Consider the following 72089-nt stretch of genomic DNA (forward strand, 5'->3'; position numbering starts at 1 on the left):
CCTCCCTAGTTTCACAAGCACTTTCACTGTCCTCTGCCTGATTAAGCCCATGCCATTTTTCTAGAGTCACAGAAAAACTTTATTACACAACATGCCATATCACATGACACTACTATTTTGGGAATAATTACACACAGAGAATACATTCAAACAATATTTTATTATACACATATGTGTATACATAATTTATGTTGACAAATGATTTCGTCCTACACCTTTTGTGACGTCATTCCCAAGAGCCATAATAGACAAAAATTCAATGCATCACACGTGTTAAGATACAGCTGGCTGTGATTATACACCTGGCCAGTAGGTGGTTTCGTGTGCACATGAAGCTTCAAGAAATGAACCCTTTCTCGAACCAGTTGGCTCAAGTGATTCAATGCCTCATGAGGCTTCATCTCACCATCACTACTGCATCCGTCTGAAAGATTTTTTACAATTTTGGACTTTTCAGAGTAACATAAATCTATTCTTTGTTATGTAATTCTATTCTGTAATTATGCACACCTTGATATAGGGCTTTTCTTCTCAATTCCAGTCCTCAGGACCCCCTGCTCTACATGTTTTAGTGTGATCAGCTCTATTTCAGAACAGCTGATTCAGATGATTGCATGCCTTCTTCTGCAGCCATCAAATACCACAGACGGCTGTTAATCACCCACAGATTTAATTCAGGTGTGTGGCAGAAGGGAAAACGGCCAAAAATGTAATGCAGGGGGGCCTTAGGACCGGAATTGAGAAACACTGATGTAGGGTGTCCTTAGGCCCCACCCTTCCTCATTAAACAAATACACATTAGCTGATATTCAATAAGCATTCCATGTTTACTGCTAGGAGTTGAATAATGTGCATAAAAATGATATGGTCAAAACTAAAAGTTGCCTAATTGTGCACACAGTGTAGATGTATGTGACAGAATGGACAATAAAAATAATTACACCCCCTCCCCTTTTCTTACTTTATTTAAGGACTGTAGACTATACTCTTAAGCTGCACTTCTCCTACTTGAATTTAGAGATGCATTAAACTATAGTTACAGCAGTTTGCCACCAGTTGGCACATGCTATGGTAGTTTTTCTGGGTTCCAAGTTCTAACCTCGTTTCTGGGTTGCTAAATACTAAATAAGTGTAAGTAAGTATCCTCTGGACTTCTGGGATGCTAGATCAGTGTAATATTCTCTGGACTTTCTAAATGTGCTCTGAATGTGTAAAAGTAATGAGAACTCCACAGATCCTAAGTAATAATAAAAAACTAAATGTTCCTGTTCTGGAAGAATTTTTTCTGGATTCTAAATTTGTTGTAAATTGAGTTTTAGCTACAAACCATTTGCCTCCATTTCACTAACATTTAAGGAATTAGGACAAAAATTACCAAGATATTTAAATATTTAACTGGTACCTGTACATTTTATCACACTTAACAGATGAGTCAGTCAGCAGCAGCTCTAACCCACGTTCCTCCTGACCTGCCCTCTCCTCAGTGAAATTAAAGCTGCAGTATGTAACTTCTAGATAAAAAATATTTGCTTTTACATATTTGTTAAAACTGTCATTATGTTGTAACAATATGATATGAAAGATGATCTGTGAAAAATCCATTTCCTCTGTCTTTTCCCATTGCTATCTAGAAACAACCAATCCGTGGCAGGTGAGTTTTATTGCTGTCAATCACAATTTCATGTGGTGCTGCTCATCCTCCCTCCTCTCGCTCTGTGCTATGCTGCAGCTAGCATAGCCTGTTGTGAATGCTCAGTCTAGTTAGCATAGCTACCAATGATAGCAGAAAAACATTTTTCCTTTAATGACAAGATGTTTCTCCACCATTAGCACATTTAGCAGTAAATGAATGAGATTGATTGACAGCGCTAAGACCCTCTGTGGAAAGGGTCTTAACTTACACTTTTTTTAGCATTTAGCAACCCAGAAACGAGGTTAGAAACTGTGGAAATTTCGTTCTGTATACACCCTGTGCATGCAAAATGACAATAAAGTCAGTCTAAGTCTAAGTCTAAGTCCTCCTGGTTCTGATTGGTTGTTTTTGGTCAGAACGGTGCATTACTTAAGCTAACAGTAGTAGTTCAGGGAGAAGGTGGAGGAGATTGATCTTTTTTCACAGATTATCTGTTTCATAACAAACTGTTACAACATGGTGACAACTTTAACAAATATGGAGAAAACATATTTTTATTAAAGTTATATACTGCAGCTTGAATAAAATGCAACTACATAGCATTTTTTGAGAAGTCTGGATTGTTTTATGTATATTTTGCATGTTGTGTTTCACTGTTGCTGGTGGGGAGAGACATTTCAGTATCTAACACTAATAGAAAACATTTAAGCAACCTATTTGCAAACTGTATGTGGACTGTTTCATGTAAAATTTATGAGCAGTAAATATTGTGCTAGTATCAGTATTGGACCAAAGAAAGCAAGGCAGTAGCAAGCCTTTAAAATTGTGACGCTTTTTATGGATCAGATAGACTCAAAAAATTTTAACAGCAGCTGCATGGGGGGCCCAGTCTAATTTTTTGTCATGGGGCCCAAGATTCCTGGCGGCGCCCCTGCAGACAGATCCAAATGACTGATGAACTTGCGCAGATTTCTCTGCAGATGCAACCAGGAGGAATTTGTGAGGCTGCATGTTCAGATCCCAGCAGCTGAACTGCTGGTATTTTCAGTGAAGTCGTTTAATTTAATTTATTATAAGTTATTGAGGCCACAGTCAGTGGTTTTTATCACTGCGGAGAAAAAGTTAAAAGTTTATCTGCTTTATGTGTGATGGGATCTGGATTCACGGTTTAACTAGGTGAATAATAACTAAACCATGTGGCTGAATAGCCTATGTTAATATGATTATATTTTAACAGGTAAAATAGTATGTAGCAGCTCCCCAGCAGTTGAATTTATCCAGCCAGTCTCGACGGGTGAATTTAGCGTTTTTATTTTTTCTTTGGGTGATTCGTCACCACAGTCACCACAGTCACCGTGAAAACTAAAACATATACAAATATTAAAATACAAACATAAACTTACAATACAATCAACAAAACAAAACGTACCTCGCTGCTTTCACTGGGGAACACTTGATTTCTGCATGCTACTCAGCTTGACAGTTCAAGTCATTGATTGGCATGAGATACTACCAGCTTTTAAAGCCCTCATTAATTACGGCAGCCCAAGAGGTACAACAAAAAAAAAACAAACCCCAAAACATTACAAATTGTAAATACCATTAAATCAAACAAAAAAAAAAACAAACAAAAATACTAATCAAAACAGACAAACATCCATAAACAATCTGTCATACTTAATTTAGAAAATTCTTAATTTATTTTAAATAGTGTATCCGTTACACTCCCACCAATAATGCATGAACTGTTACCAAAAAAATCATGCATTATTTCAAAATTTCCCTTAAACCATGCAGATTGTTTAAAAACATGCTTGTCTGTGTACATTCAGTTTACAAGTCACTTTCTAATAACACCACCAATTTTTGCACTGGTCTTTCTATCACTGAACTTTTAGAGATAAAATCCTTTCCTGATCTTTGTTCTCAACTTCACTTTTCGAACTAAGCCGTCACTATCAATCATTGTTTCCACAACACGACCCAACTGCCACCTATTTCTTGGGAGAAAATCTTCTTTAACAATTACAACATCATTTACCTTTAGATTGCGCCGAATTACATGCCATTTTTGTCTAATGGAAATATTCTGGAGGTATTCTCTCTTCCACCGACTCCAAAACTGTTCAACCAAAAACTGCACACGGCGCCAACGTTTTGAGGAATAGATATCCTCCCTCACAAATTTTCCTGCAGGAGGCAGAGCAGAATCAGACTTCATTTGAAGCAAATGATTAGGAGTTAAAGGTTCAAGAGAACCAGGGTCATTTATTCCTTTTAGTGTTAAAGGACGACTATTAATTATGGCCATGGCTTCATAAAAGAAAGTTCTTAATGAAGCATCATCAAGTTTTCCCAGGCTTTGAGAAAGAGTAAAGGCTAACACATTTCGAATGGTGCGTATCTGACGCTCCCAAACACCACCAGCATGACTTGCTGATGGAGCATTAAAGATGAACTCACATTGGTTCTCTGCTAGAAAAGACTCCAGATGTTTAGGATCACATTGTTTCAACTCATTTTGGGCTCCTACAAAATTTCTTCCTTGATCGCAATGTATCTGGCGAACAACTCCCCTCAAACTAATGAAACAACGCAGGCCATTAATAAAAGAATCTGTGGACAAATCATCCAACATTTCAATGTGAACAGCTCTCGAATAAAGTCAGGTGAACACCAATCCATACCTTTTGTGTTCCTTACGATTTCTTTTAACAACAAAAGGACCAAAACAGTCCATTCCACAATAAGTAAATGGTGCAGATGCTTCCAAGCGTTCCTTTGGAAGCTCAGCCATAAGCTGTTCTTCCAGTGGTCGTCTGAGCTTCCTGCACTGCACACATTTATGAATCATCTGAGCCACCAACCTGCTGCAGCCAATTAACCAAAACCCATTTATCCTGAGCTGCATTTGGGTTTGACCTCTGCCTTGATGACCTACCTGAATGTGACAGTAGGCAAAATAAGATGAGTGATATGGCTGTTTTTTGGTAAAATCAGTGGATATCTAAAATCTTCACTAAGAGATGAATGTTTTAATCGCCCACCAACCCGTAGTAGACCATCTGCTACAAATGGATTTAAATGGAACAGAGGGCTAGAATGTGGAAGGATCTCTCCTCGTTTTAGCAGCTTCATCTCTGAGCCAAAGGCCTGTTCTTGAACAAGTTTCACCACTGATTTAACAGCATCCTCACGTTCTTTAACACTCACCACGTTTGAACATTTGTTCTGGCATCCAAGTCTTTTAATTCTAGCTACTACTTTAATCAATGTTGACCAAGATGAAAACCCAGTGAAACGTTCAAGAAAATCAGCGGTATCATTTGCTGTTGTCACAAATGTCTGAACAGCTTTAACCTCTGGATCACCAACTAACAGATCAGGGTAAGATTTAAATTCCCTGTTCATCTCTCTTTCCCACAAAAACTCAGGATCTGTTAGCCAATTTGTAGTTAAAATCTCAGAGGCACATAACCCTCTTGATGCATGATCTGCCGGATTTTCAGTTGTGTCAACATGATTCCATTGATTTGGATTTGTGTTCGCTCTAATTATCTGGACCCGATTTGCCACAAATACATGAAACCGTCGTGCTTCATTATTAATATATGACAACACTACTTGTGAATCTGTCCAGAAAAACTCAGTGTCTATCTTCATATCAAGTTCTGATTTTAACAGAACGCTCAACCTAGCAGCAACCACTGCAGCTGTAAGCTCGAGACGAGGAATGGTTGCAATTTTCAAAGGAGCAACTCTGGCTTTAGCCATGATTAAAACACAATGAATTTCACCTTTGTCATTCTCAAATCTGAGGTAAGAGCATGCACCATATGCTAGGCTGCTAGCATCTGAGAAGTGATGTAGTTCTGTTTTAACAATTTTTCCAAATCCTTGGGGATGATAACATCTTTGTATCATTAACCCTTTCACATCCTGAAGGCTAAACTTCCTCTTCTCCCACCGTACAAGTAAGTCTTCAGGCAGAGGGTCATCCCATCCAATACTTCTGCGGCACAGATCTTGTAAAATACATTTCCCATTCATAATGAATGGTGAAATAAATCCCAGCGGATCATATAGAGATGCTATTACTGACAAAATACCACGGCGTGTGTCAGGTTTGTCCCTCAGATCAATGTGAAAGCCCAAACAGTCACCTTTGACATGCCATCGCATACCTAGAGTATGTTCAGCATGTGTTAAATCAGGCTTGAAATCAGCAGAAACCACACTTGTGGCTCTCAGATGGATTCACACAATCTAGAACTTCAGACCTATTGGAATTAAATTTGTGGAGTCTCAAACCACCTTCTTTGCACAGTTTCTGCGCTTCAGTTATTAGTGTGGTGGCATCATTAGTTGTAGGGACACTTATTAACCCATCATCAACATAAAAAGTATTCTCCACAAATGCTGCTGCAGATGGAAACTTTGATCTCTGCTGTTGTGCCAAATATTTCAGACCAAAATTAGCACAGCCTGGAGAGGAGGCAGCACCAAAAAGGTGGACTTTCATCTAAAATTCTTTAGGCTCGCTCTCCAAATCTCCTTGCTCCCACCATAGAAACCTGAGGTAATAACGATGCTTTGATGAAACATAAAACTGGTGGAACATCCTTTCAATGTCACAAATAATAGCAACAGCTTCTTTTCTGAAACGCAGAAGGATTCCAATTAAAGAGTTAATCAAATCTGGACCAGTCAACAAAGTGTCATTCAAAGAGGTACCACGAAATTTAGCTGAGCAGTCAAACACTACTCTTAACTTATCTGGTTTCTTTGAATGATACACCCCATGATGAGGTAAGTACCACACACAACCATCATTGATGTTTGTCTCAGGAGCTAGTTCAGCATCACCACAGCTAATGATTGACTCCATAAATGTTTTATAATGATTGTTGAACTGATCATTTCTTTTTAACTTCCTCTTTAGATGTTGTAAACGAACAATAGCCAGCCTCTTATTATTTGGTAACACAGGAAGGCAGGGTGTTTTAAATGGAAGGGGCATCTCCAAATGTCCATCGTCTTTCTGTGTAATATTTTCACTCAGAAGTTGTATAAACCGAATGTCATCTTGGGAAACACATTTTCCTTCTGGACCCTTTTCATTGAAATCCAACTCCAAAACTCTTAAAACATCAGAAGCCAATGGAGCGGGCATTTCTTTCACCATCACTCTATGTACAAATCTTTGGTTACCTCGCCGATCTACATGTGGATTGGCTGCCCCGATAATACTCCAACCAAGAGCAGTCCTCTGAGCAAAAGGTTCATTTTCCCCACCAACAACAACTTCCAAGGGAGCCAAAGCAGAAGGACAGTCAAAACCAATGAGTAAACCTACTTCACAGTCTTGTAAAGCAGGCATTTTGCCAGCCAGATGTTTAAGGTGAGGCCACTGTAATGCTGTACTTCTACTTGGTATGCAAGATGTATCAACAGGAATGAAGTCACGCGTGTATGCTTGCAGCAACCGTATGTAATTATCAGAGAAAAAACTCCGAACTTGCAAGTCATACACATTTTGACTAGAAATAGGTGTATCAACAGAAACCATGGTACTAAGTTTTAGCTGTACTGGTTTGGTTTCAACAGTCAAGTTTTTCACAAGATCTTCTAAAACAAAGGAGGAGTCACTCTGAGTATCAAGGAGTGCATAAGTAAGTATTTCTTTCCCAGGATCCTTCACAGAGGACAGAAAAACTGGAATAATACTTGATGTGGCAGAAATGTTTCGGGTGAGTGCATGAGATAAAACACTGTGAGAAACCTGAGCTGTTTCTTCTGGAGAGATTGAACACTGCTGACCAACATCCCGACATCTCACTCTGTCCTTGTGTAAACAAGTAGGATGATGTCGTCTACACTCTCCACAAACATGCCGCGTTTTACAATCTTTCAATAAATGGCCTTTCCTTAAACATCCAAAACAAAGATGGTTCTGATATATAAATTATCTTTTGTCTTCCATTGATTTAACTGCAAATTTGGGACATTTAGCAACACTGTGTGAAATGTCTGTACAAACCAAGCAAGGCAGTTTAGATCTCAGAACATGACCAGTTTCTTGTTTCTTGAACTCCGTACTGGTATTAAAAGCCTTAGCTTTCCTGGAAAGATCATTTGAAGAAGTTTTAGACTTTAACAAAAATGGAGAAGCAATAGGATTACATGCTATACGTGCTTCCTTTTGTATAAATCTAGAAAAACATTCAAAAGATGGATATTCTCCACACGCATCAAGCACTTCAACAACAACTCTACTCCATTTACGAACAACCCAGTCTGGTCATTTCTTCAACATCTTATGATTTTCTTCACAATCATTTAAGATGGACAGTCCTTTTACTTGAGGCATAGCCTCTTCACAACTTTTCAAAAAGTCAGCAAAATCTCTGAGAGACAATGGATCATTTGGTGCAATCTTTGGCCATGACATAAGTTTATCCCTAAATGTTTTCTGAATTACAAATGGGTTTCCATATCTGTCCTGTAGAACTGACCAAGCACCCTCATATGCGTCCTCAGAGCTTCTGTTAAAGAAACCTTCCACAGCCTTTCGGGCTTCTCCAGAGAGATAACCTTTCAAATACAACATTTTTTTCCCAACAGAGATGGATTTTGAATCAATTAAAGTTGTAAATGATATCTTAAAGTCCACAAATTTCAAAGGGTCACCTGAGAATATGGCAGGTTCAGGAACAGGAAGGCGACTTAAACTCAATGAGCTCGTTAAGGCTTCAGCCAAGTTTACTGCAGGAATCTCAGAGCTTGAGGTGGTAGAATTGATGCAGCCCTTGCAGCTGACTTTCTTGGGTGTTTTAAAATTTGCACTGATTTAACATCAGGCTTAAAATCAAGATTTTCCCCTTCTACCCCATCTTCAAGTCTGCTATAAACATCAAGCCGAGCTGCAGCCATTTTAACTTCCGTATCTGTTTGAATTACCTTTAACTTGCTCTTCTCCTCATCAAGCTGCTGTAGCACTTCAGCTTCCTTCTGCTTCATTTCTGCCATAATCTGGGACTCATGACGCTTCCAATCACATTCAAGCTTACTGACTCTCACATGTTGAGCTTCAATCTCCAACATGGATTTAACTTGTACCTTTTTAGCTGCAAAATCAGCTTCTGCTATTACACGCCCTTGAGAAACTTTGGAGCTGGTAATTGATGAACCACATGTAGATGAAGAACATTCAGTAGAGCTTTCTCCAAAAACAGACTGATATTCGTCTCTATTTAAGACTTCTCGCACCCTTTCCTTTTCAACTTCTTGATTAAATTTTTCTTCAACAATACCCCCTTCTAAACGCTTACACACAAGATCATAAATCTCATTTGTTAATATAGTACAGGCATCTAGTTTCTGCACAATATCTGGAGTATTTAAAGAATTACGTTGAAGAAACTCATAATTCTGTTTCACTTTATCAAGACTGTTTTGGATCTGCTGATTTATTTCATCCAGATTTTCCTGAGAGCAAAAACCCTTTAATTTCTTCCTGGCTTCTCTGGCGATTTGTTTCCAGGATGCATAAGATTTAAGAAATGCTTTTATCTGTTTTGTAGACTCTGCTTCTCTGTACTGCTCTCCCTTTTCAGTTAACTTTCTTGTGCGAGGACCTGAAACCAACTCTTGTCCTTTTGGCTTTTCTTCAGTGCACACATCTTCAGCAGAAAGTCCTTTTTCACATGGCAGTGACATCTTAACTCTAAAACCTTACAGTGAAATTAAACCCACAAAACTTAACATTTAGTTACAAAACACCATTCTAATATTTTCCCTTTTTTTTTTTTTTTTTTTTTTAATTGCATACCTTATAAGTAATTTGGCATATAATTAGACCAAACATAGTCCTTGAACTCATTTAATTTCATACATATTCAGGTGACGTCGTTTCCAAGTTATTTCCTCGTTGTTTGATCAGTCAATTTCTCACTGCGCCATTGGTCATCTGTCAGATTCAGTTTCTGATGGAAACTTGGATCCTCCACGAAGACAGCTCCTCATGGTGGCGTTGACTCCGACGCAGCGCCAAACCTCGGCCGATGTCCGATCCAAACGTCTCACCGTCAAATGAAAAGGCGACACACGGAAGCCTCGAGTTTTCACTGTAGCAGCTCCCCAGCAGTTGAATTTATCCAGCCAGTCTCGACGGGTGAATTTAGCGTTTTTATTTTTTCTTTGGGTGATTCGTCACCACAGTCACCGTGAAAACTAAAACATATACAAATATTAAAATACAAACATAAACTTACAATACAATCAACAAAACAAAACGTACCTCGCTGCTTTCACTGGGGAACACTTGATTTCTGCATGCTACTCAGCTTGACAGTTCAAGTCATTGATTGGCATGAGATACTACCAGCTTTTAAAGCCCTCATTAATTACGGCAGCCCAAGAGGTACAACAAAAAAAAAACAAACCCCAAAACATTACAAATTGTAAATACCATTAAATCAAACAAAAAAAAAACAAACAAACAAAAATACTAATCAAAACAGACAAACATCCATAAACAATCTGTCATACTTAATTTAGAAAACTCTTAATTTATTTTAAATAGTGTATCCGTTACATAGTAAATGACATGATTCTGATTATTGATCCTCCTGAATAATGTCCAGCCTTCTTTAAAGAGCAGAAAAATCTGTTTCTGAGACAAAATATGTTGGTTTGAAATGACTGAGAGAAGTTTGGTGATCTTAGTGTTGAGCTCTGACATGGAGAAGAACCAGGAATCATTTCCACTCTGACCATCCAAGGAGGATCTGATGGAGCTTCAATCAGAACCAGATGGTCCATTAGAGACCATCTGGTTCTGAAAGATATCCACATGAGATATTTTTTATCTTAACTGTGGAAATGGTTAATAATCCACTATGTTGGATGATGTTTGAACCACAGAGATGAAACTGGAATCATAAAATTAATTCATAAAAGCCTTTTTCTTTCAGCATTACTCTGTCTGGAAAATAAATTAAATTTAGATTTAGAGAACAATCCAAATATCAATCTAGAAATTAAACTCACTTCTGCCTTTTGTGTTTGTGTGTTAAATTAATATTGGATGGTCACAATAACAGATATAAACTGAACAGTTACAGCAGTTAGAAACAGCTCACCTCTCTGATGGTGGAGATCCAGGAGATTTAAAGTCAATAAGATGATCCTTTGACCTGTCACTCTTAAAGGACACACAGCTGGGTTCTGGTTCTGATTCTGGTTCTGGTTTGAGTCTCTGATGGATCCTGACAGAAACATGATGATTAAAACTTAATCAGCAAAGAGGAGCAGCAGCAGCTTCATCACCACGTCTGTTCTGGCCTGATATAGTGAACGCTGTGTGAAAAGGGCTGTGGACAGTTAGAGATGGTGACCTCACCTCTGACCTTTGCTCTGGCTCTCATCTTCCCCACACAGAGTGGTTTTAGAGGGAGGGACTCCCTCCTCTCTGTCCTCACACTGATCCATGCTGCTGAATTCACATCAGCTCACACACACTTTCTACCTTCACCTGCAGAGGAAACACACATCATTCATCTGCACATCAACTCTGATCATCCTTTACATCATTAGAGCTGGGAAAAGATCAGCTGCTCCTCCTCTGATTGGCTCTTCTTCTCTGCTTCATATCAGTGTCAGGTGAATGCAGTCAGACAGCAGAGAGGCAGAGGAAGCTGCCATCAGCTGCTGCACTTCTACTATCAGTCCACTAGATGGAGACATGGAGCAACATTTACATTCACTGATTCAACCTGAACAGAAAGTATTTTAGTTAGTTAATTATTAATCTCTACAAGTGGATTAAATGCGATTAAAGATGAACTATTAAGTAATTTGACTGAATTGAACACATTTTACTTTAGCAGCATTTAATTTTGAAACAAAGTAGGACGAACTTGTTGTGTCTGACTTTCATGGTGGAGACCAGAGTTGGATACAAGAAAATAAAAATCATGAATCAATTTATTCAGACAAGAAAAAAACTTCAGATATTCATCATGTTTGATTCTAGTTCATCAATAATCACATCAATTAACCTTAAAACAACAGAGATTAAAGTTTGATCTGAAATTAGAGGTGAACATTTTCTCCAAACATAAGAGAGAAAAATAAGAAACAGACATTAAAGTTTCTGAAGACAAAGTTCATGTAGAAAACAAGGAAAACTTACAGTTTGTTCAGACGATCCAAAGAGTTGAACAAGAATATGTGATCAACAAACTGAGACCCAACAGAACCAGACTGGTGCCTCACCTTAACAGGTGAGTTTAATCAGAAAGTATTCTGAGTAGAAATGAGGCCAAACTGGTTTGACTGGTTTCACTGGTCAGACTGAAAACTGTCAGAGAAAAGTTTATCTGTTGACGTCTGAAGACATAAAATCTACTCATGACTCCCAGTTTGAACACAAACATTCTGCTTCTGTTATTCTGCTGATCCAGGTTCTGTTCAGCTCTAATGGAACCAGAACCTGTTTTAACTGGGAACTAACTGGAATCTTCACTGGTAGGGATTTTTCTCCCTCTGGTGGAAATACTACAACCTGAATGATGTCTGATTATTAAACAGATGAAGTGTTTTTAAATTATCCAAATAGTTTTTAAAAAAGTGACCAGAACCAGAACCAGTTCTGCTGTTTATTGACCAGCACATGATTAAAAGATCATTTGATCCTCACAGCTCTTAAAATGAACTCAATGCAACAGCAGTAAAGATTAAATTGAATCATAATGTATTGAAATGAATCAGAACCAAAGTGCTGAAGCATTGAGAGAAAAACTAAGTCCATCCTTTCTGCTTCCACAGCAGGTCAAAGGTCATCAGCTTCAAGGAGCTGCTGGTCAGATGGAAATCTTTAACTATTTTTATCCATTTGACACTAAATAACAAAAAGTTTATAGTTTAATGCAATTATGACATAAAAAATATCAAAACAAAATAAAAAACAAGAATCTATTAAAACTACAAACTAACAGAAAATAATCTGAAAAATGAAACAAAGGAACAAACTCAACTGTAGTCCTTAATATCACCACACTACTGCTGCTGAAACCACACAGAAAAGTACCGTCGCCTAGCAACCTCTCAGCCAATAGAATCCAAGTGTTATATTGGATTTTATAACACTTGGATTATATAAATGTTATAGATGGTGTAAAGGGAAGAATAATTATTAAAAACTTTAGACAAATCGTTTGGCTCGTCTTCTTCCTGAAAACCCGGGTCCTCTCAGCGGGCGGGGCAGCCGCTAGAAAGTGGAACCACCACACTGCGCGTTGACGTCACAGATCACAGAGTTTAATTCTATATGAAGCAACACATGAATCAATTAACAAAGCTGCAGAAATACAGAGATATATTCATTACCTGTAACAGGAAAAAATAGAGAAGGAAGAACAAGAAAAGACAAAGACGCGTCTTTGGAGAAAGCTTATGTAAAAAGCAAAATAAGGGTAACTTTCTGAATTATTACTCCTGTGCACAAACTCTTATACTGAAGGTGTGTTTTCCTTTTTAATATATTCAATTAAGGCGTACCTCTAGTTGACCAACTGGAAGCTACCTTGGACACTCAAAAAAACTTAGAACTCCTCCTAATTTACGCCAAAGATCAAAGGCCATTTGCTCTCTGGTTCACAAAAGAGCCAACAGCTGCATCCTGGCCTCCTGGTTTCTACGGTCATTTGGGTAAAGAAAAACATAAGATAAGATTTCACAGATACTTGTGGAATCCGGAGTCTCTCCCGTTATCTCTCCTTACATAAATTCTCAGGACAAACTTAAATCCAGTAATTTGGTTCAAGGAAAGGTTATCTTCACAAAACCCCATTTAGCATAAATCCTGAGCAATTTTCTAATAGTAAACAAAACATTTCATTGTAACAATTTCCATTTGCTTCTAATATTGTCACAGATAATACAGTTTTCAAATACATTCATCATTTTGTAGTTTAAAAATGGAATAATACAATCTTCAGTAAAAACATGGTATTAATATTTAGAAATTAAATGTTAGGGTTTCAATCTTTTATTTTGCATTCATTTTACACCATCCCAAATGCTGGCCTCTGGCAGGTCTCCCCCACTGCCTGCAAGAATGTTAATTTTATGGCTCTGTGCTCTGGCCTCAGCGAGAGGCCCCATTTGAGTGATCTGCATTTTGACCCCTGTTTGTCTGATTCAAAATAAGAGTGTCAAATGTACCTATTTCCGCCTGCCGTCAGATTAACTATTTTAAACACTAAAATAATAATTTTCCTCAACATTGGTTAGAATGAAACTCATTGTTTCCTTCTAGTGGGTGTCTGTGTGGTTCTGTATCTGTCTAGACAGAGAGATGTCTGTCTATTCTAACAATATAGGAACAATCTAGATAGACAGATGTTAGAAAACCCATAAAGCTGATAAAAATCAACATCCATTCTTTTGATAGAATACTGTGACTCTTTAAAGTTTAACTAACATTTGAAATTGCTTTTAGTTTCCGGTGACCAGATGTCTCCCCCCCAAAAAAACATTAATTTGACATTTGTTACTCCCATCTTTGCAACATTTCGTTTTGGTAAACTCCTTATGACCTCTGACTTTTAAGAGTAATACAATTGAAGTATGAAAAAACAATAAGTGTTAGATAATCAAGAATAATATATGTAGCATATACATTTAAACTATTTAAACTAGAGAAGTTTAAATAGATTAGTAATGTTGTAATTACTGCTGTTTTTAAACAGAATGTCTTCCTGATACACAGAGTGAATCAGTGACCCCAGCCCTGCTCAACATGCCATCTGTGTGAGGCGGTAAAAGCCCCTCAGGATGGTCAGGACATTTGCTCACCAACTTTGTGACACTTTGCTTTCAAAAACACCTTCCAAACTCTATGAAGTTTAGGAAGAATGCAATTAAAAGGGATCAATAATAAACATTTACTGCTATGTAGAGTCTAACAGTTGGCATAAGATGAGGAGACAGTGACAAACAGACAAAGGCCACAAAGGGAGGATCGATGGCTCTGGTGGTCAGTGTTGGTACTCTGAGGGAATTAAAGTACAACACAACTAGAGTATGAAAAACAATAAGTGACTATTTGTCCTCACATCATTGTGAATGCTACTTTCGTTCAGTTTTTTTTCCTGCTGCTGAATCAACACTGATCTTCCCACTACTTCATGCTTTCTCCAAAATAGTAAATGTTGGTTTAAATACATTTGAAACTCAGATTTTTTTCTGTAACACTTGCTAGTGTGATACATGTGATTAAAAGTTCCTCATCTGTGAATTTATTTCTTAGGAATATATGACAATCATTAAACAGGCCGAAGTGAGGCTACAAATATTCAACTTTCAGCTTTCCCCAAAGTTGAAAGTTTTTTTTTTACACTGCACAACCACGCTCCAAGAGTTGCTCCAACGTGGGAAATTGTTTTTTGTTTTTTTTTACCTTTAACATGATCCACTACTTTTGTCTCTGACTTATAATCTGTATGTTTCTTGGCCCTAATGATGTTTTCCCTCCATCCATTATCTTACACACTTGAGTGTGTTCACTAACAAAATGTAGTACAGCTCTAGTTGTTTAATTTTCCTTGCTATTTGATCGGTTTGATTTCAGAAGGGGACCAATGACATTTTTCATAACAGAAACATAAAATTTACTCTTTACATCTTTAAGATGACTAGAAGACTCACTGTGTGCACTGATTGCGATTTGTTCAGCCAAAAGTAAAACATTCAGGATTCCCAAAGATACAGCAACACCGAGGCAGAGCTTCTCTTTGGAGCTGTTTGAAATTTAACAAAAACTTTAACCTTAGCTAAATTTAATTCAATACATACTAGATTTCTCTGTAACTTCATTCTTACCTGTGTGTTTAGATGCAGTTTGTCCAACAGGTTCCATATTGACATAAATTTCAATATGGAACCTCAGATGAGTTTTAAGAGTAACTCAGAGGAGTTTACCAAAACAAAATGTTGCAAAGATGGTACTAACATGTCAAAGGAATGTTTATTTTGGAGCGAGGGGGCCACATCCGGTCACCGGAAATTAAAAGCAATTAATGATTAGGGTCATAAATCAGTCCACTGATTAAATTCTGTCATAAGGGTGTCTATACAGTCTCTGTCATCTGTCTGTTTATCAATAAACTCCAAACCATTTCTTTGTTCTGTCACAATTATTGATTTATTCCATTTTGATTATTATGCTCCAAACTTTGCAAGGACTGACCGCCCTGATCACCCACTTCCTCATACACACAAAGCCAGCAGCCAGTAACCTTCCCATTCATACTTGATGTCAGCCACGCCCACAAGACACGCCCACCACCCAGGTGTCAAAGCTGCTGTCATATCAAGAATTACTTATTTCATTCAAATGGCTTTTACAAAGCCTCAGTGAAAGCGTGTTTATTATTATTAACTCTATGGTGCAAAACACTGATTGAAAATCAATTTATTTACTGCATGTTTATGTCTGTTAAGATTAAGATGGAACTGAACATGAAAACGGCCCTTTAAACCATTCAGACTACGAACACAACAGAGACACAATCAAAACTGTCAGATGATTTATTACCCGCGATAATAACTCAGAAATAGTCCAAATAGTTTGGATGTATTTTTATTTCTTTCCTACTTACGGAAAGTTTCTGTTTATATCATAGGTTTGTGGTGCCTTTCTATACTAAAGAAAAATATATAAAATGTCAGATATTTCACAAGGAGATATTAACATACATGGAAAAACCTGACATAACCTTATATTAAGGCAGAAAGAGTGGCGTAAGAAGGGCTTACAGTATTCAATTATGCCGCATAACTGACCAGTAAATTATTGCAAGGGAACGCAAAAGAAAAAATATAAACATTTCCATGTCCAGGGGAAGGCTCCGTAAGTAAATACATCCCTGATTTATTCACATTCAGGAAACTAAAACACATCATCATCACATGGGGGCATTGGCTTAGCATCTAAACACAAACATTGTGGAGATGAGCTGCGAATCAGAAGTCTGAAGAAAAACATCTCCAGCTCTGATCTTTATGGACGTGTCTTGAAAAATCCCCCGCTCTCCTCGCTGCTCTCTGGATTCATGTTCTTTCAGTCTGTTATATCAAACAAATTATTTTAATCTATACAAATTATAAGAAACATCTTACAGACACCATTAAAGTACCTTAAAGTAACCATGTTTGACCACAAATAGCAACTTGTCTTGTGAACTTCTAGGTAACCAGGACAACAATAAACAAACGGCAAAAAGCACCGTTACAGGTTTCTCATTGCCTCTCCCTCTTTACAAAAACAACACAGTACAAAAAAAGTGAAAGACCCTGCATCTGTCCGTATTGTTGGCTGAGGATTTTTAAGATGTATATATAATTCAATTTTTGATGACAGGATTTCTGCTGTTTGGACTTGGCTGTTATCTGGTGTATCATGAAATTCAGAAAACATTGGCAGCTGTTCTGCCCATTGAGAGGCTGCCTGTCTCATACAAGGAAATGTCTTGCTGTGAACATTCAGACTCAGATGCTGTGTGAGCAGAACCACAAACAAGAAGAGATTCTTGCAGAGAGAAACATTTCAGTTGCAGTTCCTGAAATCTAAGGAACAGACCTTGGAGAATTTACAAGCTCGGCTCGGCAGGACTGATCATGAGTTTGGCTGTCTGGAGTTGGCATTGAGGTTTATCAGTGAGAACAATTATTGTCATCTGAATCTGAATGTTAAAAATAATAATAGTACATGACTGAATATCAAAATGAATTTGCAGCATTTTATTTTATTTCAGGGAGGGAAAAAAGACCAAGACATGCAGACAAGAAGGTGTAATTACTGACAAACACACTGGATTCTGATGGGTTTGGGCCACCAGGCTGAACTAAGAGCAGCAGGTTACTGGCAGAGGATTAATTACCATGTAACATATGTGCTATTGGTTTTGTGAAACCAAATCAAGGTTTAATTAAGTCAGGATATCTGATAAATCATGGTTTAATCTTCTATCCTTTTTGGGAAACATCACTCAAAGTTTGAATCCAGCAAATAGAAACATGAAATAGTTTGTTCAGAGAAAAACCAAAGAAACATCAGCTGTTCATGTTGTTTGATTGCAGTTCATCAATAATCTAATAATCCTGAAGATTAACCTTTAAAGGAAGAGATGAAACTTTGACCAGAAATCAAAAGTGGATGTTTTCTAAAAACATAAGAGAGCAAAAACAAAGAAAGTTCCTGAGGTCAAAGTTCAAGAAGGAGAAAAAGAAGAAAACTTACAGTTTGTTCAAATGATCCAAAGAGTTGATGAAGAAAATATGAACAACAAAATGACTCTAAACTGAAAGTAAATGTGAGGGATGTGGTGGGACTGATGACATCACAACTCACATGATTTTTAGTTTCTTCTTTCAGAGCAGCAGAAAGTCTGCAGTGAAATTAGAGGCAGGTTGATAAAACCTTCATGAGGAAGGAGAGAAGTTCTGATGAAAATGTTTCATGATGGAATCATGAGGAGAAAAGAGTCCAGAGAAAAGAACAGCTGATTCCTGCTGCAGTAACTGGTCTGACTAGAAATACAAACAGGAAATAATCAGAAAGATATATATTTTTATATAATTATTCTCTTTCTTATTTCTGAATCATGAGGCTTTTCACATTCCTGGGTAAAAGTTACTCAAGACATCAAAATGTACAAATAATAAGAATTCTGATTTACTAGAAGTTACCTGTGGAAAACCACAAGGGTCAGAACTGGGTCCTAAACTTTTCTTACTTTACATAAATGATTTATGCAATGAATCTAATTTGTTAACATTTACTTTATTTGCTGATACATTATTTTGATCTGGTCAGTTTGGAGCAGCAACAGTTTAATGGAAGGAGAATTACAAATATTAATGATGAGACAAAAATAGATTAACACTAAATTATGGAAACATTTGTAATATTTAGTAACAAGAAAATCAAAAAATGAAAGTGCATACTTTAAAATGTTATGATTTAGTAGAGATCAGAACAACATTGATTATTTACAAAGTCTATAATAAACTCCTTTCATGGTGTAAAGAAACATTGTTAGAAATGAAAGAAACAAACTATAAACTAATAGAAAATGATTTATTTAGGATGAATATTAAAAAAAATTGTAGGTAATTTAGAGGGATTTCTAGTTTGCAATAATTTAGTGAGGAGATAAAAGTGTTTTTCTCTCTTTAAAATATTTGCTAAACAAATAAAATAAGGTTTATGATGTTTTTTGTGAGTTTGTCTACAAACTTAGCTGGAAATCCTTGAAGATGTTTTATAAAAATATACAGGAAATATTTTGCTGCTTTGATTTCGATGATGATTTATGTAGAACAGAGTGAAAGTTTTATATGTTTGTTTTTCTATCTAAACTTTTTTCAGTTTAAACTTTGTATTCTTGCCATTGACAGTAATTTAAACTTTGTTTAATTATTTCTATTCTTGTCTTGTTTTTTCAGCTTTGTGTTTTTTCTTGGTTTTGTGTTTGTTGGTTTTCAGCTCTTTTCCTTTAATGAATAAAATCATCATTTGAAAACTGTTTATTGAATTTAATCAGTTTTTCTTCATCAAATATTAAAATCAGTTTGATGATCTGAAACATTTCAGGTGGACAAAAAGGCAAAACAGAAGAAATCTGTAAAGGAGCAAATACTTTTCACAGCACTTTATGTTTCAGGTCCAGAGAAATCAAGCGGTCCAGTCTGGATTTAGAAGCAGAATGTTCTGTTTAAGGTGTGACTGGAGTCCAGTTGTTCTGGGTTTCTGGATGAGTCCAGAACCTTCTGGATCAACCAAACCAGATGCTCAGATCTTCTCATCTGGAACATCTGGGAGAGCTTCTGACTAAAACTACAGACATCAGGTTCAATGAGGATCTGAGATCTGAGAACGTTTCTATGAAGCATTTTAATCCTCTTGTCTCTGTTAGGTGGACAGTGGAGAAAAAGAAGCAGAAAAAAGCAGAACTAAGAACTGGGACATGATGGAAACCAGAACTTTCTGACCTCAGATCTGGAAAACAAACTTTAACTGAGACGTTACTGAAGCTTGATGTTCAGTTGATCCAAATCTAAAGCTGGTCTGCAGGGACGACTTTAGGGTTTGTTTGTTTCTGCTCACCTGGAGCACCAGCCGGGTGGAGTCAGTCTGAGTTCCTTCATCATCTAAAGAGAGCTGGAGAACATTGAAGATCCTCCTGGAAAAAATGGAGCTTTGGAAAGAAATGAGCAGGAAGAGAAAGAAAAATGGATCTTCATCACTTCTGAAGTGGACGACATCAGAGTTGGATTCAGTGGAGTCACATGAAGAACAGAACACTGAGGCTAGAATAATAAACATCATGCTAAATATTAGCTGCAGCTCCGTCAGAAGAAGCTTCAGGTTGAATCTAAAGGAGGCTGAAGATCTCAAAGTGGATGAGAGGAAACCTGATGAGCTCTACAGTCCACTAGATCCAGATCAGAACCCTGGAGAACATCTACGCTGGAAGCAGAGCCACAAGCTAGAAAAATATCCAGGTTTCTATCCAACCTGAACACAGGAAGTCCTTTCTTCTTCTGCTGCAGCTGAGAAGGTCCTGCTGCAGAACTGAAGCCACACAGTTCCTCCACAGCAGAACAGAGGAGGTTCTGGAGGAGACCAGGGTCCACATCTGGACTCAGAGTTCTCCTGAGCTTCAGCAGAGCTGCTGGGTTTGGTTCTGATCCGCCTCTGTTCTGGTGTCTGATCTTCAGAGACCATCTGAACCGACCCATCAGAACTCAGTTGAGGTGGTGGAGGATGAGGATGGGGCGCGGCGAGGAGGAGGAAGAAGAGGAAGAGTGCCGTAATCCATCTCTCTGCTGTGGAGACCTGTTTGTCACTGATTTCACCTTCTTGTCTGCCTGTTTGGCTCTTTTTTTCAGCCAGCATTAAAAAGCCGCTAATTCATTTTGGTATTCAGTCAGCACTATTATTATTTCAACATTATGATGGTCCCAAACCTATCAGTTCTTCTACTATTCTGGCTGCATACAACTTCCTTGTTCTGAGGACATTGAGTCTGTGAAAAGCATTAAGACAGACGGACAAATATGAGAAACTTTTGTGAGGAGATTCAGAGTGCAGTGGAAGAAGGAGAACAAAACAGAGACAATGTGATTGATGAATGGTGGATTCTTGCTCCTGAATCTGAAGCTGTAAGATTACAGTGTGATGAGAATCTGAGAGATATTCTGATGAGGACAAAGAACAGGATATTGCCCCCGACTACAGTCATCAGTCTGATGCTGGAACAGAAGTCAGAGTCATCAGGGAACAGCCTTCAATTGATCCAGCTGTGTTACGCACAATTGATCAGAACCAGAACCAGAACCAGGCCTGTGTGTTCTATGCAGTAAGAGACTGGTGTATTCAGTGTTTCTGTGCTTTGAACCCTCATCCATTTTACTTCTATGTCAACGGTGGAGCAGGAAGTGGAAAATCCCACCTGATTAAATGTATTGACTCTGAAGCAAGCACTGCTCTGGATCATCAGATCCATCAGTAGCCTCTTCTACTGATGGAGAGGAGGCTGACATATCAAATCAAACTGTCATGTTGACTTCATTTACAGGAACTGCAGCTTTTTCTATCAATGGCTGTTTGTTACATTCACTGCTCAAACTACCCAGGAGTCTAAAACCTCCCATTCAAGGACTTGATACTCAACTAGATGAAGTCAGATTTGAGCTTTTAAATGCTGAAATTATTGCTACTGATGATATTTCAGTGCTTTCAAAACCTCTTTCTGCTGATGTGGATGCAAGACTGAAAGAAAAGGAAATCACTGAGATTTTGGAGGAACGTCTGTTTCAGGGTCGTTGACGTATCAGGATTTCCATCAGGGGAAATTAAACATTTAAAAATATGTTTATCCATTGCAATTATTAGAACATTTGAAATGTTGTGCACACAGAAATTATAATTAAAAATTAAAATGAGACGTTTTCAAAGGTTTTTTATCAATATGATTCGGCTGTGGTCTTAAAAAATGTCATGTGGTGCGACCGTGATTTATCTTAAAATAAAGTATTTTCCATCATTTATTAAACATTTTTTATAAGTTTAATTTTACTGAAGGTGTTTAAAAACAAAGTTTTTAATTTTCTTTGTATTTTTCTGACAATTATGACAGTTTTTCCCCAAAAATGAACCAGTTCCATTTATAATTGTCTTATATTTTTCTTCACCATTTCATCAAACTGTGTTAAAAATAAATAAACTCCAGTCACTTGAGGAAACTGTATTAGTGATTAATATTTCTGCTCCAGAAATTAGATATTCCATTTTTAGTTCAATACATTTACTTTTTAATTGGTCACCAAATGATTTATAGAATAAATGTCGGCCAGTAAACGGGTCAAAATCCTTTGAAAAATAAAAATAGTATTACATCCAGTAACAGTACATTACAAAAAACACAAATTAAACACACCAATTTAATTCACATCAAAATTAATGCAGTAATCAACTTTGTAACAAACATTTCAAACAGATCCTCATAAAATCAGAATGTTCAGTAGATTGATTTTATTTTCTGAACTTTTTAAAGTTTTATTTTAAAAACTTAATAAAAACAGAAATGTTCAATTTCCCAAATGTAAGAACAATAATGACAATAGAATAATTCAGTTGAATTGAATTATTTTAAGCAGAACCAAGTATGATAAATAATGTAATCATTCACAAGTTCCCCAAATGTGAGCTTCTTTCAAAACGGAAAAGATTTCAATGAACTTCTAAACCATCATATTACTCCTGGGTAGAGACGCTCCCATCAGGGTTTTTCCTGCCGGTTCTGATCACCATGAGGTCCGATCACTGCCGATCACAGATACCGATCACATGGATTGGCTGTTAATGTTTGGCTTTAGGTAGAAATGCTACTATGTGATCTGGCAAAATGGAGCCATAAAATTTGACCAGGAAAAGAACAGAATGATCAGCAAATGAACCAAATGCAGAAGAAAAATGTTTTTATTTAAAACACATGAAGAAAACTGCAGCAAATTTACAAAAGGAAGATTTAATATTCAAATCTGACATGTTGAGAAAAATAAGAGCCGATAGAAACAGAAAATGATCAGTGATTGAGAAAAACTGACAAACATTTCTGTGAAGGACCAGACTCAAACGAGGACAAAAAAATGTTCAAAGTAGAAAAAGTTCCATTTAATTCTTCCAAAATTAACAAGCAAAACATAAAGATTTAATGCAAAAAAATAAGTCAAAGAATAAATAACAATTTTGGGCCCAATTTAACTTAGGTCAACTGAACATAAACAAAACTGACCTGCAAACAAAGAACAAAATGCTGCTTAAATAGGGGTGGGGTAATCTAAATCTACCACATGAGGGAGGCACGACATAACAAAGGAACAAATAAATACAAAATGAACTAAAGCATTCTATGAAACAAATAAAGCAAAACTAACTCTTACTTAGCAAAAACAATAATAAGTGAATATTTAAGTGACAAAATTAACTAATTAAAAACTTGACAAGTCTCCCCCCTTCAGTCTTTGAAAAAACATATGTTATGCTCCAGGTTTCCTCCTCCAGCTGGTTTGCATCAGAAGCACCTCAAACAAAAAACAAGTGTACATAAACCATTCAGACAGACATTAACTAAAGTGTGCACCCATTAGAAAATATGTCTAAATGAAATAAACTTAAACATATAAACTGTAACTAATATAAAGAAAAATACTAACACAATGTGGTGTCCCACCACAATTTCAATGAAATCTGATGAATGAAAGGAAAAAAATAAGAGAAACAACAATGTCAGGGTTCCTGTGTGCGTGTGTGCGAGTGCGAGTAATGCATCTCTTCCAGCGAGGATCTTGGTGGAGAGCCTGGGCAGCCTTCACAGGTGGAGCTCATCGGCCTCATCAGAGTGCTGGGGATAAAGGCACAGCAGAGCCTTCACTCAGCACTGGATGATTAACGTCTACTGGTAGTCACTCTGGCCACCTCTTGTTGTCGGCTATTTTTAGCTTTTGATCAGTCTCTTGAGAACCTACCTGAAGTTCATAGCTCTCGTTTTTGCTTCCTTTAGGTTTTTGTCACTGGACCTCTCTAGAAGAATCAGTTCAACTGTTTTCCCTCCTGTGAAACTCCCCAGCAAGTACCAACCTACCTGCCTGCTCCACCATTCCCCCTCATCTCCACACAGGACCCCTGGGCACTTTTCTTCCACGCTTCACCAAGTCCATTCCAAAGTAAGCTTATACATTGCATCGGATCAACTTATTACTGGCCACCAATAACCCAACTCTCATTTCAGACACCACGGATCGCATGACACTGCCACTCCCTGACACTGCCACTCCCTGACACATCGAGGAAACCTGTAAATTGTTGCTAGTTGTTTGAAGGAAATAAAACCTAAACCCAATTGAACTTGTTGATTTCTGCATGTGGGTCAGAAGATTAAATCCGAACATGTCAAACATCTTGATATTCAGTGTGAAGCTTTGACTGGAAACAGGAAAACATGAGGATCCTGGAATAATCCTGGAATAATCCCAGCTTCCATATTTAAAGGACTGGAAGAAGAAAAAGTTTCCAAGGACTCAATCAGAATTGTTTCACCAAGAAATAGATTGTAGAGACTAAACTATCTGTTCAACAGTGAGAGAGTTTCTCTAACAGGAGGAAAATCTTTAGACTCTTTAGACTCAACTCAGCACAGAAACACTGAAGAGGAACCAGAACTAGACCACCAGACTGTAAATCCAGGAATCAGAGGTTCAGTGAATGTGGTGTTGAAGGTGTGGAGGAGGATCAGTGAGTCAGAGGAAACTCTGTAGAAGGACAAAATGCCAGCAGGACAGTCCACATACACTGCTACTCTGTTAGAGACAGAGGAGGAGGAGAGACGAGTTTTTATCTTATTGTGACAGACAGAGTAACCATCAACATCAGAGCATCTCAGACTACAGGAATGATCATTATATCCAAACAAACAGTCTCTACTGTCTCTTTTCCTCCTGATTCTTCTGTAACTCACTGATATATAAACATATCCTCTCCACTCGACCTCCCAGTAACAGCGACCAGTCAGACCAGTTCTACACAGCAGCTGAGGATTGAAATCAAATCTGTCTGGATGATCAGGATATGACTGAAGCTCCTCCAAAAGTGTCACCTTCCTGTTGTCTTCAGACAGTTTGAGGAATCTGTTCACTGTGTTTGTGTCGATGGTGAGTTGACAGGAATCTGATGGAGAGAACAAACACAATCCAGCTGCAGTTATTGATCATTTATTGACACTTTGATGATGACTCCTGAATGAGTGATGACAGTTTGAAGATGGTTGAATGTGAGCTGCTTCGTTGTCATGAATCAGATGAAAAACACACTTACACTTCCTCAGACCTGGTGTCAAGAATGGGACTCCAGCAGGCTCCACCCTGAAAGGAGGAGGGGGGTCAGACCATCAGTCTCTTTCAGCAGCAAACATGGACATTACATGTCTCTCAGACACACATTATCCTCCACTGAGACAGGAACAGTCCAACATTTGGATTGCAAACTGCAGTGGATGTAGGAAGGACAGTTGGTGCTGCTGCAGCACAAATCATTTCTCCAAACACAGGAAAAGCTCCAACAGAGAGGAGAAAGGAAATCCCTCAGTAACAACCTGAAGAAACTCACTGAAGCCTAAAAGGACATCAGGAAACTAAGGAAACATTTCTGGAAGCTCAACCTGATTTAATAATGTTAAGGAAAATGATTATTTTAGTGCTAAAAATACACTTAATCTTACAACATGTGTAAAGGTATGTTAAGCACTCTTATTTGAAAAACAGGCTTTGTGTGACCCTTCGAGAGAGGCCCGAAGGAGACAAGCAGACGCCTTCCACTGTCTGTTTAAGAGCACACGAAAGCCATAAAATTAGCATCTCCATGGAAACGGCGCTGGAATGTGTGGGATAGACGTTAGAGTTATCTGTGAAATCTCAAAACAGGGACTTCTCCGCCCGAGATCGCCCGTATCAGACGGAGATGAGCACGGAGTGGTCCGCCCTTTTACTTAGATAAAAACCAGACATCTGAGCTGTAATGAGGGGAGTTTCCAAGTTTCTTTGGGGGCCGAACAGGTCTCTGAGTGGTCGAACAACAGAACGCCTTCTTTGCATATATTAAAGTGAGGAAACACCCACTCAGCATAAAGTTACATGTAGCGCTAAAATAGAGAGAGTTTTTTCCATCTTTTCTCCACGTGGGCGCCTTTGTCTGTCTCTGTGTTTCGTGTGTGTCTGTTTCCCCTTGTCTGTTGTTATTTTGTGATAAAATGTATATCTCTGTACCTCTGCTGCTTTGTTAATTGATTCATGCGTTGCTTTGTATGAATTAAACTCTGTGATCTGTGACGTCAACACGCCTTGTTGTAATTTCGCTTTACAGCTGCCCTGCTGCTCGCCGAGAGGACCCGGCTTTAAGGAAGATATGAGCCAAACGTTTTGTTCAAAGTTAATAATAAATAATTCTTCCTTTACATTTGGGGGCTCGTCCGTTTTAGCAATCTTGGCGAGGGCGGATCGGTCTGTTTCGGCTCGGCTTCCTGCGGTAAGATACTATTTGATTACTCTTTGGTTGTCTGTAGCGCTGTGTGGTCGAGCCGGCGTGGATTGTTGTAGCCAGCTGCAGCCACGCGGAGTTTTCGGAGCTGCAGAGGTAGATGGATTGTGTTTCTAAAAGAGCCAGTGAATTAGTGATTGGATTAACAATACACATTAACAAGAGGATCGTTGCGGATCCAGACATAGGACTTGCATACCCTATTGTCGTAAATGCTGGGTTTTTCTTAACCTCTGTTCTTTTACCCTGAGGATTTATGCTTGTACCTCTTAATAGAAAGGAATTTGGGAATTGTGTATTAAAATTTAGTTTGAGTTTGCATCAGCTGGGAGATTTCGGCTCATCTCTGAGGGACTAATAATTGGAAAATCAGAAAGGTCTGCGGTAGACCGACAGGAAGGATTTGCGGTAAATCCTCGGTATAGCTTGCGGTAAGCTTTAATGATGCATCTTATATTTTTTAGCCGGCGCCTTCTTTGTGCTTTTGTTTTCCTTCTCCTTCTGTCTTTCTAATTTGTTTATCATTATATTTAGTGTTCTCTGTATTTGTCTGTTTGTGGTGTTTTTACGCTAGCGGCTCTTCTGTGTGGAGTGTGTGTGCAGAGCTCTGTGTTTCTTTGTGTTTCTCTGTGTGTGATACGCTTTAAATAGTCTGAGGTAGACTGTTACGGTAAAATAACCTGGGGTAGGTTTATTGAGTGTGTGGTACACTTTGAAAATAGCTCGCGGGAAGATTTTGAAAATAGTCTGAGATAGATTTTGAGAAATAATCTGAGGTAGATTTTGAGAAATAGTCTGAGGTAGATTTTGAGAAATAATCTGAGGTAGATTTTGAGAAATAATCTGAGGTAGATTTTGAGAAATAATCTGAGGTAGATTTTGAGAAATAGTCTGAGGTAGACTGTTAAGGAATCAAGTGAAAATAGTCTGGGGTAGACTTTAATATGGTGCATTTTTAATTTTTTTTAGCCGGCATTTTCTTTTTTTTTTTTCCCCTCTGCCTCTTCCGTTTGTCTGAAACCGTGTTTGTGTCTCTGTATTTATCTGTGTGTGCGGGCTGCCGTAGAAGTGTGTGTGTCTGTGTGTTTCTGTGTGTATCTGTGCGTGTGTATGCGCCAATTGTCTGTGCGGAACGCTGTGTTTGAAAAGCGCTGTTTGTGTGAATTTGCGTTGCTTTTGCTGCGTTGTATTGTAAAGTTATTATGGACACTGAGTTGCGACATGTGCTATACGCTATTTTATGGTCGGGGTTCGTAGAAGAGTCTTAAAGGGGATGAGAAGTTAATGTGTCTGAGGGAACCAGGAAACTTACAGTTCCTAACTAAGGAAAAGTACGGTTTAGAAGGCGTGTCGACAGTTGAACGAAGGCGAAACGTGGTGTTTTAGTTTTAAAATAAGAGTTAAGTGAATAAAACTGGTACCAGAAAACAGGAAATTATTGGTTGCTGTTAAATTTTAACATAGGTTTGACATGTCTCTGTTAAACGTGCACGGGATTTAAAAAAAAAAAAAAAAAAAAAAAAAAAGTTCCTGAAGACTGGAGTTAAAATTAATTAAATTAAATCATGAAACAAAATGTTAACAAAACATTGGCAAATTCCTGAAGCTTCAGTACAATTTGAATAAATTAGATTGAAATTTGATAAAATAATGGGGACTGACTGAAACTTTGACTGACTACAAAACTGGCCAGATGTGTTGTGTTTTGTGTTTTATGTCTTCGTTTGTGTTGTCATTCATGTTGGTGTGACAGAGTGTGTGTGTCTGGAGATAGGATACCACTTGGTATTTTATGTCATGTAAATACAACGGGACTGTAAACAGCACCTCTGTCAGTGGATGCAATAAGCAAGAATTTCTCACTTGGATGCCAAGTAGAAGCAGAAATTACCCTGCAGAGTATTTTTCGTGCTGTCCCGTGGTGTTAAATTTCCAGTTTTTAGAACACCCTATGTGTTACACTGGACTAAATTATTAATATTAAGCGATAACAAATTGGAAAATTATGGGTTCTAATACAGGATGAAGTAAATACATAAAATAAAAATTGTGATCACAGGGGATCGTGGAAATGATGTATTGGCAAAAGTAATACATGACTGGATGATAATAAAGTAACTAACTGAATAGATAAATACATAAATGGTTAGGTAGAGCAATGAAATAAATTAAATAAAAATTTATATAGACTTGGGAACTAAAATAGTGGATAAAAATGTTAATTATTCCTTCTAAGGCTGTGAAGGTAGTAGGACAATGGAATAACATACAATGAGTTACAATAGGACCTTTTTAAATGAGTTGAGGATAAAGAAGAAACAGAAAAGATCTTTAGAGAAACAGGCTCTAACTGTAAGAGGAATTGCTCAGATAACAACAAACTGTAGCATGCAGCTGATTCTAGATATTTTCACAATCAGTCTTTTTGAAACTGACCAAAACTTTAAGATAGATAAATATCATTAAATCTACAGGACTTACTGATAATTAAGACAGAATAAATTAGAAGTAACTCTCGTGTTAAATAGAAATTGATTAAATATAGAAAAGTTTGCTAAAATTGACAGGATTTGTTGTTGAAGGATAACATTAAGTTTGAAATAACTTATTGGTTAATGAAAAAGATCATATGGAACTATTGTAGAGAATCAATATTAAACTGTAATGAGAGATGATTTAAAAGTGCCAAATCCTACTAAAGTAATAAAAGAATTGGGAGTTCCTCCTGAAATCCTTATTGGCTCTCTATACTGCCATAAAATCAGTCCCTCCGAGAGGTGAAGGGAGGTTTTTATGGTGGGGCTTAAGGATTTGCTTTGTGCTCTGACAATAGAGATTGCTCAGACTAGTGTTGTGGCTTTCAAATATAAATTGTGAAATCTAAAAGTACAAAAGGATCTAATTTTTCTTTTTCCTAAGGAACATGGGGATTGGCTGTTTAAATTTTGGGGTTTTGTTTGACATTATAGATTATAGAAGGTTGTAGAGAGTCATTATCATCACATGAAGCAGGATTTTGATGCAAAATGGTTTCCTACATTTAGGGAAACAATTTCTAATGGTTTTCTGTTTTCCCTTCATATTACTTTATATATTGATTAGTGAGTAGTTTAGATTTTTATCTTTAAATTTGCTTTCATCGGTCTGACTTTTTAGTTTGTTGTGCACCCATTTAGTTAACTTTAAGTATCAGTGCTTTTATTATGTTAGATATTACTAATTAATTTTTTCGTTTGTAGATTTAGTGATATTCTGACCAGTATTTGTTAGGGTTTTGTGTGTTTAATTACCCCTTAGTGTGTTAATGGTCTGATCAGCCATTATCTAAGTTCCCCTCATGTCTTGTTAGGTCAGTTTGTGCTTGGGTCGTTCTGTTACTACCTGTATTGTTTTTTGTTATGTTGATTTCAGTATGGGCCCAATTTATTATTTTTGGATTTTCTTTGTTAACTGTGTTTTGAATCTTCTTCAACGTCTCTCTGGCTGGTTTATGCAAAACCTTCACTGAGTCTTAATTGGTACACGTGTTTTGTCATACATTAGTTAACGTGTTTGAGACGTTTTAAACTGAATTATTTGTAAATCATCAGAGTACGATGAATAATGACCTTTAAAACTGTAATGTGAAATGTTTTGGGAAATAGTAATCTTGAAGGTTTAAAGCATGCTTAAATAAGTTGTTCTGTTTGTTTTGAAAGTTTGCCTGTTAGGACGGGGCAGCATTGAATTTGGGTAGAATTTCTCAGGTAAAATAATAAACCTGTTTCATCAACATCTTTATTTAAAGTAGTAGGAATTGTGATACATTAACAGGTAATGCATCATCAGGGGGGAGAATATGTTATGGGAATATGTTATGGGTTTATTTTTATATTACTTTGAAAAATATGTCTGATATGTGCTCATTTTGAATGGATTTGAGTTGTTCTCCATTAACAGATGTTCTGACAATGGGCTAAAGTATTTTGAAACCAATAGACACATTTATAGTGATAATGAAGCATATTTTGGTTAATTAACTTGGGAAAATAATTATAGAAATTAAAAATATTATTGTGTCAGCCATTTTCAGAGCATTAATTTAATGGAGCAAGAATGTTTTAAGAAATGTTTTGAAGAATCTGTTATTGATTAAAGTTATCACTAATCAGTTAAAGTACACAGGTGGGATTTTAATGATTTTTCTAAACTTGATTTTGATTTTTTGATTTACATCCATTTAAAATGATTTCGAATGAAACTTTAAATTTTAAATTCGACGACAAGTAAAAGACCTAGAAAAAATTGGTAGATTTTGAAAATGTTTGGATTTGTTAAGTCATACATTGACATTATAATTTCTCCAGGTCTAACTCTTTTGAATTTTGTTTAAGGAACGCATGTAAAATGATTTAGACAAATAACCAGTAAGATCTAGTTTGTTCTATGAAAGTAATTTAAACTGGACTGCTTAATTCACATTGTTATTCATTTTTGGTGGTAAATGTAAGCTTTACAACTACATTTTTAAGTTTTTGTGTTTGTTTTGTTTCGTTTGTTTAATCCTATTTTTACAAGATTGGTTTAAGAGGACGATCTGCATATGTTTAATATTCTGGCAAAACGTTACTTTGGAAACATGTCTTTTGAAACGGGTGATTACAAGGTTTTGGTATTTTCCATCGGTTAGGAGCTATAGTATAAAATAATAGAAACGTAAATTGAAGGGATCACATCCACCATTTGATGAGCAGACCTGGACAAAGTAGGAGATAAGGCTTCACGGGATGAGTTGCTCATGGTTTTTGCACCCACACTGCCCTGGAGTTCCGTGCTCCAGGTAGGACTCTGGACTCTGTAACACAAGCTGTTGTCATGCGAGGCGGGGTGGGGCTGCTTGGAGAAGCGGCTTCACACTTATTTCGAGGATAGCAGCCACAGAGCCACGAGCGTTGGAGGATTCACTCGGACACACAGTGAATTGAAGATGTTTGTGATGATTACACAAATGAATGATGCCTTTGGACATATCTGATCTCTGTTTTGTCATTACAGTTTTGCAGCTGTTTTCCTGGTGCCCTGTGGATGTGGTCTCATTCAAAATCTGCGTTCTTTGATAAAAAGGATTAAAATACTTCCCCTGGATGGAAAATAACAAAGCAAATTTATTTTTTAGGTGAAACCATCGTTTGATTATACTGACAGTAATGAAGGTGATATTAAAGAATGTTGTAATTGTGTTTCTGATGCTAATGAAATTCATGTTGAAAACAAAATGTCTGTTTAATAACCTGTGACAGGTCGTTTCCTAAGATCTAGTTTCCTCACGAGGAGATTTCACTCTCCTTTAAAACTCACTGTAATATTGACATAATAATCCAATTTTCAGTGAGCAACAGACGCTCAGGTGGAAGCCTGAGGTTTCCGACCGAAGAAGATCAGGCTACAAGAGGATCATCATTAACTTTTTATTGCGTGTTTTTCGTTCGTTGAGAACTCTGAAATGGACTTTCGTTTCGTTTTTTGCGCGCATTTTTTTGAACATTTCCAGACGAAGACTTCATATTTTTTGAGAGACTGTCGATGGACAATAAAAAAAAAAAAAAAAAAAAACAGAAAAAAGATGAGCAACAGATTGTAATTTTGTGATGAATGTTGTCCTTTAAGTTGCAGACTATTTCTTACTGATTTTTCTATGTATGTCCCTGTTTTCTTTTTGTTTTACACTTTGGGTTTTTGTTTGTCCTGTGTTTTGGTTGGATTGTGATAATTTTGTTTTATGATTTTACGTTTTTGTAAGGATAAGTCTTTCTTACCCTTGGGTTTTGTTTAAAAAGGGGGACTGTATATAATTAGGGTACGTCACTCTTTTGTCTTTTTATATTTTTTGGTTTTTTCGTTTTTTATTACATAGTTTTGTTTCGGTATTAGAAGGCTTACTCAATTTTTATTGAGATCTTTGGTGAAGATCTCAAAAGGGGGATTGTTAAGGAAAATGATTATTTTAGTGCTAAAAATACACTTAATCTTACAACATGTGTAAAGGTATATTAAGCACTCTTATTTGAAAAACAGGCTTTGTGTGACCCTTCGAGAGAGGCCCGAAGGAGACAAGCAGACGCCTTCCACTGTCTGTTTAAGAGCACACAAAAGCCATAAAATTAGCATCTCCATGGAAACGGCGCTGGAATGTGTGGGATAGACGTTAGAGTTATCTGTGAAATCTCAAAACAGGGACTTCTCCGCCCGAGATCGCCCGTATCAGACGGAGATGAGCACGGAGTGGTCCGCCCTTTTACTTAGATAAAAACCAGACATCTGAGCTGTAATGAGGGGAGTTTCCAAGTTTCTTTGGGGGCCGAACAGGTCTCTGAGTGGTCGAACAACAGAACGCCTTCTTTGCATATATTAAAGTGAGGAAACACCCACTCAGCATAAAGTTACATGTAGCGCTAAAATAGAGAGAGTTTTTTCCATCTTTTCTCCACGTGGGCGCCTTTGTCTGTCTCTGTGTTTCGTGTGTGTCTGTTTCCCCTTGTCTGTTGTTATTTTGTGATAAAATGTATATCTCTGTACCTCTGCAGCTTTGTTAATTGATTCATGCGTTGCGTTGTATGAATTAAACTCTGTGATCTGTGACGTCAACACGCCTTGTTGTAGTTTCGCCTTACAGCTGCCCTGCTGCTCGCCGAGAGGACCCGGCTTTAAGGAAGATATGAGCCAAACGTTTTGTTCAAAGTTAATAATAAATAATTCTTCCTTTACAATAATCAGCATTAAAACACAATCAATCTAAACTCTGACACAACACCTGGATACCTGTTCCATCCACACTCCCACACACAGATGAAGGAATGAAACACTAAACAGCCCTGCTGCTGAAAACCTGCTGTGGCCTCACTGTAATATCCAGAAATACAAACATTAAAAAGGAGAAGCTGCATCACATTCAACAAAGAGTTCAACAAGAATCAAAGATTTGATCTCTGAGCTCAGACTCACAAACCAGGGAGAGGCTTCCATCATCACACACCTCTGACAAACACCTCCAACCTTTCAGCACTTCCTCTACCAACCAACACCACCAGGTGGCGCTGCTGCACACATTTACAATGAGACCAAGAAGAAGAAGCAGCATCCTGAATCCAGCAGCTGCAGTAATGGCTTGTGAAAGTGTCCAAGGAGCATCTGGAACCAGAACCAGCAGATCCAACAGTCCAGAGAGTCTTTGTTTGCATCTTTCCTCTCAGATTTCCAAGCTGCTCTGAGAGGGAAATGACATCATCACTCTACTGATGATGTCACGCTCTGATGTCACTGATCAGAAGCTGCTGGACTTGTACATTTCCAGCATGGAGGACAGAGAAGATCTCAGCTCTGATGAGGAGCTGGCCTGCCTTCAAACTGATTCAGGGTCAAAGAAATATTTCCAGATGAAGTCAGACTAAAATGTTGGATTGTCCTGCTGTTGCAATCAGAGGCCAAGAAGAAGCTTCAAGTTCTTCTCCTGTTCAGCTCTACGTTCCTGTCAGAAACTTCAGCTCCTCATGAGGAGAACAACTAAAGCCTGGAACAGACTGACACTAACATCCTGACATCTCATCCCTGAACAAAGCTTTGCAGCATCAAGGTCACTCTTAATGCCATATATGGACAGATTTCCTCTAAAGGGGGCGGAGCCTGGATTGGAGGAACCAGCAGCAGCTTCCAGGAACAAACCTTGGGAACCTCTGGAGGAGAACATGGAGATGAGATTCCTGCTTTAATCAGTGGATTCATTGATAGAAAACATGACGACTGAAATATCTGAGAGCTGCAGCTCCATTTTCTACAGATCTGCTGGAACATCAGATAGAAATGAAGAATTTCATCATTTCACATCAAATCTGTTCATCTTCCACAGAAACAACTGAATTATTGACCTGAACTGGTTCTAAAGGTCTGGATGGTAAAAACATCCATTGTTTTTATGTCTCATTAGTTTCCAGAAAGAGTTGAAATGTTTCAGAAGCTTTTATCCAGCAGCTCAGTAAAGATCTCTCCTCTTTCCAACCTGATTTAGTCCATGAAGCAGAACATCTCTGCTGCTGCAGCAACAGGAGGAAACTTCTCCAGCTCTCAACTTCTCCACTCTGACTGCTTGGAAACAGATCAGGGAGGAACAGCCTTTTCTCCAGGCTGCCTCCTCCTGACTCTAGCGCCACCTACTGGCTGTTCACCAGAGGTGGAGAAAGAACTCAAACAATGTACTGAAGTAAAAGTACAAATAAACAGACAAAAATGTTCTCTAGTAAAAGAACCACATTAACATTTTTACTTGAGTAAAAGAAAGAAAGTACTGACTTTTAAAAATACTTAAAGTATTAAAAGTAAAATTACTTCCTGAATGTATTACCTAATGGCTAATACAATATAATTAAGTGTACCGATCATATTTAATATTAATACATCAGTAATGAGCCATTTAATGATCAATGCTGCAGATAAATCATGTTTTATTGTGTTTACTCTCTGTGACAGTTTAGATTTAGATTTGTGATTCTATGCATCAGAATTTCAGGATGACCTGCGTCTCTCTAGCAGTCCTTAACTACAGTCATTTTCAATAAATTAGAATATTTATGAAAAGTATTTCAGTAACTCGGCTCACAAGTTAAACACATCATACAGATTAATTCCCCACAAACTGTTTTAAAGCTTTTATTTGTTACTGATGATGATTTGTTGCTTACAGTTGATGAAAACGTGACATTTCTGATCAGATTACAGATCAATAAAAACAATTAATGCAGAAATGTGGATCTAATGAAAAATATGTTTAATATCTGCTGAAGTTGTTTTAAAACCTGACAAACGAGCCTCATGGGAACCAATATTCTAATTTATTGAATATGACTGTAAATGTAAATATAAGATGGAGATTATTCACATTAATTCAGTAACCAGGATGTGGAGGAGTTTAACGTTACTGGGACATTCATGGCAGGAGATGCTGCGCTCCATGCGCCCCGACCGCAGTAATCAATGTTACTGCCAGTTCAGCTGCTTACAACTATTTAATTGTTTTATTTATTGCAGTCGATTTAAACTAGAAGCTTGGTAAGATTACATAAAACTTCTCTAACCTAAATCAATTTAACACCCAAAACTCAGACAGCGTTTAGCAGCTTAACTTTCCTCGATATGTTTTTCAGATTTGATGGTGAATTTTTGAAAGCTAGCAGTTCATGATATCAGGGAGGCAAAGGCGGCACCAGAATCATTGATTACTTTCAAACCAACCAACAAATCAAAAAGCGCAAAGCGACTTGGATGTAACTTGTAACGCAACGCTTTATAGAAATGTAGTGGAGTAGAAAGTACAGATACTGTAAAATGTAGTGGAGTAAAAGTTCCCACCATTAAATCTACTTACGTACAGAAACATGAAAAATGTCCTTAAGTTCAGTAACAAAGTTCTTGTCCCAACAACCAGGATCAGGTGAAGGACCTCTGCAGTCCCATGATGCTTCCTCTCCCTCTTCTAAACCATCTGATGGGCTGATATCATCCCTCTACTTTATCAATAAAATGTTTTTCTTTCTCTTATTACGATTCCATTATTTATCCTAAATGTGACGTCAGAGCTGTGGATCTGGAATCTGATTGGTCGGATGGATATTTCCCTGGTTTTCCAACATGAAGGGTCTCTGCCTTTTTCCAAGACGTTGGGAATTTTTCCCAAAGTTTATTGAACAATCCCAAAAGCTTTCCCAACTACTGAAAACCTAAACACATTAGTCTTTTCTTGGATCTGTCTAAAAGGTCTTATTATTGTTTTTTCATTTCTACCACAGTCAACAGAGCACAATTCTACTTTTTCACCATCATTCACTGCAATTCTTCATTTCCTCTGGAAAACAAGGGATTTCCATTCTCTCCTGATTCCTTTCATTCTTTGGATCATTTTCCAGATGTCGCCCCCTGGTGGAGATCAAACTACTAAATGGATGAAAATGTTAAAATTCTCACTTTCTTTCTTTGCCTCATGAATAGTTTTCTTCACTTTTTATGTAATTGATATTTTATTAAATCCTGAAAATTGTGAGTTTTTTTTAAAATCTAAAGTTCTTTATTTTTCTCTCCCATAACTTTTAAACATCCATCTGACCAACATGGAGTTACTTTTCTTCTCATCTTTGCTTCTTGGGGCTGATTGGTCTGGAGCTCCATCAAATATTGTTTTAAAGTCCTTTCTGCCATCAGTAGATCATCATGGAAATCTAACTGAACTTCTTTTATTAATTTAGTCAGAGTCCCTATTAAACTATTAAACCCATCCCACTCTTTAATTTTCCTTGTGAGCCGTTCTTAGTCTGGAGAATATTCCAGAAAACTGGGTAATGATCTCTGCCTCCAGATGAGGCGTCTAAATATTTAATTATCAAATTAAGCATTCAGCTTCAAACTAAATGTTTCCCAGCAGACTGACTAAAGACATTTCTCCCTCTTCCTCCTCTATCAGACCTTCTCTGCTCCTGCAGCAGGTTCCTCCATACCTGAGAGCTTCCAGTCTCCAGTGTGGATCCTTCAGTCCAGCCGACAGCAGCTTCACTCCTGAGTTTCCTGGATGATTGTAGCTCAGGTCCAACTCTTTCAGATGGGAGGGGTTGGAGGTCAGAGCTGAGGCCAGAGAAACACAGCCTTCCTCTGAGACCAAACAGCCTGATAAGCTGCAGACACACAATTCATCACATGATGAGAAAATGAGAACATTGAGGTAGAACCCAAGGTCTGAACTGATTGCTGGCGGATGGGCGGATGGATGGATGGATGGATGGATGGATGGATGGATGGATGGATTTGTAACATGTGGAATAAATAAGAAAGCCAAGCAACTGCTAGGATCTGTAATAATGTTTCTTTTTGCACCTAAGATGCAGCAATTTGTCAAGTGAAAAAATGGAAAAAATGGCCAAAACATTTGCACACAGAAGAAACGAAATCATCAACCAATCACCCAGTATAGAGGACATCAAAGCCAGACGGCCCACTCTATTTGAGACATCTCACGTGAGTTATAAGTGCATGCTAATCATAAATATTCCTAATCAATGTGAATTATTGCATTTGTGATTCTGCATTTAGCTATTTGATACAAAATGTGTTACGTTACTGTCATCTATTTTATAGATCCAATTTGATCTATCTTCTTGCTTTTGAAAAATGTCGTAAGAACAGTATGTATGTTTGTAATATTTGAGGCTTTAAAACTGGTTTCATGATTTGTCTTTCAGATCCAGGATGAGTTTCACAGAATCACAATGGTGCATCTTGAATCAAAGTTCATGTCCAACCTGGATGAATATGCTCCTCGACTTCTGAACCTCTTCCACTCCAAGGGTGGAAGCATGGGGTTGAGATTGCAGGCTCTCCTACTCAAGGTATCCTTCATTGAGCATTATGGTTGCTAATATTTTATTTTCAAAATTTTGTGTTTAAACTTCTGGAATATCATTACTTAAATTTACTTGAGGTTAGCCTGTGATTCTCTTTATAAATGAAATGAAATAATGAATGAAAATAATCGCATGAGAATTTGTTTCAGTAGTGTTTTATTACACTGGTCCCCAAGACGGCACAGGAAGGATCCTTGAGCTTATTAACAGTAATATAAACCACCTGCTGTTTATTTTTTTCGTTTCAGACTCCAAGCAATCCTGACATCAACATGACCAGAGATGTTATCATTCGATGTTTGATCCTGTACCTTGGGGAATCTACAGATAAACTCTTAAAAGAGTACGATGTCAGTTGAAGTAGATGTTAAAATATAAAGTAGGTGATTTCTCTCATCTCTTCTACTTGGTATTCGTTGGAAAGTCAAATCACAAAATAGTCATAACTGTATTTCTCCCAGTGGTTCTTGGCAAGCTTTATCATTGTCCTCTGTTAAGTGTGTTTAAATTTTATTTTCCATTAAGGAATTTTTAAGTGCTAGTGCAGAATGCTATCTCAATTTGATTCCACCAACTGGAATAAAACTTGTCAGTAATTTATGTAATTTCTTTCCTAAGAATGCTTTACCTAACCATAACTTGATTTTTTTAAGTCTTTGCAATTTGTCCCTAAAAGCGAGCTAAGAAATGATGGCCAAGATGCTGCTTTGTGAATACAAAGACATTTTTACAGAAAGACTGAGGCAATGCAGAATAAGATATTCATCAAGACAGTGCCAGGAAGAAATAATAGTGTAATGGATTGATTTAATTTCAGAAACTTCCTTTAGAAATATTTGTAACTGTTCAGCTCATCATTGTATAATTGATTATATTATAATAATATATTATTATGATTTTTATATTTGTTTTTTTTTTCATTTTTAAATTATGTGCGTTTTTTTTAGTGTTATCTCAGATTTGTCTAAAACACTGACATAAATAGAATGCATTACAAGCAACGGCTGACAAAACTCCAGATTTTCTTGTCCAAACAGTTGTAAGCAATTTTTTGAAATGGAACCTTCTCCTTTTGCTGTATTGTCTGATATGCACAATGTTCTTGCTATTACAGGATGCTGATGAAGACAGTGTGTCACAGGACCTTGCTGTTCAAAGCCTGAAGATCTACAACATCAAAGCTAACACGTCAGAGGATCCAGACATCGGTATCGTGGTGGACGGCGTGAAAATTCTAACTGCTCTGGGTAACTTTCCAAGGGCTTGCTCCCTGCTTGTTGGGTTGGCGTATGCTGTGAATCTTGCCTATCCAAAGGAGCTCAGATACACGTTTGAAGTGTTTCAGAAACTTCTCCTCGGGCTGGATAGTTCAAAGCTCTCCCCAAAAGTGAACAGCCTCAGGAATAAACTACTGGCTTAAGAAAACGGACCCTTGCTAAACAAAAGGGAATAGACAAGTCACTGTGAAAACCAACACGCAAAACTTTGTGAAATGCTCTGTGAAGTTAGTTACAATTAGGGTAATTTTCAGTTCAGTGGATTTCTGCATGTGTATTTTTTCTTGCAGTACATTACAGTTAACCACCCTTTCTAAGGACTGACCCCTTGTTCTCATATGTGGTAGTGCAGCCTGTTATATGGCTTTGGATCTGTTCAGGTCTGTCACATGAGCCCTTGTCCCTTTTATACAGCATAGAGCATCCACTATTGCCTTTTTGGAGAGTCCATGCAGGCTTCACCACTGAAGGGTGATGATCTGCAGACTGCAAAACTTTGTTGTGTTTCATTTGCACTTTATATAATATGTTTTTGTTCAGTTCTGTCTTTCAACTTATTTTTCGAAAAGGAAAGTAAGTGTCACGGAGCCAAGGGCCCCAACACAGTGACAAGATGTAGCATAAACATACAAAAAAAGAAAATGGAAGTTTTTATGCCTCCAAGGTCTCGCACATCTCTCACATCTTGTCATGTGTTTTCCCCAGGTAACTTTTATGTGCATACTTGTTTTGTGCTCTGCATGCCTCTTAAACATAAAGTGAACTCTTATGTGATTGATAAATTGTTGAAGTAAGCTTAATTGAGTCCAAGTTGATTGTTGTTGATGTGATGGTTCTAAAAAATCATGTTAACTATACTTTGAGCAGAGTGGCACTATGTTTTTGACTTGATACTGATATATATTGCCCCTTCTCTGTTTTATTGTTGTATTTTGGAATTTTGCACTTGTTGGGTGCTGGATAAACACACTTTATAAAGTTGCACAAATAAATGCTGCTGCTGTTTTATGCATTGTAATTTGTTGTTTTTTGATGCCACTCAAGTTTGGTGAGGATATTGGGTAAATTAGACACAGAAAAATTATGGCAACAAAGTGACATTCAATATTATTGAATAGATTTAAAGTCCTATGATACAAATAAAAACTTAAAATTTATCAATTATTTTAGCTACAGATAAATAAGAACAACAGTGTTAATGTGTTGAATTAAGCAATAATGTGCTACAATATGAGTTGATATCATTTATATTATTTACTTAATCCAAATAATTTTTATGCTGATGTTTAGTAAGTCTAAATCAATTTCACCCATTTAATTAATAAATATAAGTTAATTTCACCTAGATTATCAGTAAATAGGAATCAATTTCCCCCAGATATTTAGTAAATCTAAATCATTTTTGCTCAGATACTTAGTAAATAAAAATAAGTTTTCCTTGTAAAATTGACTTGGATTTACTAAATATTTTTTGGCAATATTACTTATCATTTGGCTTGATATTAGTAAATCCAACACATTTCAGCTGTTGCTTTTATTAAGATGTACTTAATTTTTTTAAGTTAAGTTAAGTTAACATATTCAATACTTTTTAATCAAAATTGTATAACCTAAAATCTATTCAATTATATTATGTGTCACTTTGTTGCCACAATTTTTTTAAGTAACCATTGGCCAAATTTTTCTCAGTGTACAAAGTTACGGTGGTGACTAAATAATAGGTTTTCTGTCATTTTAGTTTAATAAAGTTAGGCTGAATCATTTTGCCTAAAATTTCAATATTTCTCTGGGTTGTATTTGTCATAAGGTAGGTCATTGGTGCTGCACACTGATTGGGGTACCGGACTGATGTCGAACCCAAGCACCCTCCATTTTAGTTTTCTCGAATAGAATGGAAAAAGGTGCTAAATTTATTTCCTGGTTCGGTAAAGGGGTCCTAAAAAGCGACGCCCATAGAAACATCTGTCTCTTCCAGATGACGCCACCAGTTAATGTATAACAACGGCACAGGCTCCGTTAGAGCCGCTGAAGTGAGGAGCTAGCTGTTAGCTGTGGCTCTGCAGCACAAACAAAAACCCTCCATTAAGTAAATACTTAAAGTAAAAGACATGTAACACATTTTATTTACTTTCACTGCTCAATAGGAAGAAACACACTAACAAAAATCAGACCGAAGTTTGTTCATTTCATTACTTTGGCTGAATCATGATAAACTGCATTATTATGCCTTAAATCAAAAGTAGCAAAACTGGCTACATTGCTTTCATAGACTTAGCTCCTTTTCATTGTTGAATGTTGCCAATATTTCAATTATGTTTAGCTCTCTAACTCTTACTTTCATAAGAAGAGTTTGAAACTGGAGGGTCTGAGTGTTACCACTAGCCAACAGCTCCGTATGCGAGCCGAGAGCAGAGGGGCTATTGAAGCTGATAGTAATACAAAATAAAGTATGTCTTTATTTCTTATCATCTTCAATGTAGAGCCTTTAAAACCACAAAATAAAATCTGAATATTTTTCTAGAAAACTCTGGTGCTCAGCCTTAAGTTCAAGTTATGATACTTCCCAAATATTCAATTTCTACATATTTATACACTGCCTGGCCAAAATAAAAGTCGCCACCTGGATTTAACTAAGCAAATAGGTACAAGCCTCCTATTGGATAAGTACTGCATAGGTGATTATCTTTCAGCTGGCAACAAGTTATTTATCCCCAGCTGATGCAATGAGTAACTCCTCATTTCTTAAACAACCATGGCAAAAGACACATCCTGTGGTCGTGGAAAAGACGTTAGTCTGTTTAAGAAGGGTCAAATCACTGGCATGCATCAAGCAGAGAAAACATCTAAGGAGATTGCAGAAACTACTAGAATTGGGTTAAGAACTGTCCAACGCATCATTTAAAACTGGAAGGATGGTGGGGAACCATCGTCTTCCAGGAAGAAATGTGGTCGGAAAAAAATTCTGAATGATCGTGATCGGCGATTACTTAAACGTTTGGTCAAATCAAATCGAAGAAAAACAACAGCAGAACTCAGGAGTATGTTTAATTGTGAACACAAAAGCATTTCCACACGCACAATGCGAAGGGAACTCAAGGGGTTGGGATTGAACAGCTGTGTAGCCATAAGAAAACCTCTAATCAGTAAGGCTAACCAGAAAAAAAGGCTTCAGTTTGCTAGGGAGCATAAAGATTGGACTCTGGAGGAATGGAAGAGGGTCATGTGGTCTGATGAGTCCAGATTTACCCTGTTCCAGAGTGATAGGTGCATCAGGGTAAGAAGAGAGGCAGGGGAAGTGATGCACCCATCATGCCTAGTGCCTACTGTACAAGCCTGTGGGGGCAGTGCTATGATCTGGGGTTGCTGCAGTTGGTCAGGTCTAGGTTCAGCAACATTGTGTGCCCAAAGAATGAGGTCAGCTGACTACCTGAATATACTGAATGACCAGGTTATTCCATCAATGGATTTTGTCTTCCCAAATGGAACGGGCATATTCCAAGATGACAATGCCAGGATTCATCGGGCTCACATTGTGAAAGAGTGGTTCAGGGAGCATGAGACATCTTTTTCACACATGGATTGGCCACCACAGAGTCCAGACCTTAACCCCATTGAGAATCTTTGGGATGTGCTGGAGAAGGCTTTGCGCAATGGTCAGACTCTCCCATCATCAATACAAGATCTTGGTGAAAGATTAATGCAACACTGGATGGAAATAAATCTTGTGACACTGCAGAAGCTTATTGAAACAATGCCACAGCGAATGCAGGCTGTAATCAAAGCTAAAGGCGGTCCAACAAAATATTAGAGAGTGTGACCATTTTTTGGTGGCGACTTTTTTTTTGGCCAGGCAGTGTAGGTTCTCAGCCGTCCAGGACATGAAAAAAACACACACTTGTTGCACATCCTATCACAGTTCCACTCTGTAATTCACTGAGTTCCTGACAGCAACACATTCTTTCACAAATGTTTGTAAAAACAGTTTAGATGTCTACATATGTGGCCATGCAAGTTATTGGAACACCTGATTCTGATAATTTGGATGGGTGGTCAAATACTTTTGGTAATCTCTGCTGGCAGCTAATGGATAGAAATAACTAGCATCGAGAAAATTTTACCTGAGAATTTCCAGGTTGCAGTTTGGACTCTTCAGTCCAGCAGAGAGAAGATTCACTCCTGAATCCTGCAGGTTGTTGTTACTCAGGTCCAGTTCTCTGAGACTGGAGGACTGGGAGCTGAGAACTGAGGACAGAGCTTCACAGCTTCTCTCTGAGAGGTTACAGCCACTCAGTCTGAGGAGACAGAGAGAAAAATCTGTTATTAAACATTTCCTCAAAATTTATGTTCTTTCAAATCAACAATGCTCTTATTGGACAGAGAAGGAACTATCTTATTTTACACAACCTTTGCATTTGTTGTCTATAGTTAGACCTCCAGCCTCAAAGGACTGAACTACAGGTAACAAGGAGGTTGGAAATATCATTATAAATTTCCACAATTAACTATATTAATCCAATTTCAATTTTAACATTGGAGAGGTTTTGCTGCTTTAATATGTAACACTATGTCCAGCTGCTGAAGGAAGTCTGTTTATTTTTTGCGCAACACCCCTAATGAAGAGACAATGCACCAATATATAAACTGAAACCTCATAATTAGCAGATTCCTATCTATAAAAAATACAGTAACAATCTGTGTCCTTACAGAGCTTTATTGGAGGCTTTAACCACTGGCAGCAGCCTCAGAAGAGCCTCATCTGAAGCAGAGTATTTCTTCAGGTCAAACACATCAAGATCTTTTCCTGATGACACTAAGATGAAACCCAGAGCTGACCACTGAGCAGGAGACAGTTTATCTGTGGAGAGACTTCCTGAACTCAGAGACTGTTGGATCTCCTCCACTAGAGAACGATCATTCAGTTCATTCAGACAGTGGAACAGATTGATGCTTTTCTCTGCAGACACATTCTTACTGATCTTCTCCTTGATGTACTGAACTGTTTTCTGATTGGTCTGTAATCTACTTCCCGTCTTTGACAGCAGACCTTTTAGAAGTCTCTGATTGGTCTGCAGTGAAAGTCCCAGGAGGAAGCGGAGGAACAAGTCCAGGTGTCCATTTGGACTCTGTAAGGCCTGGTCAACAGCTCTCTGATGGAGAGATTTTAGGTCAGATTTATTAAGTAATGAAGATTTCTTAGATCTTTGTGTTTCTTTCATTACGTCAGAACCAGAGTTGATAAAGGTCAGACGAACATGAAGAGCAGCCAGAAACTCCTGAACACTCAGATGGACGAAGCAGAACACCTTGTCCTGGTACAGACCTCTCTCCTCTTTAAAGATCTGTGTGAACACTCCTGAGTACACTGAGGCTGCTCTGATATCGATGCCACACTCTGTCAGGTCTGATTCATAGAAGATCAGGTTTCCTTTCTGCAGCTGATTAAAAGCCAGTCTTCCCAGAGACTCAATTATCTTCCTGCTCTCTGGACTCCAGTGTGGATCTGTGTCAGCTCCTCCATCATACTTGACCTTCTTCACTTTGGTCTGAACCACCAGGAAGTGGATGTACATCTCAGTCAGGGTTCTGGGCAGCTCTCCTCCCTCTCTGGTCTCCAACACATCCTCCAGAACTGTAGCAGTGATCCAGCAGAAGACTGGGATGTGGCACATGATGTGGAGGCTTCGTGATGTCTTTATGTGGGAGATGATCCTGTTGGCCTGCTCCTTATCTCTGAATCTCTTCCTGAAGTACTCCTCCTTCTGTGGGTCATTGAACCCTCTGACCTCTGTCACCATGCCAACACACTGAGGAGGGATCTGATTGGCTGCTGCAGGTCGTGTGGTTATCCAGAGGAGAGCAGAGGGAAGCAGTTTCCCCCTGATGAGGTTTGTCAGCAGAACGTCCACTGAGGTGGACTCTGTAGCATCAGTCAGGATCTCCTTGTTGTGGAAGTCCAGAGGAAGTCGACTCTCATCCAGGCCATCAAAGATGAACAGAACCTGGAAGTGTTCAAAGCTGCAGATTTCTTTGGTTTCAGTAAAGAAGTGATGAACAAGTTCCACCAAGCTGAACGTTTTCTCCTTCAGCACATTCAGCTCTCTGAACGTGAATGGAAATATGAACTGGATGTTCTGGTGGGCTTTGTCTTCAGCCCAGTCCAGAGTGAACTTCTGTGTTAGGACTGTTTTCCCAATGCCAGCCACTCCCTTTGTCATCACTGTTCTGATTGGTTGATCTCTTCCAGGTGGGACTTTAAAGATGTCTTCTTGTCTGATTGTTGTTTCTGGTCTGTGTGGTGTCCTGGATGCTGTTTCAATCCGTCTGACCTCATGTTCATCATTGACCTCTCCAGTCCCTCCCTCTGTGATGTAGAGCTCTGTGTAGATCTGGTTCAGAAGGGTTGGACTTCCTGCTTTAGCAATCCCCTCAAACACAGACTGGAACCTCTTCTTCAAACCAGATTTAAGTTGATGTTGAAAAACTGGAGCAAGACGTTCTAAAATAAGACAAAAAGTAAAATCAAGAACTAAATAAAATCAGATTCTCAAGATGTTTTGCATAAATGTGATTCCATCTCTTCAAATTTCAGTAAATGTGTGATTTATCCATCAGGTTAAACCTTTGTAGAAATCCTCTTACTGCTCTCCAGACGGTCAGCCAGCTCCTCCTGCTTCATCCTCCGCAGGAAGTTCAGTGTGATCTTCATCACTGCCTCTCTGCTGCTCCTCCTCTGCTCTTCATCCTCACCTTCCAACCCCTCATCATCATCTCTCTGACTCTCTGAGCATTCTGGGTCATTTGGACTCAGAATCTTATGGATCTTCTTCAGTTCGTTCTTCAGAAAAGTGACAATGTTGTCCTCCAGCGTCTGGAACAGAATAATAGATGAAGGAAACATCAGACTTAAATTATTGAGCCAAACACCAGATGGATGTTTGACAGACTGACACTCCTCTGGTCTACAAAGTGCAGCATGGAGATGACTGTGAACAGAACGCTTGGAAAAGTTGTTGTTCATATACAGACCATAAATATGGAGTCCAGCTGTGTTTGATGCTGCTGGGCAGACGGACAACTGGGAACCTCTGAGCTCTGCTGGTCCACTCTGTGGAGGAACCAGGAACAATTAGGAAGTCAGGAAATATTCATCCAGCAGTATTCAGAAATGAAATCACCAGGAGTTTTACATTAAATGTACTTGAAGCAGAAAAACAGAGCATCATATGAACAAAATGGAGTGAAGTTAAAAAGAGGAAGATGAACTACAAGGATGAAGAGCAGTAACACCAAAATCACCTAGAAGACATTTTAAAAGGTTGATGCTGAACTTGGACTTCAAACAGTCCAAACTGTCATTAGATCTGATGCTGGTGGAGACAGTTTCCCAGAGCTTGGGGACAGTGGATGTGAAGGCTCTGTCCACACAGGTCTTCAGGACAGTGTGGGACATTCATCAGGTTCCTATGAATAGATCTGAGGTGATGTGGACATGGAGGAGGTTTGAGATATGTGGGTGTGTCTCCATGTGGGGTCCTCTACTGGATGTTATAGAGAGGATTTTAAAATGGATCCTGTAGATCCTGGAAGCCAGTGAGATCACATTGTATCTGTCCACACAGAGACAATCAGAAGGTAAAGGTCCATGAAGTAATATCTGGATGTGAGCAGTGAACCAGGTGAACTAAGTAGTTATAAAAATTTAATGTTCCTGCTGATCCCACTAAGAACCAGCAGAACCTCTGATGGTCCACATCAGCTCAGTTTGGTTGAGTTCCAGCAGATCTCACCAACCACATCATGAAGCTTTCCTTCCCTGCTGAACTGCTCTTACAATGCACACAGGAACCAAGTCCTGATGGACCAGACTGGCTTTACCAGGTATTTCCCAGTGGAAATGTGTTCCACTGTTAGTCTGACATGGAGCCAGGAAGCAGCAGAACATCATCATCAACATCCCAGAGATAAAGATATGAAGGTGTTTTCATGAGAACAGAGCAGCTGATTTCTGTAGATAATGGATCAAACCTCTCTGTAAATATAACTGGAAACATCTGAGATCTTACTGGTTCAGTTTCCATAGTTACAGCAATTAGATACAGCTCACCTCTCTGATGATGGAGGTCCAGGAGATTTAAAGCCAACAGAAGGATGATCCATTGACCAGTCACTCTTAAAGGAGACACAGCTGGGTTCTAGTTCTGATTCTGGTTTGAATCTCTGATGGATCCTGAAAGAAAAACTCTCATTAGAAATTTTCTGTTGTTTGTTTTCAAGATATTTTTTTATGTGACTGTAAAATAAAGAGCTGTAAAACAATAACAGAACCAGACAGATCATCAACCTGATGTTCTAAATGATTCCTATCAGAACCGGTCCAATCCTCCAACATGTTCCTGATCATTGATCCTCCTGAATAATGTCCAGCCTTCTTTAAAGAGCAGAAAGATTTGTTTCTGAGACCAACATGTTGTTTTGAAATGACTAAGAGAAGTTTGGTGATCTTAGTGTTGAGCTCTGACATGGAGAAGAGCCAGGAATGATTTCCACTCTGACCATCCAAGGAGGATCTGATGGAGCTTCAATCAGAACCAGATGGTCCGTTAGAGACACTGAAGCCCACTGCTCAATCAGATCCACAAAATATGTAGTTTAACTGTAGAAATGGTTGATAATCTGCCATGTTGGATGATGTTTGAACTTCAGAGGTGGAATCATAAAAATAATCCATAGGATTTTTTTTATTTCAAAATGAATCTGTCTTTTGTCAGATTTTAGAGAAAGATGCAAATATCAACCTAGAAATAAATTTAACTTCTGTCTATTTGTTCTTGTGTTAATATTAATATCGGACAAAATAAATGAGTTTTATTTGGAAAAATTAGGCTTATAGAAAACAGAATAAAACACAGTCAAATGTTTCTGGTTCAAATGTCATGTCAACATAATAGTTTATAAGAGTGTGTCCTGAGTGAGGATTTTTAAGATTCTTTCTGTATGGTGTCAATAACTGACCAATGAAAGATGGTTAAATTGATGTGAGGTAAACATCAGATCAGATTTTGAGACTTCTGTTAACTAGTGAAGCTCTGGGTAGAGACTGTGGATCTAAACGGACCTGTTTGATTTTTGTACAAAGGAGCCAGTTGAACTTTATTGTGTTCATAGTAACATGTTCCTTATTGGAGCATGTTTCCATGGAGACATCATACGTATTACATCTTTGGCGTAATACGTATGAAAAGAAAAATAACCTGAAATTTAGACCAATATTTTCATGACAACAGAACCCAACAGAACTTGTTATCATCACATGGCCACAATAACAGATATAAACTGAACAGTTACAGCAGTTAGAAACAGCTCACCTCTCTGATGGTGGAGATCCAGGAGATTTAAAGTGAATGAGACGAGGGTTTGACCAGTCACTCTTAAAGGACACACAGCTGGGTTCTGGTTCTGGTTTTGGTTCTGGTTTGAGTCTCTGATGGATCCTGACAGAAACATGATGATTAAAACTTAATCAGCAAAGAGGAGCAGCAGCAGCTTCATCACCATGTCTGTTCTGGCCTGATATAGTGAACGCTGTGTGAAAAGGGCTGTGGACAGTTAGAGATGGTGACCTCACCTCTGACCTTTGCTCTGGCTCTCATCTTCCCCACACAGAGTGGTTTTAGAGGGAGGGACTCCCTCCTCTCTGTCCTCACACTGATCCATGCTGCTGAATTCACATCAGCTCACACACACTTTCTACCTTCACCTGCAGAGGAAACACACATCATTCATCTGCACATCAACTCTGATCATCCTTTACATCATTAGAGCTGGAAAAAGATCAGCTGCTCCTCCTCTGATTGGCTCTTCTTCTCTGCTTCACATCACTATCCAGGTTTTCCTGTGTGTATTATTAGCCAGGTCGGCTGGTAACTTAGCCTGGCTAAGTGTGGCTTTTTTTTTTTGTTTTTATTTTTTTTTAAATAATAATTTTAATAAGCCAGCCAGATTGCAGTCGTCTTTGCTGCAGTCAGTGTTTCATTTTCAGGGCAGAATATTTCCTGAATGATGGGGTTATAGTTGATGCATTGAGCAGTGAATGAAGCTGGCAGCACCAATCACACCTCTGCTGCTTCATGCACTGTTGTGTTGCATCTCTGAAGTTTACCTCGGGGTGGTTTGCGTATCGCACCTTTTACTCAAACTGGACACAGGTTGACCTGTGTGGACATTTATATCAATTCCCTCTGAGGATTCATGTTTCTTTCTAGAATTATTCATGAAGGTATGAGGCAAGTTTAAATGCCACCACCTTGCAAAGCAGAGCAAAGGTGTTGCACGTTGGACATGCAGTGATAATGATGCATCTTTTGAACAAAGCATTATGTGCTGCAGTGGGCATTTACATATCAACTCACTGACTTTTTCTGTGCTGACATAGTTTATGTACACTGAACAAAAATGTAAACGCCCCATGTCAAATATAAGAGTTTTATGAATATTTGAGTAATGCAATATATAGAGAAACTCAAAACATATTTTCAGTAATTACTGATCTTCATATCGGCATTGATAACATTGTGGTTTGGACATTTGTAGTGGATTGACAGTCCTTTGAACATGAGGGTGGAGGAGTTTGATTTTGACCAAGTTGTCTTCTTGTAGGCGGTTATGGACAGTTGGAGGTGTGATGCATCTGTTATGCAGACCAATAGTCTCCTCAGCTGTTTGTGTCGCTGGTCTTAGCCGCTGGGGCGTTTATATTTTTGTTCAGTATATGTATTCCCAGTTGGCCTGTGTGTTAGTGGTTCAGCCTGTGGAGGAGAAAACATGGACGCCTCACCAAGCATGTTGGTTTTATTTTATTTTTTCTCCTATTTAATTGTATTTTCTTATGGAGACACAATTCATCAAACACAAATGCTTTGTCTACTTAGGATCAGGCAGAGTTGCTCTGAGCAGCAATCAGATAAACTCGCCCCATAAAGCTCGGCGTCTAAAACATTATCTGTGGCGCTAAATAAGAACTCAATAGATTTATTAATTTCTGTTGCCTAATTTAACTGGCCAACCTTAAAAGAAACAATAATAATTGTAGTTTACTGCGATGTCTTTGGGAACAAACAGCTCAAATTTAAAGAGTAATGTCATAACATCAGATTGTTGGTAATAAAATGGTAACAAAACATTGTAACTATGACGATTGTTCTTTGTACTTTTACACAGTAAACTTGCCAGCTCCTTAAAATCTAAAATGTAAATGTTAAACAATTTAAAATCTTTGATTTTATCTATGCTGAAACAAAACAAATTTAACAACATTGACATTCTCAATAAACAAATGTTACATTTCTATATCTGTGGTTTATGTTAAAATGTGAGCAATTATGGGGCTCCTGAAGGCCTGGGGGCCCATAAGTAGCTGCTTAGTTCATTTATGCAATGGGCCGGCTCAATGTGATCAGTATGACATCATAATTTTAGATCCACTGACTGCTGACTTAATTTGGATGTAAATGTAATGCAGATAATTGATGTTAATTTTAATTGTATTTTTTATTTGTTATTTTTTAGACTCTTTAATTGTGGGTTCAAGTTTTGTCAGGAGTGACATATCAGTGTCAGGTGAAGGCAGTCAGTCAGAGAGGCAGAGGAAGCTGCAATCAGCTGCTGTTCGTCTTTCAGTCCACTAGATGGAGACATGGAGCAACATTTTCATTCACTGACTCACTGATTCACTCTGACTGAATATTAGGAGCTATTTTAGTTCACAAATATTCATTTCTACAAGCAGATTATCTTCTCCATCAAAGATTAACTATTTAATGTGATTAAATAAAAAAAATATACATATATTATATTTTGAAAGTAAGCAACAGGAAACTTGCTAAAGTCAATGGTGGATCCTAGAGTTTGACACCAGGAAACAAAATCATAAATGAGTATTTTCGGAGAAGAAAACAAAAAAACAAATAATAAGCTGTTCATCATGTTGTTCCAGTTTCCAGTTCCTCAGTAATTTAACAGTCCTGTAGATTAGCCTTCAAACAGCAGAGAGATTAAACTTTGAGCTGAAATCAGAAGTGAACCTGTTCTCCAAAAACAGGCAGGAACGTTCATGTAGACAAAGGTCAAATAGAAACAAAGCAAACTTACAGTTTGTTCAAACGATCCAAAGAGTTGAAGGAAAATATCTGAACAACAAACTGAGACACAACAACCGGACTGGGGTCTCCCACTTTCAGTCATGTTCAAACAGGAAGTAAATGTGACAGATGTTGCATAACTGATGACATCACAGCTCACCTGGTTTGTAGTTTTTTCATTCAGAGCAGCAGAACCAGGAAGTGGAAATCAGGGGCAGGTTGATAAAGTCTTCATGAGGAAGGAGAGAAATTTTTAATGGAGTTCAGTTAAATCTAGTTTTTACTTTCCAGTCAAACTCTTTCCAGATTTGGTTTCCAATCCATTTATGGCACAAAAATGCACAGAAGAAAACTCCTCTCCGTGTTTTATCAATCTCCAGTTCAGTCCAGTAAATTGATGCTCTCAGTTTTCCCATCAATCCACCAATGGAGACACCAAACTGTTCACAGCAGCACATAAAGTTCAGCCTGTAGCAGAAACAATCAGCTGATTGGACCCACAGTACTGGTGCTGCTACGGCCTGACATGAGAAGTCTTCCACTTTAGCTACAGCACATTTGGTCAGCTGGTTTTATCTCTGTATGCTCTGTGCAATGGCTGTGTGGTGGAAATGATCTTTAACAAAAAGTGAGACTCTGTTTAGTGATCAGAGAAAGATTAATCCTTTTCTTCATCTGTTTGGATAGTTTGAACAAACTGTAAGTTTGTTTTATTTCCTAGTTGAACTTTTTCTTCAGGAACTTTCCTGCTTGTTTCTTCTCTCTGATGTTTGGAGAAAATGTTCCCCATGATTTGAACTCAAAGTTTAATCTCTCTTCCTTTTGACAGTTAATCTACAGGATTATTAGATTACTGATGAACTGGAATCAAACAACATGATGAACAGTTGATGTTTCTTTGTTTTCTTCTCTGAACAAACTGCTTCATATTTTTGTTCCCTGGTATCAAATTCTTGTCTCCACCATTAAAGTCAGAATCAACAGTTTCCTGTTGCTCCCTTTCAAAATAAAACAAATATTGTTAAAAAGTGTTTGATTCAGTAGGATTATTAAACAGTTAATCTTCTCCACTTGTAGAGTTTAATGATTGTGAACTAAAATACTTCCTGTTGTTCAGGTTGAATCAGTGAATGTAAATGTTGCTCCATGTCTCCATCTAGTGGACTGATAGTAGAAGTGCAGCAGCTGATGGCAGCTTCCTCTGCCTCTCTGCAAATCTTTTTTAGCTGCTGTTGCCAACAGCAGACATGGCTCAGTTTAATGTGCCATGTCTGCACCATGTTGGAGGAAGAAGAGAGGAAAATATTCTGCTTCTCTGACCTGAAGAACAAGCCTTCTGATGGTCGTCATTTTATTACCAATTTGGTCATAAAAAGTTAATATTTTTGTAAAGACCGTCACCGGTTCTGTAAGAAGGAATGGACCAGAACTCCAGCAATGTATCATGAGAACCTTGTGGAAGGAAACCAGAACATTTGACCCAAATGAGACTGAAGGAGATTCTGACAAAACCTGAGGAGATGGAAGCAAACTTCTGAATATTAAGTTATGAAACTGTCTCCAATATATATTTTTATATAATTTTTCTCTTTCTTATTTCTGAATCATGAGGCTTTTCACATTCCTGGGTAAAAGTTACTCAAGACATCAAAATGTACAAATAATATGAATTCTGATTTACTAGAAGTTACCTGTGGAAAACCACAAGGGTCAGAACTGGGTCCTAAACTTTTCTTACTTTACATAAATGATTTATGCAATGAATCTAATTTGTTAACATTTACTTTATTTGCTGATACATTATTTTGATCTGGTCAGTTTGGAGCAGCAACAGTTTAATGGAAGGAGAATTACAAATATTAATGATGAGACAAAAATAGATTAACACTAAATTATGGAAACATTTGTAATATTTAGTAACAAGAAAATAAAAAATGAAAGTGCATACTTTAAAATGTTATGATTTAGTAGAGATCAGAACAACATTGATTATTTACAAAGTCTATAATAAACTCCTTTCATGGTGTAAAGAAACATTGTTAGAAATGAAAGAAACAAACTATAGACTAATAGAAAATGATTTATTTAGGATGAATATTAAAAACAATTGTAGGTAATTTAGAGGGATTTCTAGTTTGCAATAATTTAGTGAGGAGATAAAAGTGTTTTTCTCTCTTTAAATTATTTGCTAGACAAATAAAATAAGGTTTATGATGTTTTTTGTGAGTTTGTCTACAAACTTAGCTGGAAAACCTTGAAGATGTTTTATAAAAATATACAGGAAATATTTTGCTGCTTTGATTTTGATGATGATTTATGTAGAACAGAGTGAAAGTTTTATATGTTTGTTTTTCTATCTAAACTTTTTTCACTTTAAACTTTGTATTCTTGCCATTGACAGTAATTTAAACTTTGTTTAATTATTTCTATTCTTGTCTTGTTTTTCCAGCTTTGTGTTTTTTCTTGGTTTTGTGTTTATTGGTTTTCAGCTCTTTTCCTTTAATGAATAAAATCATCATTTGAAAACTGTTTATTGAATTTAATCAGTTTTTCTTCATCAAACATTAAAATCAGTTTGATGATCTGAAACATTTCAGGTGGACAAAAAGGCAAAACAGAAGAAATCTGTAAAGGAGCAAATACTTTTCACAGCACTTTATGTTTCAGGTCCAGAGAAATCAAGCGGTCCAGTCTGGATTTAGAAGCAGAATGTTCTGTTTAAGGTGTGACTGGAGTCCAGTTGTTCTGGGTTTCTGGATGAGTCCAGAACCTTCTGGATCAACCAAACCAGATGCTCAGATCTTCTCATCTGGAACATCTGGGAGAGCTTCTGACTAAAACTACAGACATCAGGTTCAATGAGGATCTGAGATCTGAGAACGTTTCTATGAAGCATTTTAATCCTCTTGTCTCTGTTAGGTGGACAGTGGAGAAAAAGAAGCAGAAAAAAGCAGAACTAAGAACTGGGACATGATGGAAACCAGAACTTTCTGACCTCAGATCTGGAAAACAAACTTTAACTGAGACGTTACTGAAGCTTGATGTTCAGTTGATCCAAATCTAAAGCTGGTCTGCAGGGACGACTTTAGGGTTTGTTTGTTTCTGCTCACCTGCAGCACCAGCCGGGTGGAGTCAGTCTGAGTTCCTTCATCATCTAAAGAGAGCTGGAGAACATTGAAGATCCTCCTGGAAAAAATGGAGCTTTGGAAAGAAATGAGCAGGAAGAGAAAGAAAAATGGATCTTCATCACTTCTGAAGTGGACGACATCAGAGTTGGATTCAGTGGAGTCACATGAAGAACAGAACACTGAGGCTAGAATAATAAACATCATGCTAAATATTAGCTGCAGCTCCGTCAGAAGAAGCTTCAGGTTGAATCTAAAGGAGGCTGAAGATCTCAAAGTGGATGAGAGGAAACCTGATGAGCTCTACAGTCCACTAGATCCAGATCAGAACCCTGGAGAACATCTACGCTGGAAGCAGAGCCACAAGCTAGAAAAATATCCAGGTTTCTATCCAACCTGAACACAGGAAGTCCTTTCTTCTTCTGCTGCAGCTGAGAAGGTCCTGCTGCAGAACTGAAGCCACACAGTTCCTCCACAGCAGAACAGAGGAGGTTCTGGAGGAGACCAGGGTCCACATCTGGACTCAGAGTTCTCCTGAGCTTCAGCAGAGCTGCTGGCTTTGGTTCTGATCCGCCTCTGTTCTGGCGTCTGATCTTCAGAGACCATCTGAACCGACCCATCAGAACTCAGTTGAGGTGGTGGAGGATGAGGATGGGGCGCGGCGAGGAGGAGGAAGAGGAGGAAGAGGAAGAGTGCCGTAATCCATCTCTCTGCTGTGTTTGTCACTGATTTCACCTTCTTGTCTGCCTGTTTGGCTCTTTTTTTCAGCCAGCATTAAAATGCCGCTAATTCATTTTGGTATTCAGTCAGCACTATTATTATTTCAACATTATGATGGTCCCAAACCTATCAGTTCTTCTACTATTCTGGCTGCATACAACTTCCTTGTTCTGAGGACATTGAGTCTGTGAAAAGCATTAAGACAGACAGACAAATATGAGAAACTTTTGTGAGGAGATTCAGAGTGCAGTGGAAGAAGGAGAACAAAACAGAGACAATGTGATTGATGAATGGTGGATTCTTGCTCCTGAATCTGAAGCTGTAAGATTACAGTGTGATGAGAATCTGAGAGATATTCTGATGAGGACAAAGAACAGGATATTGCCCCTGACTACAGTCATCAGTCTGATGCTGGAACAGAAGTCAGAGTCATCAGGGAACAGCCTTCAATTGATCCAGCTGTGTTACGCACAATTGATCAGAACCAGAACCAGAACCAGGCCTGTGTGTTCTATGCAGTAAGAGACTGGTGTATTCAGTGTTTCTGTGCTTTGAACCCTCATCCATTTTACTTCTATGTCAATGGTGGAGCAGGAAGTGGAAAATCCCACCTGATTAAATGTATTGACTCTGAAGCAAGCATTGCTCTGGATCATCAGATCCATCAGTAGCCTCTTCTACTGATGGAGAGGAGGCTGACATATCATTGTTGATGACAATGACAATAAATCTTATCTTATCTGTCTGCTACGTGAGCGCTAAGGAGAGACGTCCCAAGTAAAACCTGTTGATTCATTCCATCTGTAAATTTAAGAAACTCCGGTCCAGAAGACATTTCTTCATGTGTATCTTGTGAATCCTGTGAATATGTGGGTGAGCAGAGAGGGAGGAGGGAAGGAGGAAGGGAACCAGTCGCTCTGTCTTCAGTCGATGTTGTATCAGCTTGTTTTGGAACTCGTTGATCCTGATAAGCGGAGGCTTCCATCCTAGTGTAACAGTGTTTAGGTTTAAGTTGTAGAATCCCACTTGCCTTATATGGATCAGTGCAATGGGGAAATAGCGCCCCCCCTCTTAGTGTGGCTGGTTAAATGTTGCTGGCTCCTGCAATCAGTGCACGAGAGGTGAGTTGCGTTTTTCAGCACACAGTAGAAACGTGTTAGCAACATCATTTTTATTAACTTGGACAAATAGTGTGAAATTTATTAATTACTAGATGTGTGCTTAGCACCAATTTTTGTACTTTTAGTTTAGTTCAAATTATCAAACACCTCATGTGCTAAGCTAAAGGCTAACTTAACGCTCTGTTGTAGTGTGCTGAATGAAGCGGAGCCGTTGCACTGATTTGAACTCCCCATATGTTCCCATTCAGGTACATCATTTATTATTTTATTCTTCAATGTACATTGAAAATATCAATGCTTTACTGTACTCAGTGCCAGTCTGTGAAAGCTGCACGAGAGTGTGCTGAATGAAGCGGAGCCGTTGCACTGATTTGAACTCCCCATATGTTCCCATTCAGGAAATAAACTGCCTGAGCAATCAGAAACCTCTCGTCTTCATTTAAAAATCTACAAAACGCAGAGTCGAGGGGTTACTGGGGTCGGCCTGGTACAGTGGAGTGAAGCAGAACCCGGTTACATTGGTGCCGTGACCCGAGCTTCTGCGATCCTGTATTCAGCGGTGCTGGCTATTTCCTGGACAGTGGTTGGAGTCACCACGTGGACTGTGGGGAGACCCCGTGGAATTTCCCTCCTTCCCACCATTTGCTGTTTTCTGTTGGAACACTGAGGTGGGATTCTGTACATCTGGTTGTACAAAAAAAAAAAAAAACAAAACAAAAAAAAAAGCAGATCTGAATCATGTCAGACTTTCCTGGTTTTGGCAGAGGGAGGGGGACAGTTAGCTTTAGCCCACTGCAGTCATTTGGCAGGGGTAGAGCAGGTTTACTGGCAGCCCCAGTCTCATCCACACCTAGGCCCGTCTTTGCTGGGTTAAATGAGAAACCTGTTGATGGTGACTATGATGATTCCCATCATTCTAATTCAGATTCAAAACCTACTAAAGAGAGCCTTTATGCAGAGATAGCAACGCAAATTGGGGTTTCTATTGGAGAAAGCATTGCCTCTTGTATTGAGTCTCGCTTGGGCTGTGGACTGGGAAACAGTGTTCTTGGGTCTGCCAGTAATGTGCTCTCAGAACCTTCACTTTTGAATGTGATTGTGAAATCTGATGTTAAAGAACCTGTGTGTTTTAGAGGGGATGGTTGTGACACATGCAGTGTTCAGGAATGGGAGGAAATGATAATGACCTATTTGAAGAAAAAAGGGGTACAGACAGCTGAACAAGCTGATGAAGTCCTTAGTAAACTGGCAGGGAGGGCAAGAGAGATAGTCAGGGTGGGCATACGTAGTCAGCCATCCTTGTGTCTTAAGGAAGGCCCAGAACCTATTTTCGAGATCTTAAAACAGCACTTTAGTGACACTGCCTGTTCGAGCATGCCTTTGGCTGATTTTTATGCGACATTACCTAACTTAGGTGAGACACCCTTCGATTACTGGCTCCGGCTGAACAGAGCCATGGAACTCACAGAGGACTGTCTCAAACGACAGAATAAGTCATTTGCATATCTGACAAAAGAACTGACTGCAATGTTCATTCGTCACTGCCCAGACTCAGAACTGTCTCTTATTTTCAAATGCAAGCCGTTGCAGCAGTGGACGCCTGCTGATGTGCACGAGAAGTTGCTGGAGCACAGCAAAGATCAGAAGTGTGGCCCTCAGCTGAGTGCATCCTGTGCTTTAAGTTTTCAGCGACAGGAGGTGAGTCCTCATGTGCAACAGGTGACATGCAGCAGTAAATGTACCACACCATCACCGACCTCTACCTCTACTGGACTTAATGCACCGGCGCCTGCTGATCGTCTTGATCATGTGATAGCTCTGTTGGAGAGAGTTCTGGAGGGTCAGCCTCGACAAGCAAAGTCACCTGCTAAAGATGATGTCAGAGCTCATCGAAACCAAACACACAAAGTCATGCCCTGTGTAATTTGTGGTGACACAGCACACTCTACCTATTACCACTGTAGAGCCAATCAGCTGTGCTTCATCTGCTATGCTGCTGATCACACACGGGCTCGGTGCCCCAGGGCCGTATCTAACAAAGGGAGAGGGCCTGAATCAGCTGCCCAGCAGCTGGGAAACTAGTTGGCCTACATGTGGAGGGGGCAAGTGTTAGGCCTGAAATTGCGCCCCAAGAGACCGATTTTGATGATTTGGAGTCTGTATACCAAACTGCCTGTGAAGAACGACAGCTTGGTCATCGACCAGTACTTCAGAACACCCAAAGACTGCAACAACACGATAAACTGTTCTATGAAAATGTGACCCTTGGTGGCAAAGTGTCTGTTAAAGCAATGCTTGATAGTGGCTCCATGGCCTGCACCCTCAGTACCAATCTGATGCCCCACCTCTTAGATCATGCAGTGCTGCAGTCCCCCACCTTGCAACCCACTGATGTTGTACTGATTGGTTGTGGTGGTTCAAAGACAATCCCGTCAGGTGTGTGTGACATTACAGTGGAAATGTATGACTGCAAAGTTGTTGTACCTATGCTGGTGGTTGCAGGACAAAGTGAGGACTTTATCATAGGCAGCAACCTTATGCGGCATTTGGTCAATCACCTGAAGACAAAAGATAATTTTGGGGTGAAATGCAGCAAGACTTTAAATGCAGAAGATATGTCTGATCACAATGTGCTAAGTTTAATGTCAGAAGTGGTGGTTCCAGAGAGCGCAGGTGATAAAATTGGAACTGTCAAGCTAAAGAAAGCCATAACCTTGGAACCTTTGACAGAGCACCTGGTCTGGGGCAGGCTGCAGCTAGGAGACAATGAGGAAGTCGGCAGTGCTGTAGTGATCGAACCCACAGCAGCAAGGTCAAGGCCAAGGTCAGTTATGGTTGGAAGAACTGTGGCACATCTTAATAGTGATGGGTGGCTCCCGGTAAAGGTGTTGAACCCCTTTGACAAGCCATTGCCTTTAAAACGAAACATGAAGTTGGCTGATGTGTTTACCTGTGCAGCAGTGGAGAGCTTCAGTCCCACTGGCTCCTGCTTACAACAGAATGTTCAACTGCCAACTACTGAATCAGCACAGTGCAATGATGTGCAGAGTTTAGTCACTGATGTCTCTACCTTGCCCGATCATCCATCTTTGGAGAGAGCAATGGGTGACAATAGCTCTTTACATGCAGTGCTGCAAAATCTGGGGCTGTCTGACATTGATATCAACTCATGTGAAGTGTCACAAGCTAGCAAAGAGAAACTAGTTGGTCTTATAGCCCAGTTTGAGTCCATTTTCTCGAGAGACAAGCTAGATTGCGGCAAAGCTACAGGCTATCTTCATAGGATTCGAGTAGTGGATGACAAGCCTTTCCGGTTGCCTTGCCGACGTGTGCCACCGACTCATTATGACAAATTAAGACAAGCTCTGACTGAAATGGAGGAACGGGAAATAATCCGAAAGTCTTGCAGTGAATTTGCATCACCTTTGGTCTTAGTTTGGAAGAAGTCGGGTGATTTAAGAATATGTAATGACTTTCGCTGGCTTAACGCTAGAACTGTCAAAGATGCCCATCCTCTTCCGCATCCAGCAGATGCACTGGCTGCTTTAGGAGGGAATGGATTTTTCTCTACAATGGACCTGACTTCAGGCTACTATAATGTGGAGGTGCATGAACAGGACCGCAAGTACACAGCATTTACATCACCATTCGGGTTATACGAATACAATCGTATGCCACAGGGACTGTGCAACAGTCCAGCGACCTTTATGAGGATGATGTTGGGCATTTTCGGAGACCAGAACTTCCTCAGTGTGCTGTGTTATCTTGACGATGTCCTGGTTTTTGCCCCCACAGAAGAAGCAGCACTGCAGCGCTTGCATATGGTGTTCCAGAGACTGCAGGCTCACAATCTTAAGTTGGCCCCAAAGAAGTGCCACTTCTTGAGGCAGTCTGTGAAATTCCTAGGGCACATTGTTAATGCTGATGGAATAAGGTCAGATCCTGACAAAATTGCATCCATTACGTCCCTTATGGAAGCAGACCTCATGGATGATGGTTCTAAGGTTCCATCCCAGCGGCGGATCCGCTCATTCCTGGGAATGGTCATGTATTATCAACAATTTATTGAGAACTGTTCATCCATTGCAAAACCTCTGTTCCGGCTGACATCTGGGGACAAAGGTCCACGTGGTCCAGGGAGAAGGCGCCAGAAAGCACGTGCTAAGCTGTGTGAGGAGGACTGGACAGATGACTGCAGGATGGCGTTCTTCAAGTTAAAGCAGGCTTTGTTGGATCTAGTGCTCCTGGCCCATCCAAACTTCGAGGAGCCCTTCCTTCTATCGGTTGATGCCTCCAGCAGTGGCCTTGGTGCTGTGTTGTCACAAGTTCCGGCTGGAGCTTCAACATCAAGGCCAATCGCCTTTGCCAGTAAGACACTCAGTCATGCACAGTCCAAGTATCCAGCACATAGGCTGGAGTTCTTTGCCTTGAAGTGGGCAGTGTGCGATAAGTTTCATCACTGGCTTAGGGGTCATCGGTTTACAGTATGGACCGACAATAACCCTCTGACTTACATACTGTCTAAGCCAAGATTAGATGCATGTGAGCAGAGGTGGATTGCAAAGCTGGCACCTTTTCAGTTTGACATACAATACATCCCTGGTCCTAAGAATGTGGTTGCTGATGCACTGAGCAGGGAACCCTTTGTGCAACCAACTGCCTCCCATCGTCTCATAAGAGTGCCATACAATGATCTGCTGGTTGAGGCAGAGGTAGTTGCCACAGGTGGGGTGCAGGAGGCCTTCAGATGGACGGTTCACTCACCTGAGGAGACCCAAGGCGATGACCAGCCTATTGTTTCTCAGTGCACAGCTGTTGTACAGGCCGGGGGGCTGACATCTTCTGAGGTGGGCGCTGTTTTCCAGGTTTATACAGAACATGAGTCCAAGGTGTGGCCACATGCTCTCCTTCTGCCTCAGTTCTCTCAGACTTTGCTCACACCAAACCAAACAGATTCTGAAATCTTTTCGCATGACGAACTAGTGAGGCAGCAGCGGTGTGATGATACACTGAGTAGGGCAATCTTCTATGTAGGAAGGGGGCGGAGACCATCAAGGAGAGAGCGTGCCAAAGAAGCGACTGATACAATTAGACTTCTGAAGGCATGGAACAAGTTGACTGTGAAAAATGGTGTATTGTATCGATTCTCCAAGAATCCTGTAACAAAGACAAAAACCTACCTGTATGTTGTCCCGCCTGCCCTGCGTCCTGCTGTACTGAAGGGGGTCCATGATGAAGCAGCCCACCAAGGCCAACAACGAACCCTTTACCTGGCCAGGCAAAGATTTTATTGGTCTGGCATGGCTAAACATGTGGCAGAGTATGTGAGGTGCTGCAAGCGGTGCATTGTTAGCAAGTCACCGGAACCAGAGGCTAGAGCACCTTTAGAGAACATCAAGACATCAGAGCCCCTTGAACTAGTCTGCATAGACTTCTGGTCGGCTGAGGACTCTGCAAACAAATCAGTGGATGTGCTTGTGGTCACCGACCATTTTACAAAGATGGCGCATGCCTTTTTATGCCCCAACCAGTCTGCCAAGGCAGTGGCGCACCAACTGTGGCATAACTATTTCTGTATCTACGGCTTTCCAACACGCTTACACTCTGATCAGGGAGCGAATTTCGAGAGTGCACTCATCTCTGAACTATTGAGTGTTGCTGGTGTCCAGAAGTCCCACACGACTCCATATCACCCAATGGGTAATGGTTCTTGTGAAAGGATGAACCGCACCTTGGGCAATATGATTCGTGCCTTACCTCCAAAAGCTAAGCAAAGATGGCCTGATGCGCTGAAAGCCCTCACCTTTGCATACAACTGCACTGTCCATGAGACAACTGGCTTTGCTCCATTTCTGTTGATGTTTGGCAGGGTACCAAGACTCCCAATTGATATAATCTTTGGCTCTGTCATTGACCATCATGACGTCACAAATTATGACCGATATGTCCAGACACTAAGGAAAGACCTTAAGGAGGCAATGGACATTGCACAAAGAACGGCAAGCAAACAATTGCAGCGCCACACAGATCTCTACAACCAGAAGGTCCGGGGATCCCCAGTGGAGATTGGAGACCGTGTTCTTTTGGCCAACAAAAAGGGACGCGGCAAGAGAAAACTTGCTGATCGCTGGGAGAATGTTGTCTATACAGTTGTGGACAAGAATGACACAAGCCACACCTTTAAGCTGCAGAATGCGTCCACCGGGCAGGTGAAGGTTGTACATCGTAACCTGTTAATGCCAGTGAACTTTCTGCCTGTCGAGGATTCTTCGCTGCAGGATGAAGTGGATGTGTCTTCTGAATCTGGCTCGCTGATGGCGGGTAGCGATGGAGAGGCTGTGTGCGGTGTGTCTGTGGCATCTGCTGAGTACAGGACAAGAGCTTGGGTTTCTGACTTGCCATCTGAAGTGTCCAGTGAGTTGCCGTCGACGGAGGATAATGAACCAGAAGGCACGGTTGTGGAGCATCAACTGGCCTCCACCTACGTCACCTCTATTGACGCTGATGTACATGACATCAGCGTCATGTACATCGCTGTACATGACGCGATGTACATGATGTACATCGCGTCATGTACAGCGATGTACATGACGCTGTACATGACGCGTCATGTACATCATATCTGACTTGGTCATATCCAAGTCAGATTGGATATGACCAATCTGACTTGGTCATATCCTTGGATCCAGCTACATGCTCTTCTGCTTTGGAGGCAGCAACGACTGCTGAGCATGATCCGAACTGTTTGCCTTTAGTTACGGTTCCTGTCTCACCTGAAACTGTTGTGCCCACTGGAGACCATACTGTTGTTGACAGGGTGGTGGGTATTCGCACAAGATCGAGGGTGGGAAGGTTACTTAAGCCTGTTTCCAGATTGATTGAAATGATGCACCAGAAAACGGAAACAGTTTGAGTCTTGTTAGAGTGAGGAGAGAGTTTGTTTTATTGTACTTGTAATAGACAATAGTGTTTTAGAATAAACAAGGTGCTTTTGTTTTCATTTGTCTGTATCAGGATGGCGTATGGTTATAAGATGTTAAAATATGTAATCGGCATATTTTTTTTTTATGCTTCCCACACGTGTGATGAAGAGGTCTGGCCAACTTCTTCTTACACTGATTCTTTTGAGAATAGTCGTCTGACTGGATTTTCTTTGTAACTGTACTGCCTGGACTTTGCTGAGCAGAATTATCACATTTCAATGGCTGTGAAGATGCTATTGAAAAATTGTCTAGAATATTCATTTTGTTTTTGTTCTCTTTTTCTCTTCTGGTTGCTGTGGTGTACCTGTTTTTTTTAGAGGGGATGTTTTTGTTTGTGATGTTTGTTTATTTCGGGGTGCAAGTGGAATTCAGCAGGGGGGAATGTAACAGTGTTTAGGTTTAAGTTGTAGAATCCCACTTGCCTTATATGGATCAGTGCAATGGGGAAATAGCGCCCCCCCTCTTAGTGTGGCTGGTTAAATGTTGCTGGCTCCTGCAATCAGTGCCAGTCTGTGAAAGCTGCACGAGAGGTGAGTTGCGTTTTTCAGCACACAGTAGAAACGTGTTAGCAACATCATTTTTATTAACTTGGACAAATAGTGTGAAATTTATTAATTACTAGATGTGTGCTTAGCACCAATTTTTGTACTTTTAGTTTAGTTCAAATTATCAAACACCTCATGTGCTAAGCTAAAGGCTAACTTAACGCTCTGTTGTAGTGTGCTGAATGAAGCGGAGCCGTTGCACTGATTTGAACTCCCCATATGTTCCCATTCAGGTACATCATTTATTATTTTATTCTTCAATGTACATTGAAAATATCAATGCTTTACTGTACTCAGTGCCAGTCTGTGAAAGCTGCACGAGAGTGTGCTGAATGAAGCGGAGCCGTTGCACTGATTTGAACTCCCCATATGTTCCCATTCAGGAAATAAACTGCCTGAGCAATCAGAAACCTCTCGTCTTCATTTAAAAATCTACAAAACGCAGAGTCGAGGGGTTACTGGGGTCGGCCTGGTACAGTGGAGTGAAGCAGAACCCGGTTACACTAGCCAGACATCCTTGAGCCTGTTCTTCTGAAGCGATGATCAAATTGCTGTCCTTGTTGATAAAATGAAAAAGATTTGCAGTGAGTAGCTTTATCCCATGTTTATTAAGATTGCGTCCGTCTCTTCCGAAAAGGTGAAAGTGCTGCCAATAGTTAATGTTTGGTTTTAGGTAGAAATGCTACTATGTGATCTGGCAAAATGGAGCCATAAAATCACCTCATTTAGACAAAAACATGTCCAATACTTGCAGGCTCATGGCTAATTGTTCTGGTTCTGATGGCTTGTTTCTGACCCAGTAGAGTAATTCAGCAGAACACAGGGAGGAGGCAGAGGAACTCCATTTGTTCTCTCAGATGATCTCATATTAGGACATAGAGAAAGTTACATTAAAACTTTTTTAAAGTTTCCTCCTCAGTACCGCGTAGCGATGGTCCAACAAAGAATTATTGTGATGATTAATCAGGTTAAAAATTGGCTCATTCTGAAGATTTTTAACCATTTACAACTTTTTTATACAGTTTTATACATTAAAAGATACAAAAACCAGATAATTAAATCACTTGTTAGAATATATTTACAAAGTTTTTTCCATCTATTTTTAAACTTTCTAACTTCTTCTCTGCAGTTCCAGGGTGAGTCTTTCTTCATGACTCTTTAAGGAATGAGAAGCTCAGCTCAATGTTTTTATCCAACCTTGTTATTAATCAGTGAAATAAGTTGGAGGAGAGACGTTTGGTTCCTGTTGCAGCTCAGTGTTAATCTGGTTAATCTGAGAGATGAGCTCCAGTCTAACACTGCAGTGAGGATTAAAACCGGCCAGACAAGGTGAGGGACGGAGGAGAGGTCACCATCAGGAAGTTTGAACCTCTGCAACAAACTGCATTTTAATCACAACCAGCTGCTGATTTTACTGGGTTTTGCTTTTTCCAGTTAAATCCTTTATTTTCCGGTTTGGGTTGAATCAGGTGTGGCCCATGTTGGCGCCGTGGCGGGTCATATCCATGTTGATTTATTCACTAAAAACAGGTTTACTTTTTGTTATCAGATTTAAATGTAAAATATAGCAGAGATGCAGCGATCAGACCTTTTCTGTCCAACACTGATCTCCAGTTTTCATTCTGCTCTGATCTTCCAGTTCCTGGGATTTTTCCTCCAAAGAGAAAAATGTTCTGCAGGTTCTGAGTTTCAGGTAGAAGTTCTGAATGAAACAGAAAATATGAAGATTTTCCCACTTTAGGCTTCAAAGCATTGACCTCTGACCTTCATGGGATGGGAATGTTTTACTTTAAATCAGGACTTTCTGAAAAGTTTGACTGGAAACAGACAGGAAAACATGAGGATCCTGGAATAATCCTGAAATAATCCCAGCTTCCATATTTAAAGGACTGGAAGAAGAAAAAGTTTCCAAGGACTCAATCAGAATTGTTTCACCAAGAAATAGATTGTAGAGACTGAACTATCTGTTCAACAGTGAGAGAGTTTCTCTGACAGGAGGAAAATCTTTAGACTCTTTAGACTCAACTCAGCACAGAAACACTGAGGAACCAGAACTGGGCCAGAACCAGACTGTAAATCCAGGAATCAGAGGTTCAGTGAATGTGGTGTTGAATGTGTGGAGGAGGATCAGTGAGTCAGAGGAAACTCTGTAGAAGGACAGAATGCCAGCAGGACAGTCCACATACACTGCTACTCTGTTAGAGACAGAGGAGGAGGAGAGACGAGTTTCTATGTTATTGTACCAGACAGAGTAACCAACATCAGAGCAGGTCAGACTCCAGGAATGATTATTCCATCCAAACAAACAGTCTCTACTGTCTCCTTTCCTCTTGATTCTTCTGTAACTCACTGATATATCAACATCTCCTCTCCACTCGACCTCCCAGTAACAGCGACCAGTCAGACCAGTTCTACACAGCAGCTGATACCAGTTATCAAATCTGTCTGGATGATCAGGATATGACTGAAGCTTCTTCACATATGTCACCTTCCTGTTGTCTTCAGACAGTTTGAGTTTTCTGTTCACTGTGTTTGTGTTGATGGTGAGTTGACAGGAATCTGATGGAGAGAACAAACACAATCCAGCTGCAGTTATTGATCATTTATTGACACTTTGATGATGACTCCTGAATGAGTGATGTGACACTATGAAGATGGTTGAATGTGAGCTGCTTTGTTGTCATGAATCAGATGAAAAACACACTTACACTTCCTCAGACCTGGCGTCAAGAATGGGACTCCAGCAGGCTCCACCCTGAAAGGAGGAGGGGGGTCAGACCATCAGTCTCTTTCAGCAGCAAACATGGACATTACATGTCTCTCAGACACACATTGTCCTCCACTGAGACAGGAACAGTCCAACATTTGGATTGCAAACTGCAGTGGATGTAGGAAGGACAGTTGGTGCTGCTGCAGCACAACTCATTTCTCCAAACACAGGAAAAGCTCCAACAGAGAGGAGAAAGGAAATCCCTCAGTAACAACCTGAAGAAACTCACTGAAGCCTAAAAGGACATCAGGAAACTAAGGAAACATTTCTGGAAGCTCAACCTGATTTAATAATCAGCATTAAAATACAATCAATCTAAACTCTGACACAACACCTGGATACCTGTTCCATCCACACTCCCACACACAGATGAAGGAATGAAACACTAAACAGCCCTGCTGCTGAAAACCTGCTGTGGCCTCACTGTAATATCCAGAAATACAAACATTAAAAAGGATTAGCTGCATCACATTCAACAAAGAGTTCAACAAGAATCAAAGATTTGATCTCTGAGCTCAGACTCACAAACCAGGGAGAGGCTTCCATCATCACACACCTCTGACAAACACCTTCAACCTTTCAGCACTTCCTCTACCAACCAACACCACCAGGTGGCGCTGCTGCACACATTTACAATGAGACCAAGAAGAAGAAGCAGCATCCTGAATCCAGCAGCTGCAGTAATGACTTGTGAAAGTGTCCAAGGAGCATCTGGAACCAGAACCAGCAGATCCAACAGTCCAGAGAGTCTTTGTTTGCATTTTTCCTCTCAGATTTCCAAGCTGCTCTGAGAGGGAAATGACATCATCATTCTACTGATGATGTCATGCTCTGATGTCCCTGATCAGGAGCTGCTGGACTTGTACATTTCCAGCATGGAGGACAGAGAAGATCTCAGCTCTGATGAGGAGCTGGCCTGCCTTCAAACTGATTCAGGGTCAAAGAAATATTTCCAGATGAAGTCAGACTAAAATGTTGGATTGTCCTGCTGTTGCAATCAGAGGCCAAGAAGAAGCTTCAAGTTCTTCTCCTGTTCAGCTCTACGTTCCTGTCAGAGACTTCAGCTCCTCATGAGGAGAACAACTAAAGCCTGGAACAGACTGACACTAACATCCTGACATCTCATCCCTGAACAAAGCTTTGCAGCATCAAGGTGACTCTTAGCACCATATATGGACAGATTTCCCCTAAAGGGGGCGGAGCCTGGATTGGAGGAACCAGCAGCAGCTTCCAGGAACAAACCTTGGGAACCTCTGGAGGAGAACATGGAGATGAGATTCCTGCTTTAATCAGTGGATTCATTGATAGAAAACATGACGACTGAAATATCTGAGAGCTGCAGCTCCATTTTCTACAGATCTGCTGGAACATCAGATAGAAATGAAGAATTTCATCATTTCACATCAAATCTGTTCATCTTCCACTGAAACAACTGAATTATTGACCTGAACTGGTTCTAAAGGTCTGGATGGTAAAAACATCCATTGTTTTTATGTCTCATTAGTTTCCAGAAAGAGTTGAAATGTTTCAGAAGCTTTTATCCAGCAGCTCAGTAAAGATCTCTCCTCTTTCCAACCTGATTTAGTCCATGAAGCAGAACATCTCTGCTGCTGCAGCAACAGGAGGAAACTTCTCCAGCTCTCAACTTCTACACTCTGACTGCTTGGAAACAGATCAGGGAGGAACAGCCTTTTCTCCAGGCTGCCTCCTCCTGACTCTAGCGCCACCTACTGGCTGTTCACCAGAGGTGGAGAAAGAACTCAAACAATGTACTAAAGTAAAAGTACAAATAAACAGACAAAAATGTTCTCTAGTAAAAGAACTACATTAACATTTTTACTTGAATAAAAGTAAGAAAGCATGAAAAATATGTTTAATATCTGCTGAAGTTGTTTTAAAACCTGACAAACGAGCCTCATGGGAACCAATATTCCAATTTATTAAATATGACTGTAAATGTAAATATGAGATGGAGATTATTCACATTAATTCAGTAACCAGGATGTGGAGGAGTTTAACGTTACTGGGACATTCATGGCAGGAGACGCTGCGCTCCATGCGCCCCGACCGCAGTAATCAATGTTACTGCCAGTTCAGCTGCTTACAACTATTTAATTGTTTTATTTATTGCAGTCGATTTAAACTAGAAGCTGGTAAGATTACATAAAACTTCTCTCTAACCATCAGTAGATCATCATGGAAATCTAACTGAACTTCTTTTATTAATTTAGTCAGAGTCCCTATTAAACTATTAAACCCATCCCACTCTTTAATTTTCCTTGTGAGCCGTTCTTAGTCTGGAGAATATTCCAGAAAACTGGGTAATGATCTCTGCCTCCAGATGAGGCGTCTAAATATTTAATTATCAAATTAAACATTTAGCTTCAAACTAAATGTTTCCCAGCAGACTGACTAAAGACATTTCTCCCTCTTCCTCCTCTATCAGACCTTCTCTGCTCCTGCAGCAGGTTCCTCCATACCTGAGAGCTTCCAGTCTCCAGTGTGGATCCTTCAGTCCAGCCGACAGCAGCTTCACTCCTGAGTCTCCTGGATGATTGTAGCTCAGGTCCAACTCTTTCAGATGGGAGGGGTTGGAGGTCAGAGCTGAGGCCAGAGAAGCACAGCCTTCCTCTGAGACCAAACAGCCTGATAAGCTGCAGACACACAATTCATCACATGATGAGAACATGAGAACATTGAGGTAGAACCCAAGGTCTGAACTGATGGATGGATGGATGGATGGATGGATGGATGGATTGATTTGTAACATGTGGAATAAATAAGAAAGCCAAGCAACTGCTGGGATCTGTAATAATGTTTCTTTTTGCTCCTAAGATGCAGCAATTTGTCAAGTGCCCAGAGTTACCTGAGAGTTTCCAGGTTGCAGTTTGGACTCTTCAGTCCAGCAGAGAGAAGCTTCACTCCTGAATCCTGCAGGTTGTTGTTACTCAGGTCCAGTTCTCTGAGACTGGAGGACTGGGAGCTGAGAACTGAGGACAGAGCTTCACAGCTTCTCTCTGAGAGGTTACAGCCACTCAGTCTGAGGAGACAGAGAGAAAAATCTGTTATTAAACAATTCTACAAAATTAATTTTTTTTCCAGTCAACAATGTTCCTCTTTACTGATTTAAAGGACTGTTTTATATATAATTATGTTTCCTTTTGTTGTGAACTGGTTCAGTCTATAGATGGGCCTCCAGCCATGAAGGACTGAACTCAAGGCAACAAGGAGGCTGGCAAGAGAAATATTAAATTCCTCTATGAACTAAATTAATCCCATGTCAGTTTTAACAGAAAGAGTCCAATGAAGCCTGAGAATCAAATTGCTCAATAAAAGGTTTGTATTTAAAAAATCCTTTTTTATTTGAGAAAAAAATTACAACAAAACTAATGTGGGAAAAAATAGAAACAAATAGAAAGAAATTTGCTCCTAAAACAATCCTAAAACAAGCACTAGCCAAATATTAAATACAGGGAAGTTTAACCCAGTATTTAAATTAAAAAGTTCTGAAAACACCCCACCAACCTGACACTAAAGTTTACTAAACACATAGAAAACACACTTTCAGAAGTCACCACAATTAAAACTGCATTCATAAATATCACAACATTGAACGGCCCTCCAAATATGTTTTAAACATTTTGTTGAAATAGGATGGGCCACCAATATGTTACGATCCTCATGTCATCACACAGAACTCACAAAATACAAAGTCCAGACCAGATGATGTTTTTAACAAAGAGGTTTTATTAAACCCAAGTCTGGACACAAAGTGGTTCTGGCAGTTTGGTAAAATAAAAGAGTGAGAGAACGAACAAATAAGGCAGTAGTTGGCCGTCGGATTCAGGCCGCTGTGGGGCTCATACTGATTGTTGGGGCCTGCCATGCAAAGCAATGGCAGGAACCTATTACTCTACACCCAACAAGGTGTCTCTTTATTGGGGCCTGCCATGCAAAGCAATGGCAGGAACCTATTACTATTGTCGGAGAGAAGCGTCTCTTTAAGTATTATTGGGGCCTGCCCATAGCAATGCATAAGGAGAGCAGTACTGACTTGCGAAGCAAGTCAGTACTGCCTCCATGCATTGCATGGCAGGCACCTATTATTCTACACCTAATAGAACGTCTCTTTATATATATATTTGGGGCCTGCCATGCAAAGCAATGGCAGGAACCTATTACTATTGTCGGAGAGAAGCGTCTCTTTAAGTATTATAATTCTTTATTTTTCTTCCGTAACCGTTAATGCGGCTCATACCGCTGCGTGCACACCTACAAATGAGGTATCAAAACGTGCAGAAAATTCACGCCATTGGAGCTATTACTTCTGGTGGGATTTGGGCTTAACGTGGCGACATAATTCGCAAAAAACTACGAAAAAAACCCCATTATAACTCAATGGGAAAAATCCTAGAAATACCCTATTTTTGAGGATTTGCTGTGTCGTCACAAATTCACCTAGAAATGCCATTCAAATTTCATTTTGTAGATACGTCTGTGATCTCTTCGAAAGTGAAGACGGCTCGTCGATACCAGTTACGGTTTGTCCACAATTTGCCTCTAAGTGACCCAAACTTTCTCATTTTTGCTGAAATTACAGTGACAGCCGATCTCGGTTCATATCTGGGCACAACATTTCTTTCTCTCATCGCTGTAAATGCTCTGAGTGAGGTACAGATATGAATCTCGGGACTATCGCAGAAGACACATTGAACTGTCATACGCTTAAAACGCTTTTCGAATATGTATTACGGTTCCCGAACAAGAAGGATTTGTTTCCAATGCTTTTTTTCAGTAAAGTGTGTTTGCTCAAACACACTTGTGTGTTTGAGAGCTCAGAGCTCACAGCTCACACCTGCTGAGACCATTATTTGCCATAGCAACGGAACTCAAGAGGCTATTGGCTGCTGATTTGGACTACGAATACGCATCACTGTAGTTTTATCTATAGTGGAATACTCAGTTGAAACAGATCAGGACTGAGAACTGGCCTTTACAACTACTTGCTGCTTTGGGCTGTATATAACTGATTTAACTCAGTAACTGTTACACATGGGATTAGTTTGGAACTTTAAAATTAAGCATACTGAAAATTTCAAAATAAAAGCCTTGAATATTTTTACATCATGTAATTGCTGTTTTTGGCTTTATGTGACTTTTTTATCCAAAGCACTGTTACACATGGGATTAGTTCGGAACTTTAAAATGGAGCATAATAATAATTTCAAAATAAAAGCCTTGAATATTTTTACATCAGGTAATTGCTGTTTTTGGCTTTATGTGACTTTTTCATCCAAAGCAATGTTACACATGGGATTAGTTTGGAACTTTGAAATTAAGCATACTGAAAATTTCAAAATAAAAGCCTTGAATATTTTTACATCATGTAATTGCGGTTTTTGGCTTTATGTGACTTTTTTATCCAAAGCACTGTTACACAATGGAATAGTTTGGCCCTCTGAAATGAAGCATACTGAAAATTTCAAAATAAAAGCCTTGAATATTTTTACATCATGTAATTGCTGTTTTTGGCTTTATGTGACTTTTTTATCCAAAGCACTGTTACACATGGGATTAGTTCGGAACTTTAAAATGGAGCATAATAATAATTTCAAAATAAAAGCCTTGAATATTTTTACATCAGGTAATTGCTGTTTTTGGCTTTATGTGACTTTTTCATCCAAAGCAATGTTACAC

The 72089-nt window shown here is 39.2% G+C and overlaps 1 protein-coding gene across 1 annotated transcript; it reads right to left on the minus strand.

Moving 5' to 3' along the window:
* Positions 1-22790: 22790 nt before the first annotated feature.
* On the minus strand, positions 22791-48705 carry LOC111607986 (NLR family CARD domain-containing protein 3-like). The gene is made up of 9 exons (XM_023330136.1): positions 48617-48705; positions 48357-48482; positions 46018-46096; positions 45634-45859; positions 43696-45487; positions 43110-43283; positions 36815-36988; positions 25080-25126; positions 22791-24932 (listed from the first exon to the last, which is right to left on the minus strand). The coding sequence occupies exons 1-9, from the start codon at positions 48703-48705 to the stop codon at positions 24397-24399; spliced, it is 3243 nt and encodes a 1080-aa protein (XP_023185904.1). The 3' UTR covers positions 22791-24396.
* Between the last annotated feature and the right edge of the window lie 23384 nt (positions 48706-72089).

Source organism: Xiphophorus maculatus, unplaced genomic scaffold (genome assembly GCF_002775205.1).
Source record: "Xiphophorus maculatus strain JP 163 A unplaced genomic scaffold, X_maculatus-5.0-male Unplaced_Scaffold_BN223, whole genome shotgun sequence".
Lineage (NCBI taxonomy): Eukaryota > Metazoa > Chordata > Actinopteri > Cyprinodontiformes > Poeciliidae > Xiphophorus > Xiphophorus maculatus.

Bases quoted from the DNA above. Each gene is read 5' to 3' on its own strand.
- LOC111607986 (XM_023330136.1), bottom strand. From the start codon at position 48,705: ATGGATCAGTGTGAGGACAGAGAGGAGGGAGTCCCTCCCTCTAAAACC. The intron at 45,860-46,017 runs GTCTGTATATGA...ATTCTGTTCCAG, and splicing joins AGCTGGACTCCATATTTATG to ACGCTGGAGGACAACATTGT. The intron at 45,488-45,633 runs GCAGTAAGAGGA...GTCTTATTTTAG, and splicing joins GCTGGCTGACCGTCTGGAGA to AACGTCTTGCTCCAGTTTTT.